Here is a 72,089-nt window from a genome sequence, read left to right as displayed (position 1 = left end):
TCCGAGGCATAGGGTAGGTGTCAGATACGTTTTTATCATTGAGCCTCCTGTAGTCTATGCAGAAGCGGGTTGTCCCACCCCGCTTCGGCACTAGCACTACCGGGGAGGCCCAGGGGCAGTCTGAGTGTTCTATAACACTTAACAGTAACATTTCCTCAATCTACTTGCGCATGTTCTCCTTTACAGACTCTGGTATGCGGTACGGGGGTTGTTGTGGCGGGGTTTGTCCGGGAGTCTCTACCCTATGGGTAGTTAGAGGTGTGTACCCGGGATGATCAGAGAACGTGGCCCCTTTATCCTCAATTAACCTTTGTGCTTGTGCCCGTTCCTGGGGGCTCAGGCACTCCCCCAACTGTACTTCTCCCAGGCCCTCATTCTGGTCTCCTCTCTCTAGGAGGTCTGGGAGGGGTAAGTTATCAAAGTCCTCTGCGGCAGAGGCACAGATGGCGGCTACATTTTCCACGTGCTCGTAGTAGGGCTTCAGCATATTTAAGTGGAGCATGCGTCTGCCACCTGCCCCAGCGCAGGGGCTGATCACATAGTTGGTATCACAGATCTGCCCTATCTGAAAGCTGCGACCTCTGGCCCCCTTGTCATACCATCTGCGCTGTCGTTGTTGGGCTGCCTGGAGGTTGGTACGCACTGTCAATTCCTCCAGGCGCTCACGAAACTCTAGCACGTATGGGACGATAGGAGTACCCCTAGTGTTCACCTGCCCTTCCCAATGTTCGCGGATGCGATCTAAGTCACCCCTCACCCTTCTCCCAAACAGTAGTTCAAAGGGGAAGAACCCGGTGGACTCTTGGGGAACCTCCCTATATGCAAAGAGCAAATAAGGTAAGAACCTTTCCCAGTCCTTTCTGGTGTCTACAAACGTACGGATCATCTGCTTCAGAGTTCCGTTGAAACGTTCGCAGAGACCGTTGGACTGGGGGTGATAAGCCAAATTTAAGATGGGTTTAATACCGCATACCTTCCAGAGTTGGTGCGTAACCTCTGCAGTGAATTGGGTGCCCCTATCTGAAATAATCTCCCGAGGAAATCCCATGCGCGAGAAGATTCGCATCAGGGCATCCGCTATGGTCTCTGCATGAACATTGGTCAGCGCCACTGCCTCTGGATACCTGGTGGCATAGTCCACTACGGTCAAGATGTACTTCTTGCCGGAGGGACTGGGTTTAGCTAGGGGGCCTATGAGGTCTATGGCCACTCAACGAAATGGTTCCTCAATGATTGGAAGGGGTTGGAGCTTCGCTTTATAGCGATCTCCTCACTTCCCTACTCTGGTAGGTATCGCAGGTTTGTCAAAATTGCCTGATATTCTTTGAGATACCTGGCCAGAAAAAGTTCTGGGTCAGCCAATGTTTAGTTTGGCTGACCCCTAGATGTCCTGACAGGGGTATGTCGTGGGCAATGCGCAGTAAATCCTACCTATATTTTTGAGGGACTATCAGCTGTTTCGTGTGCATTGGGATAGACCCAGCTACCATTTTTTCAGCGTAACGATATAATAGGCCCTTTTCCCAGGCATATCTCTCTCCGTCTAACCCGGCCTGGCTGTTGGCTATCTTGTCTTTATACACCTGTAAGGAGGGATCTAGGGCTACCTCACTGCCAAATGCTAACGGGGCATCCCAGGGGAGGGGGTCGGGAGAAGGGGGTGGTTCGCTTACCTGAGCCTAAGAGTGTGTGGATGGTGCCATGGTGTGGGCCTGCTGTCTGGTGACGACTGGGTAGGCCTCTTGTACCATGGGCTGGGGAACAAAAGCTGACATGAGCTCCCCCAGCTGTCTGGTGACGACTGGGTAGGCCTCTTGTACCATGGGTTGGGGAACAAAAGCTGACGTGATCTTCCCCAAGTCGTTGCCCAAAATAACATCTGCCGGCAAGTCTTGCATGAGCCCCACTTCCATATCTCCTGATCCTACTCCCCAATTCAAATGCGCCTTGGCAGTAGGTACTTTGTAGATGGCTCCCCCTGCCACTCACACGGCTACACACTCTCCGCTGCGGGCTTCCTTGGGGATGAGGTGGTTCCAGACCAAGGTCAAAGTGGCCCCAGAGTCCCGTAGTCCTTGCACATGTTTCCCCGCTAGGTATACACCCTGGCGATGACATTGTCTATTGTCGGAAGCTGCTTGGATGGGGTTGGCCTCATGTAGTACCCCCAGTTGTTCTTCTACAGAGGTGGCTGAAGTGTGTCAGGCATTAGCTTCACCCTGGTAGCAATGTACCGTTGCCCGAGCCCCTGGAGGTTGGCCCTGATTGGACCAGGTTTGGTGGTTTCGTGGGTATTCCCATTGCAAATGGCCCAACTGGTTGCAGGTGTGGCATCGTATACTAGGCCGTGACACAGTCGCAGGAGCTGGAAGAGGGGTTGTAGGTCTGGAGAATAATCGGGGGAGTGGACATTTGTATCGCCTGGCATCTTGGTGCTCGTCCGCTAGTTTGGCTGCATCGTGTAGGGTACGGGGCTTTCAATCTCTTACCCAGTCTTGTACCTTTGGTGCCAGCCCCTTGAAGAATTGTTCTAGGAGGACCAGTTGTAGTAGGTCCTCCAGGCTAGTGGCTTGGGTCGCTTGTATCTACCCCATGGCAGCTCTGTGTAAGCGATGAGCCCATTCTGCATGAGAATCCTTTTCCCGCTTTTTAAGTTCCCGGAATTTATGTCTCCATGCCTCGGGGGTAATGGCATAACGTGCTAGAATGGCCTGTTTAACCTTCTGGTAGTCTCTGCTATCCTCATCCGAAATTGTGCTGTACTCCTCTGCTGCACGGCCAGATAATCTACTGGCAAGCAGGGGTACCTGGTCTGCGGGGCTGATATCATGCAGCTGGTACAATCTTTCAAAGTCCTGTAGATATCCGTTGATGTCATTCTCCGTATCAGCATAATTTTTAAATGCTTGATAGGGAATCTTAATTTTTCTCTGGGTGAGGCTGGATGGTGCTGGTGACCCCTCTCTGGATCGCCGGCCTGTTTGTAGCTGCCTGGCCATGATATACTCCTGTACATCTTCCATTAATCTTTCCAATGTCTCCATGGGTGGGGTTTCTGGGTAAAACTTTAATCTGGTTCTGAGTTCTTTTTGGAATTCTGTTTCTTCCCTCTGTGGTGGAGGTGCCTTATTATTTGCTCGGTCTCCCTCCATGAGTTTGGAAATAAGGGTAGCTTTTGTCTTGTTGCTGGCTATTTTACCCCTTGCTTCCAACAGTTCTTTTAGTGTAGCTCGTTTCAGTGCGGCATAGTTCGTCTCCATTCACAATCCATTTGTATAGCCGAACATATTCCCGAACTCCGGCTTATATACGAATGGCTGTTTCAATGAACCGCTGTTTTGCTGTGAGGTTTGAATCCCACCGCTGCCACCAATTGTAGCGGAGTAATAGTATAATCCACGGTGTCTCCGCTAGTAGTCCTATCCAGCATACAAGATATGGGTAGCGTAAGTATATAATCCCTTTGTCCCAAGAACTGGCAGACACAGTCTGGGAGTCAACAACCCTTTTATTGAAATGTAAACGTTTATATACAAGTCCCCATGCAAGGGGTTTCCATAATAGTATTCCATGAGTTTTCACATGCAAGGGGGGAGGGGGGGGGGGATGTGGCATACACATCTGTTCCTGAAACTATCATAGGAATGCCCTCAGTCTTGTACAGTGTAAAATTGACACATAAACCCAGTCTTTGATATACCGAAGTGGCTAGGTTTGCCATACTACCCAGTCTCTGTTCTTAATCATCTTAGTCTGCTTTAGCATCAATTATTATCCCTGTGGTTCCTTGTCGCCACTTGTCTTCCTCCTCAGTCTCTCTTCTTCTCCCTGTAGTCTCCTAACTTCCTCCCTAGAATCTATTCTTATCCTGGTGGTCTCCTATCTTCCTCTTCAGCCTCTATTCTTCCGCCTTTCATTTCAGCCTCTCTTTTTATCCATGTGGTCTCTTTTCTTCTTCTTCACTCTCTTTTCCTGAGCCACTCTTCCTATCCCTGTAGCCTCCAGTCTTCCTCCTCATTCTCTTCCTTTCAGCCTCTCTTCCTATCATGTAGTCTCCTATATTCCGACTCAATCTCTTTCCCTCAGCCTCTATTTCTATCCTATAGTCTTCTGTATTGCTCCGTACTCTCTTCTCCTCTACCTCTCTTCCTATCCCTGTAGTTATCTGTCTTCCTCCTCACTCTCCTCCTCCTTAGTCTCTTCCTATCCCTGTAGTCTACGGTGTTCTTCCTCGCTCTCTTCCTAACCGATGGTTTCCTGTCGTCCTCCTCACCCTCTTCCTATCCTTGTAGTCTCATGCTTCCTCTTCACTCTCTTCCCCTCAGCCTTTCTATCCTTTAGTCTCCTCTCTTCCTCCTTACTTTCTTCTTATCCCCATAGCCTCCTATCTACCTCCTTTAACCTCTTCCCCTCAGCCTCTCGTCCTATCCTGTAGTCTCCTATCTTCATCCTCACTCTCTTACCCTCAGCCTTTCGTCCTATCCTGTAGTCTCCTATCTTCCTCCTCGCTCTCTTCCCCTCAGGGACTCCACACTGAACACAGGAGGGAAGAGGAACAGTAACTGGGCCTGTAAACTAGGGAAGAAACAGGTCACCTCCTCACCAACCCTAATCCGGACCTTAACTATCTATCAATATGAATAGACCCTGAAGGTAGGAATATTCATATGCAGGATACCTAGGCCCTTATTTCCCTATAAGGCCCTGGAATAAGGTTAGGATCCCAGCCCCCTGTAAGAGATCGGGTGCTGCCAGGCAGCAGGGGGCAGTCATGTACACAGTTTGTAGTATATTCTAACTTGAAGCGTCCCCATCACTATGGGAACGCCTCTGTGTTAGAATATACTGTCGGATCTGAGTTTCACAATCTAACTCAAATCCGATGGTATATTCTAACATAGAGGCGTTCCCATGGTGATGGGGACGCTTCAAGTTAAAATATACCATCGGATTGGAGAAAACTCCGATCCGATGGTATAATAGGGACTCCTGACTTTACATTGAAAGTCAATGGGGGACGGATCCGTTTGCAATTGCACCATATTGTGTCAACGTCAAACGGATCCGTCCCCATTGACTTGCATTGTATGTCAGGACGGATCCGTTTGGCTCCGCACAGCCAGGCGGACACCAAAACGACTTTTTCCTTCATGTCCGTGGATCCTCCAAAAATCAAGGAAGACCCACAGAAGGAAAAACGGACACGGATCACGGAACTACGGAACCCGTTTTTGCAGACCGCAAAAAAAAACGGTCATGTGCATGAGGCCTTTCCCTGTAGGCTCCTGTCTCCCTCCTCACTCTCTTCCTATCCTGTAGTCTCCTGTCCTCCTCCTCACTTTCTTCCTATCTGTGTAGTCTCCTGTCCTCCTCCTCACTCTCTTCCTATCTGGGTAGTCGCCTGCCCTCCTCCTCACTCTCTTCCTATTCCTGTAGTCTCCTGTCCTCCTCCTCACTTTCTTCCTATCTCTGTAGTCTCCCGTCTTCCTCCACACTCTCTTCCTATCTCTGTAGTCTCCCGTCTTCCTCCTCACTCTCTTCCTATCTGTGTAGTCGCCTGTCCTCCTCACTCTCTTCCCCTCAGCCTCTCTTCCTACCCTGTAGTCTCCTGTCTCCCTCCTCACTCTCTTCCTACCCTGTAGTCTCCTGTTCTCCTCCTCACTCTCTTCCTATCCTTGTAGTCTCCTGTCTCTCTCCTCAGTCTCTTCCTATCCCTGTAGTCTCCTGTCCTATCCCTCACTCTCTTCCTATCCCTGTAGTCTCCTGTCCTCCTCCCTTTCTTCCTATCCCTGTAGTCTCCTGTCCTCATCCTCACTCTCTTCTGTAGTCTCTTTGTCCTCCTCACTCTCTTCCTGTCTCACTCTCTTCCCCTCAACCTCTCTTCCTATCCCTGTAGTCTCCTGTCTTCCTCCTCACTCTCTTCCTATCCCTGTAGTCTCCTGTCTCCCTCCTCACTCTCTTCCTGTAGTCTCTTTGTTCTCCTCCTCCCCCCAGCCTCTCTTCCAATCCTTGTAGTGTCCTGTCTTCCTCCTCACTCTGTTCCTATCTCTGTAGTCTCCTGTTTTCCTCCTCACTCTCTTCCTATCCTGTAGTCTTCTGTATCCCTCCTCACTTTCTTCCTATTCTTGTAGTGTCCTGTCTCCCTCCTCACTCTTTTCCTATTCCTGTAGTCTCCTGTCCTCCTCACTCTCTTCCTATCCCTGTAGTCTCCTGTCCTCCTCCTCACTCTCTTCCTATCCCTGTAGTCTCCTGTCCTCCTCACTCTCTTCCTATCCCTGTAGTCTCCTGCCCTCCTCCTCATTCTCTTCCTATCCCTGTAGTGTCCTGTCTTCCTCCTCACTCTGTTCCTATCCCTGTAGTCTCTTGTCCTCCTCCTCACTCTCTTCCTTCCCTGTAGTCCCCTGTCTCCCTCCTCACTCTCTTCTGATTACTGTAGTCTCCTGTCCTATCCCTCACTCTCTTCCTATCCCTGTAGTCTCCTGTCCTATCCCTCACTCTCTTCCTATCCCTGTAGTCTCCTGTCCTCCTCACTCTCTTCCTATCCATGTAGCCTCCTGTCCTCCTCCTTTCTTCCTATCCTGTAGTCTCCTGTCCTATCCCTCACTCTCTTCCTATCCCTGTAGTCTCCTGTCCTATCCCTCACTCTCTTGCCATCCCTGTAGTCTCCTGTCCTATCCCTCACTCTCTTGCCATCCCTGTAGTCTCCTGTCCTATCCCTCACTCTCTTGCCATCCCTGTAGTCTCCTGTCCTATCCCTCACTCTCTTGCCATCCCTGTAGTCTCCTGTCCTCCTCACTCTCTTCCTATCCATGTAGTCTCCTGTCCTATCCCACTCTCTTGCTATCCCTGTAGTCTCCTGTCCTCCTCACTCTCTTCCTATCCATGTAGTCTCCTGTCCTCCTCTCTTCCTATCCCTGTAGTCTCCTGTCCTCCTCTCTTCCTATCCCTTTAGTCTCCTGTCCTCCTCATCACTCTCTTCCTATCCCTATAGTCTCCTGTCTCCCTCCTCACTCTCTTCCTATCCCTGTAGTCTCCTGTCCTCCTCTCTTCCTATCCCTGTAGTCTCCTGTCCTCCTCCTCACTCTCTTCCTATCCCTGTAGTCTCCTGTCATCCTCCTCACTCTCTTTCTACCCTGTAGTCTCCTGTCCTCCTCCTCACTCTCTTCCTGTAGTCTCCTGTCCTCCTCACTCTCTTCCTACCCTGTAGTCTCCTGTCCTTCTCACTCTCTTCCTATCCCTGTAGTCTCCTGTCTCCCTCCTCACTCTCTTCCTACCCTGTAGTCTCCTGTCCTCCTCACTCGCTTCCTATAGTCTCTTGTCCTCCTCTCTTCCTATCCCTGTAGTCTCCTGTCTTCCTCCTCACTCTCTTCCTATCCCTGTAGTCTTCTGTCCTCCTCCTCCTCACTCTCTTCCTATCCCTGTAGTCTCCTGTCTCCCTCCTCACTCTCTTCCTATCCCTGTAGTCTCCTGTCTCCCTCTTCACTCTCTTCCTATCCCTGTAGTCTCCTGTCTCCCTCCTCACTCTCTTCCTATCCCTGTAGTCTCCTGTCTCCCTCCTCACTCTCTTCCTATCCCTGTAGTCTCCTGTCTCCCTCCTCACTCTCTTCCTATCCCTGTAGTCTCCTGTCCTATCCCTTACTCTCTTCCTACCCTGTAGTCTCCTGTCCTCCTCCTCCTCACTCTCTTCCTATCCCTGTAGTCTCCTGTCCTATCCCTCACTCTCTTCCTACCCTGTAGTCTCCTGTCCTCCTCACTTTCTTCCTACCCTGTAGTCTCCTGTCCTCCTCCTCACTCTCTTCCTACCCTGTAGTCTCCTGTCCTCCTCACTCTCTTCCTATCCCTGTAGTCTCCTGTCTCCCTCCTCACTCTCTTCCTACCCTGTAGTCTCCTGTCTCCCTCCTCACTCTCTTCCTACCCTCTAGTCTCCTGTCCTCCTCACTCTCTTCCTATCCATGTAGTCTCCTGTCCTCCTCTCTTCCTATCCCTGTAGTCTCCTGTCCTCCTCCTCACTCTCTTCCTATCCCTGTAGTCTCCTGTCATCCTCCTCACTCTCTTCCTATTCTGTAGTCTCCTGTCCTCCTCACTGTCTTCCTATCCCTGTAGTCTCCTATCCTCCTCCTCACTCTCTTCCTACCCTGTAGTCTCCTGTCCTCCTCACTCTCTTCCTATCCCTGTAGTCTCCTGTCTCCCTCCTCACTCTCTTCCTACCCTGTAGTCTCCTGTCCTCCTCACTCTCTTCCTATAGTCTCTTGTCCTCCTCTCTTCCTATCCCTGTAGTCTCCTGTCTCCCTCCTCACTCTCTTCCTATCCCTGTAGTCTTCTGTCCTCCTCCTCCTCACTCTCTTCCTATCCCTGTAGTCTCCTGTCTCCCTCCTCACTCTCTTCCTATCCCTGTAGTCTCCTGTCTTCCTCCTCACTCTCTTCCTATCCCTGTAGTCTCCTGCCCTATCCCTCACTCTCTTCCTACCCTGTAGTCTCCTGTCCTCCTCCTCCTCACTCTCTTTCTATCCCTGTAGTCTCCTGTCCTATCCCTCACTCTCTTCCTATCCCTGTAGTCTCCTGTCTTCCTCACTCTCTTCCTATCCATGTAGCCTCCTGTCCTGCTCCTTTCTTCCTATCCTGTAGTCTCCTGTCCTATCCCTCACTCTCTTCCTATCCCTGTAGTCTCCTGTCCTATCCCTCACTCTCTTGCTATCCCTGTAGTCTCCTGTCCTCCTCACTCTCTTCCTATCCATGTAGCCTCCTGTCCTATCCCTCACTCTCTTGCTATCCCTGTAGTCTCCTGTCCTCCTCACTCTCTTCCTATCCATGTAGCCTCCTGTCCTATCCCTCACTCTCTTGCTATCCCTGTAGTCTCCTGTCCTCCTCACTCTCTTCCTATCCATGTAGTCTCCTGTCCTCCTCTCTTCCTATCCCTGTAGTCTCCTGTCCTCCTCTCTTCCTATCCCTGTAGTCTCCTGTCCTCCTCATCACTCTCTTCCTATCCCTATAGTCTCCTGTCTCCCTCCTCACTCTCTTCCTATCCCTGTAGTCTCCTGTCCTATCTCTCACTCTCTTGCTATCCCTGCAGTCTCCTGTCCTCCTCGCTCTCTTCCTATCCATGTAGTCTCCTGTCCTCCTCTCTTCCCATCCCTGTAGTCTCCTGTCCTCCTCCTCACTCTCTTCCTATCCCTGTAGTCTCCTGTCATCCTCCTCACTCTCTTCCTATTCTGTAGTCTCCTGTCCTCCTCACTGTCTTCCTATCCCTGTAGTCTCCTGTCCTCCTCCTCACTCTCTTCCTACCCTGTAGTCTCCTGTCCTCCTAACTCTCTTCCTATCCCTGTAGTCTCCTGTCTCCCTCCTCACTCTCTTCCTACCCTGTAGTCTCCTGTCCTCCTCACTCTCTTCCTATAGTCTCTTGTCCTCCTCTCTTCCTATCCCTGTAGTCTCCTGTCTCCCTCCTCACTCTCTTCCTATCCCTGTAGTCTTCTGTCCTCCTCACTCTCTTCCTATCCCTGTAGTCTCCTGTCTCCCTCCTCACTCTCTTCCTATCCCTGTAGTCTCCTGTCTCCCTCTTCACTCTCTTCCTATCCCTGTAGTCTCCTGTCTCCCTCCTCACTCTCTTCCTATCCCTGTAGTCTCCTGTCTCCCTCCTCACTCTCTCTATCCCTGTAGTCTCCTGTCTTCCTCCTCACTCTCTTCCTATCCCTGTAGTCTCCTGTCTCCCTCCTCACTCTCTTCCTATCCCTGTAGTCTCCTGTCTCCCTCCTCACTCTCTTCCTATCCCTGTAGTTTCCTGTCCTATCCCTCACTCTCTTTCTACCCTGTAGTCTCCTGTCCTCCTCCTCCTCACTCTCTTCCTATCCCTGTAGTCTCCTGTCCTATCCCTCACTCTCTTCCTACCCTGTAGTCTCCTGTCCTCCTCACTTTCTTCCTACCCTGTAGTCTCCTGTCCTCCTCCTCACTCTCTTCCTATCCCTGTAGTCTCCTGTCCTCCTCCTCACTCTCTTCCTATCCCTGTAGTCTCCTGTCCTCCTCCTCACTCTCTTCCTGTAGTCTCCTGTCCTCCTCACTCTCTTACTATAGTCTCCTGTCCTCCTCACTCTCTTCCTATAGTCTCCTGTCCTCCTCACTCTCTTCCTATAGTCTCCTGTCCTCCTCCTCACTCTCTTCCTATAGTCTCCTGTCCTCCTCCTCACTCTCTTCCTGTAGTATCCTGTCCTCCTCCTCACTCTCTTCCTATCCCTGTAGTCTCCTGTCCTCCTCCTCACTCTCTTCCTGTAGTCTCATGTCCTCCTCACTCTCTTTCTACCCTGTAGTCTCCTGTCCTCCTCCTCACTCTCTTCCTGTAGTCTCCTGTCCTCCTCACTCTCTTTCTACCCTGTAGTCTCCTGTCCTCCTCACTCTCTTCCTACCCTGTAGTCTCCTGTCCTCCTCACTCTCTTCCTGTCCCTGTAGTCTCCTGTCTCCCTCCTCACTCTCTTCCTGTAGTCTCCTGTCCTCCTCCTCACTCTCTTTCTGTAGTCTCCTGTCCTCCTCACTCTCTTCCTGTAGTCTCCTGTCCTCCTTACTCTCTTCCTATAGTCTCCTGTCCTCCTCCTCCTCACTCTCTTCCTGTCCCTGTAGTCTCCTGTCCTCCTCCTCACTCTCTTCCTACCCTGTAGTCTCCTGTCCTCCTCACTCTCTTTCTACCCTGTAGTCTCCTGTCCTCCTCACTCTCTTCCTTTCCCTGTAGTCTTCTGTCCTCCTCACTCTCTTCCTACCCTGTAGTCTCCTGTCCTCCTCCTCACTCTCTTCCTACCCTGTAGTCTCCTGTCCTCCTTCTCCTCTCTTCCTACCCTGTAGTCTCCTGTCCTCCTCCTCACTCTCTTCCTGTCCCTGTAGTCTCCTGTCCTCCTCCTCACTCTCTTCCTGTAGTCTCCTGTCCTCCTTCTCCTCTCTTCCTACCCTGTAGTCTCCTGTCCTCCTCCTCACTCTCTTCCTGTCCCTGTAGTCTCCTGTCCTCCTTCTCCTCTCTTCCTACCCTGTAGTCTCCTGTCCTCCTCCTCACTCTCTTCCTGTCCCTGTAGTCTCCTGTCCTCCTCCTCACTCTCTTCCTGTCCCTGTAGTCTCCTGTCCTCCTCACTCTCTTCCTATAGTGTACTGTCTTCCTCATCACTCTCTTCCTATAGTGTACTGTCTTCCTCACTCTCTTCCTACCCTGTAGTCTCCTGTCCTCCTCACTCTCTTCCTGTCCCTGTAGTCTCCTGTCCTCCTCACTCTCTTCCTATAGTGTACTGTCTTCCTCCTCACTCTCTTCCTATAGTGTACTGTCTTCCTCACTCTCTTCCTGTCCCTGTAGTCTCCTGTCCTCCTCACTCTCTTCCTATAGTGTACTGTCTTCCTCCTCACTCTCTTCCTATAGTGTACTGTCTTCCTCACTCTCTTCCTGTCCCTGTAGTCTCCTGTCCTCCTCACTCTCTTCCTATAGTGTACTGTCTTCCTCACTCTCTTCCTGTCCCTGTAGTCTCCTGTCCTCCTCACTCTCTTCCCCTCAGCCTCTCTTCCTGTCCCGTATTCTTCCGCCTTCCTTCCCACCAGCCTCGCTGTGTCCCAGGTGTGCGGCAGGCTGCTGGGAGGACTGAGCACAGGAGACAGGAGGAGGAGGGAGGGGGAGAGCAGGAAGCAGTTAGAGGGGAGAGGCTTTTATTTTGACAGCGGGCAGGCTGAGCGGCTGTCGGATCCAGTGTCTTCCCACATCCGAGCTCACAGACCCCCGGGAGCGGGCTTCTCGGTCCTGCGCTGTGGGGAGGGGGATCATCCTTCCCGGGGTCCCCCTCCGTTCTCTTCCCGGCACATGCCCGGATCGTAAGCGAGGAAGTGCCGGGCAGACTGGTTACATGCCCGCCGTGCCCTGCAAGTCGGAGGAGGGGGAAGGATGAGAGGGGGCACCGTGCTCGCCTCCGCTGCGGCTCCCTCTCCCCCTCAGCCCCCGAGCTGCGGATGCTGAGAGGTCGGGAAGCCCTACTGGAGGCCGGAGACAGAGAGGAGATGGGAGGCCGCAGGGGAGAGCAGTGAGGTAAGCGGCAAGGACGAGCGCTGCAGCCAGGTGTATGCGGGCACCATCTGCTCAGGCATGTGGCAGCTGTGCACTACAGGCCACCCCATCTGTGACAGCCACCACGTCTCCTGAACTGCATGCAGCCATATGACCACAGCAAGCCATGCATTGTGACCACGGGCAAAGTGCTGTGATGATGCCACCCTGCTGTCCGATACCTCATAATTACAAATACGTATGGTATAGGACTGCCGGGTGATGCCATATGTTGGCGAAGGGCACAGTAGTGCCACATCGCCATATGGCGTCTGCCAGGTGTGTATTATTGGGAATGTAGGATTTCCCGTTCACACCTAGTCTTTTTTTCTGCTGTGCTCTAGTATTAGTGTGGTTGTAAGTGCACCATGTGTGAACGAGGCCCTAGCGTCACGTTGACATCTGGCGGCTGCCGTGCACTGCCACATGTTCAGACTGGACGAGGAACGGACGCAGGGCGATGTTTGGACAATAATTATTGATCGCTGTGTAGCCATGAGTAATTCTTCGATGGCGGCGGTGCCACGCAGTAATCTTTGGGCCTATGACGGGTGTCATGGCTAGGATCGCCGTGTAGGCCCAGACTTATTCTGCGAGATGCAGTCCGCTGACAAATGGACGGTTGCTCCGTTGTCGTCTAAAGTGCCACGCAATTACACCGGGCAATTATCGGGATCCTACGAATGCTTGTTCCCAATAATTGACCCAGAAACCCAGGAGTGTAGTAGGTCCTTAACAAGGTTGTCTGGTTTTCAGGAGAAAACTGGACAACTCTTGGGACCAGCTAGTAATAAAGATCTGGCAAGTACTTACCGGACAGATCCCACACCACCTCTCTGGTTCTGCCGGACGGGCGGCAACAGCGATGTCACCAACACTTGACTGCTGCAGACAATCGTTGTCCTCTTTGGTGGACTGCTGAGGCCAGTGATTGGCTGCAGTGGTCATGTGTTGTTGGTGTGATGTCACCACTATAGCCGGGTAAATATCACCTGGCGGTGTGGGATTTGCCAAGGAAGTACTTCCCTGTTCTTTGTTGCAGTTTGATCCTAAGGTTTTAGGTGGAAACCAGACAACTCCTTTAAAGGGGTTTTCCAGGACTTCTATACTGATGACCTACCTCTGGATAGGTCATTAGTATCTAATTGGTGGGGGTCCGACACTCGAGACCCCCATTGATAAGCTGTTTGAGAAGGCAGTGATGTTCACGGTATCGCGACGGACTTCTCTCAGCCTATGCTAGGCCAGTGACGAAACTTTCATCAGTCACATGGCCTAGGCCAGCTAAGCCTCATTCAAGTGATGGGGCTGAGCTGCGATACCAAACACGGCCACTATGCAATGTACGGCGCTGTGCTTGGTGAGCAGCGAGAAGGCCACAGCGCTACTGCAAGCACCAAACAGCTGATTTTTCCCAGGTATCGGACCCCCACTGATCAGATACTAATTACCTATGCAGAGTATAGGTAATCAGTTAAAAAGTCTTGGACAACTCCTTTAAGACTGACTGCTGCCTGGTATTGTATCCAGCAGCAATGAATCATCACTGGGACTGCTGACACTACCCATAATGCCCCTGATGAAATCTGACCAGCGATGTTATGTGTGCACCACAAGGAAGTGTTGTTGTTGCATTGAGCGACCGCCACGCTTTCAGGACTGGTGACATAAGGTGATCGTCCCAGTCTGGTCCTGGTTGGCATAAAACATTGGGACACAGTTACCATGGAGGAGGTGAGCAGAGTGAAATGTAGTTCTGTGGAAAAGATTTTGAAAAACTTGTAATTTATTGATTGAAATTCCTTTTCTGCTTAGGAGTCCAGTGGGCCGGCCGTCGTTGAGGGTAGGCTGTCAATCATAGAGGCCCGCCCCCCGGACTCTTAAGTATAAAAAGAACAGGCATTTCAATGAATAAATTACAAGTTATACTGAATCATTTCCCGTAAAATTACGCATCAGTCTGCCCAGCTCCTCCTGCTCTATATAACATGCTGCTTCCCGATCAGAAACTTTTTTTCAAAGTGACAGCTTCCCTTTAAGAATTTGTACCTCTAAGAGCACATGCATACAAGCGTGTGTGCCCCGTGCCCGCAAGTAGCAGTCCACAATGCTCAGGTACCGCCCATGTGCACTCCGTTTCCGGACCCATTGATTTGAATGGGTCCGTGATTCGCAAGAGACGGTCTGCACCGCCAAAAAATAGGACGTGTTCTATTTTTTTTGTGGTGCGGAGGCACGGACCGAAATCCCACGGAAGTGCTTCGTAGTGATTCCGTGGCCTTCCACTCCGTGCTTCCGCCCCGTATCTTGAGAATTGCGGAGCCATTCAAGTCAGCGGCTCTGCATCCATGATACGGAGTGCAAACGGACGGTGCCCGTATATTATAGACAATGCTGTTTGCGGTCCTCAATACGGGCACGGGGCACACACATTGAACAACACTTAGAATACCACAAATAAAACTGAAGTCTGGGGGGAGCAAAAATTTTTTGTTTTCAAATAAAATATTGATGACCTATCCTCAGGATAGGTCGGCAATGGCGGTTCAACGTCCAGCATCCGTTCTAATCAGCTGTTTGAAGAGGCTGCGGTGCTCGGATGAGCGGTCCTGCCTCTTCCTAGGTCAGTAGTGACGTCACGTTTATCATTCACATGGCTTACGGTAGCTCGCTGGCTGCAATACCAAATACTAAAGTACATTTTCATAGGAAATGCAAGGTAATCATTCCCTTTTTTTCCTCCCTCTCTGGATTTTTTGTTTCTCGCAAATCCTGTGGTATCTGCATCATATACATACAGTGCCTCACTAGCGGGACAGGGATCGTCTATGGCCTTGTAATATGGACATGTATGAACTGTTTGCGCAATTTTTGGATCATTTATATAGTTTTTCTTGTGTTTTAATATTTAAAACTTTGCTTTACTTTGCTCTACTTTTTTTTTTTTTTTTTGCATCATCATATTCTGACTCCCTTAATTTTGTTAATCGTTACTTCTAGGGCACTGTGCGAGAGCTTTTTTTGTGGGGCGATCTGTAGTTTTTTTTATTGATATTATTTTGGAGTGTGTATGACTTTTCGATCACTTTCTATTTTATTTTTTTTGGGAGTTGTACTGACAAAAAAATTACTTGGAATTGACCATTTATTTTTATTTTTTCTGTTACACCCTTAACCATATGGGATAAATATGTTTAGATTTATGGGTGTTTGGGGACGCGGGGGTTTAAATGATCTCTATTTTTTATTTTCAATTTAGAGAAATGGGGTGATTTTTATTTAAATTTTTATTTTTTATATTTTTACGGACATGTTTCCAGTGGTTTACAGCAGTGGTCCCCAACCTTTTTTGCACCAAGGACCGGTTTCATGCAAGACAATTTTCCCAGGGACCGGGCGGGGGTTCTGGGGCGGGGCTTAGGGGGTGGGCGGGGCTGACCGATTCACGCGCATAACAAAACACAAGGTGCATATTAAAATATATAACACTATATAACGACTATATAAACTAACTATGGTCTCTGCTGCACTGGCCTCTGCTGCACTGTACAGTATTTTTCGCCCTATAAGATGCACCTAGTTTTAGAGGAGAACAATAAGAAAAACATTTTTTTCATTACACCTCAGGTCAGACCTCAGATTAGCCCCCCAAACCTTTAGCCATCTATTAGCCCCCAATGTCAGCCATAAACCCCCCCAATGTCAGCCATAAACACCCCCCCAATGTCAGCCATAAACCCCCCCAATGTCAGCCATAAACCCCCCATTAGCCCCTCATGTTAGCCATAAGCCCCCATTAGCCCCTCATGTCAGCCAATAAGACCCCCATTAGCCCCTCATTGTCAGCCATAAGACCCCCATTAGCCTCTCATTGTCAGCCATAAGACCCCCATTAGCCTCTCATTGTCAGCCATAAGACCCCCATTAGCCCCTCATTGTCAGCCATAAGACCCCCATTAGCCCCTCATGTCAGCCATAAGACCCCCATTAGCCCCTCATGTCAGCCATAAGACCCCCATTAGCCCCTCATGTCAGCCATAAGACCCCCATTAGCCCCTCATGTCAGCCATAAGACCCCCATTAGCCCCTCATGTCAGCCATAAGACCCCCATTAGCCCCTCATGTCAGCTATAAGCCCCTCATGTCAGCCATAAGACCCCCATTAGCCCCTCATTGTCAGCCATAAGACCCCCATTAGCCCCTCATGTCAGCCATAAGACCCCCATTAGCCCCTCATGTCAGCCATAAGACCCCCATTAGCCCCTCATGTCAGCCTATAAGCCCCTCATGTCAGCCATAAGCCCCCCATTAGCCCCTCATGTCAGCCATAAGCCCCCCATTAGCCCCTCATGTCAGCCATAAGCCCCCCATTAGCCCCTCATGTCAGCCATTAGCCCCTCATGTCAGCCATAAGCCCCCCATTAGCCCCTCATGTCAGCCATAAGCCCCCATTAGCCCCTCAGGTCTGCCCAATGTCCCCCATTAGCCCCTCAGGTCTGCCCAATGTCCCCCATTAGCCCCTCAGGTCTGCCCAATGTCCCCCATTAGCCCCTCAGGTCTGCCCAATGTCCCCCATTAGCCCCTCAGGTCTGCCCAATGTCCCCATTAGCCCCTCAGGTCTGCCCAATGTCCCCCATTAGCCCCTCAGGTCTGCCCAATGTCCCCCATTAGCCCCTCAGGTCTGCCCAATGTCCCCCATTAGCCCCTCAGGTCTGCCCAATGTCCCCCATTAGCCCCTCAGGTCTGCCCAATGTCCCCCATTAGCCCCTCAGGTCTGCCCAATGTCCCCCATTAGCCCCTCAGGTCTGCCCAATGTCCCCCATTAGCCCCTCAGGTCTGCCCAATGTCCCCCATTAGCCCCTCAGCTCTGCCCAATGTCCCCCATTAGCCCCTCAGGTCTGCCCAATGTCCCCCAGGTAAGCCATCAGCCCCCAGTGCAAATAAAATAAAAAAAACACTTACCTCTCCTGCTCCTAGTCACCATCGCGATCCTTTTCATTCATTCTGCTGTCTGCTGTGTATCGCGGCGCACGGTGTGAGGTCACAGAGCGACCTCACGCTGTGCGCAGCCCTGCACAGCCGATAGCCGAGCCGAGTACAGATCCTTCACCACTTCCTGGTCCTTCTGTACTAATGAAGCGCTTCCATAATGGAAGCGCTTCATTAGCACAGCGTTAAAGACTGCCCTGATCGCCGCGGCCTGGCGGTTGGGGACCGCTGGTTTACAGGGTCTGGATAAAAAAAAAATATCTAAATACCTTTTAGGTATACAACACAAGCATACAGAAGGTCTCTGAAAATGTAATGGACGAATTCTTCAAATACTGCTGTGGCATTACTTAGTCCAAAGGGCATCACCAGGTATTCGTAGTGCCCATCTCGGGTATTGGTTTCCATTCATCACCTTGGAGGATTCAGATTAAATTATAGGCCCCATGCAGGTCTAGTTTAGTAAAAAGGGATCAAATAACTACTTGTTCTTGGTAGTGATGTTTTTGAGACCGCTGTAATCGATACGTTGACGAAGAGAACCGTCTTTCTTTTTTACAGAAAATAATTCGGCACCAGATAGAAGAGATGATTGTGTAATAAACCCACTGTCCAGATTTTTCTTAATGTATTCTGACATTGCTTGAGTCTCAGCAGGAGACAAGGGATACACTCAGCCATGAGGGGGTGGGGATCCAGGTACCAAGTCTATTGGACAGTAATAGGATCGGTGTGGCAGTAAGGTCCTTGCCTCTTTTTTTTGTCAAAAACATCTGGAAATTTGTGGTAGGCCACAGGTAGGCTGAACTGAGATAAAGCATTTCTCTTGTTAGGCTAGTCCCCAGCAAATAACCTCTCTGGAATTGCAATGCAGAACAAGATTATATTTTCTGAGCCATGGTACGCCCAACAAAAGAGAGTTAGACAATTGTAGCAGCACCATAAGTGATAGGTTCTCTGAGTGGAGAACTCCAACTTGTAATTCTAAGAGTTTGGTGATGAATTGTACGGACTCGTACAGAGAACTCAACGGATATCACCATCAAGGTTTTCTAGAGACGCCAAACTGGTATCTAGGGCTGCAGCTAACAATTATTTGAATAATTGATTAGTTGTCGATAATTTAATCGATTAATCGGGGAAAAAACGGCAAAATTACTAAACAAAGAGGTTTATATGATTTTACTTGAAAAATTATGTTCAAAGGCCATATTAAAACAAATTGTGGATGACACTGTTATGGAGGGGATCTGTGGATGGCACTGTTATGGGGAGGGGGATCTGTGCACTGTTATGGGGAGGGGGATCTGTGGATGACACTATATATAGCATCTTATGCTTTATGTGTCATCCACAGATCCCCCTCCCCAATAACAGTGCACGGATCCCCCTCCCCAATAACAGTGCACGGATCCCCCTACCCAATAACAGTGCACGGATCCCCCTCCCCAATAACAGTGCACGGATCCCCCTTCCCAATAACAGTGCCATACACAGATCCCCCTCCCCAATAACAGTGCACGGATCCCCCTCCCCAATAACAGTGCACGGATCCCCCTCCCCAATAACAGTGCACGGATCCCCCTTCCCAATAACAGTGCCATACACAGATCCCCCTCCCCAATAACAGTGCACGGATCCCCCTCCCCATAGCAGTGCCATACACAGATCCCCCTCCCCATAGCAGTGCCATACACAGATCCCCCTCCCCATAACCACCCCGGCCCCGCTGCTCACAGCAGACTATTCTGGCAGTAACTTTTACTCAGCGTCAGCGCATCTTTATTACATTACAATGAAGCTCAGGTAACAGGCAGAGCGGGCAGCGGCGTAACGTCACTCACTCACGTGACACACCTGCTCTGCCCACTTTATGAATGAAGGAGGCGGAGCAGGCGCGTCACGTGAGTAGGTGATGTTACGCCGCCGTCCGCTCCGCCTGTTACTGGAGCTTCATTGTAAGGTAAAATAAAGATGCAGTGACTTAAAGTAAACCGCCTGCCCTCATAGCAACGAATCAGCGTTTATTCGATAACTGGGTTAGTTGACAACGAATCCCGTTATCGAATATTGATAAAGTCGATTAATCGTTGCAGCCCTACTGGTATCGGATACCTGTTCACCAAAGCCTGGCACAGGAAACTTACCAGTGGGAGCAGAATCAAGGACACAGGGTCGACACAGAGAACAGAGTACCCCCAAATGGCAAAGACACTTGCAGAGTCATAAGTGGAGAGGACTTATCTTCGCCCAGGGTTGCCTCTCCTACTGACTCTAGGTTTTTAAGTTTTCTTGCTTCTTGGGACAGGTATGGGCAAAATGACCATTGCCTCCACAGTACAAAGTCTATTGGCACAATTGTGCCGGTTTTCCTCCTCAAACAGCCTTACCCTATCCACCTGCACAGGTTCAATGTCACGAATCAGCGGGTGCGAACACCTCGTTCTTCAAAGTATCCCAAATGGTGGGAATAGACTTTCCCGAGGAGAACACAAGGTCGCGGACTGTTGGAGTGGGTTGGCACACAAAGCAGGCAGACCATGGGGTATCAGTGCAAGGCACTAGAGGTATAAAAGTAGTTAACAGGCCGAGTCGTAATCAGAAGCGACCGTGCAGGAATGAAGGATGAGGCAGAGATGTAGTCGTACAAGCAATAAGTCAGAGCATGTGGCTAAGGTACAGGTCAGGCTATCCAGTTCGGTAACAGGAGAGTCAAGACGGAACAGCTAAGGATCAGACAGGTAACGGAATCCAGAAGACTAGTACGGGTCGGGAGTTCAGGAACACAGAAACATATGACTGCAACCATAGCAGGACACAAAGAACTTTGACGCTCAGGCAACTGGGAAGAGGGCTGGACCACTTAATATAGGTACAGGAAGGCTAGTATTGGACAGAAGGTCGGCACAGGTCATGTGCTGGCTCTTTTATATACATGCCACAGGAAACAGGTTAGGAGACATGCCGCGCCTGTGGCTGGAAGGAAACCGGGTGGACAGTGCCCGCTGGAACAGAGTTCAGGACCGTGGCTATGAACAGAGAAGGCCGGCGGTTGACCACTGTCGCTACATGCCATTCAATTAGCCTGGACAACAAAAGTGGCGGAGGTGGCCGGGGAGGATAATGCTAGCCCTAACACAGAGCCCAGGACCACAGCAGCGAGTAGGGGGACAATGGCGGAGAATTTCCCCCGTTACATTCAGATGCTGACTGTAGAGGAGAAGGAGATGACCAAAGTTGCTGAAATTTTGGTGCCAGTTGAAAAGTTCTTCCCTCTTGTTCTCTCTATTTGGCATGTCCACGAAATCAGGAATTTATCTGGGTAGCAAGAGCTACCAGGGCATTCAAGGAAGAGATTGGAATGTCCAGGCCTTCTAACTCATCCTTTATTTAACTGGAGAGCCCCTCTCAAAAGGGCTGCAACCAACTCTTTACCATTCCATGCCAGTTCCAAAGCCAGGGTACGAAATTAAAATCGCATATTGGCATACAGTACCTGGGGCTTGGCGGAGATGGAGCTGGGATGATGCTGCAGGAGAAGCCTGTTCAGGTTCCTCAAATATTTTCTAAAGGATCCAGGAAAGGTTACAGGTTACTAGTAATAGCAGCATTCCTCTCCTAAATTGGGTTTGAATTTTTGGTGCCTAATTATTTTCCTCTGATAGATGCATTGTTGTCCTTGCATCTGAGTAGCACACACATTTTATAGTTACGAGTGTGACTTGAGCTGTGCAGTGTCATTACTACAGTACCACTGGAGTTTACAAGCCGAATTCTCTGCATCGATAACAATCATGTGACAATGACAGTACGCTGTGGATAATAACACGTACCCATCCCGGGGGCACCTCCGTGGATGTGTTTATCAGACATCTACAAATAAACCTTCTCAAGCAATCCTGGTTTGCAAACTTCACAGGATCACATGCATGTCTCCTTGAATTTTCCACAGTTTTCAGGTATTCGAACCCTAACTCTGGCGGAAAACCAAGTGGACGACTACAACGTGGTGAGAACGCGGCCTTATTCACGTGTGAGCTGTGACCAAGTCAAGAACATTTTGTGAAGAACAGCTTTAAATCAAATATGCAAAAAAACTTGTGACAGGTCAAAAGATTTTTTTTTTCCGGCTGGGGTCAGGGACCAATTGGGAATTTCCCTGGTTGGTGTCACCATTAACTGTAAAGAAGAGGCTGTAAAATTCAAGATGGCACCAGGTCTTATTGACTCTGTTGGCTTCATATTTGGGCTCCCAAAGCAAATTGAGATATGCTGTAAGGAGTTGAACTGGCAGAGTGCTTTGACGTGTCTTAACTCATTTTGGTTGGGTCTCAGCACCCAGACAAACATCTGGACATTTATGGCATATCCATAGGATACCCGATAAATGTCCAGTAGGTGCAGGTTCCACCTCTGGGACCTGCTCATATGGCAAGAATGGGGCACCGCCATGAATGGAGAACATGAGGAGCCTGCGTGACTTTATCCACTCACTTTAATGGAAATAGTGCTGACATGGCAGTTTTTGAAGTCCCATAGGGTGAATGGAGGGCTGAAGTCACATGTGCAGGGTCCTCTCTGTTCACAACTATGGGGATGGCGCTCTCTCAGCTGTTTTCAGCAGTAAATGGACAGGGCTCCACTCATGTTCGGTACGCTCTTCATTCACGGCAGGGCTCTGCTGTATTGGATATTTATGGCATGTCCCATCCGTAATTGTCCAGACATGTTTCTGTTTTGTCAGAAGATGGATTTTTCTTTCCTTTGTAACTTTTGGGAAAAGTTTTGCTAGAGCGATTACTAATAACTCTGTAAGTAAAAAAACAAAACAGTTAGTTCTCCGACATCTGACTTGCTAATTTACGGCCATTTTGGATGGAGATCCTCTTGTCATTTATGTGTTCTTCTGTTTTCCTATTTCGGCCTTGATAGTCATCTGCGTGAAGCAGTGTAGGTGGGTAACAGTTTTGTTTAGGAAACCCGTGGGCAGACGAGTGTATGTGACAGCTTATATAATGTACAACAGGAACAGTTTGTTTGCATGATTTTTCTCTTCGGCATCCTTGTTTCTCAATCTCCCTGCTGTTGACTATCGAATGTGTCTGACAGTATTCTGCCAAGTGACAGAGAAAATGCTAACTAATGGAAGCTAACCGCTCAGAACAGCCAGGACTTGCGTAAATTGCTGTGCTCAGCTTTCAGATTCTCCTTCATCTAATCTGCACCCCTTTTTGGGTTATGGGCGTACTTCTGTGCATCAAACTGAAAGGCTATGTACACCTTCGGAGGCAATTTTTTTTTTATGATTGCATGTTACTCATTTTTAGTTTCAAAAATGGTTTTATTGAAGGATTGTACAGAATCTGGGGAACATAACCAAAGACAGTGCCATAATGCAAGGCCCCACGCAGGAGGCGGCTGAACGTAATGTTACTCATTTTTGGCTAAAGATCATTTTTTTTCACTTGGCCTTTAATACAAATTTTGAGTTGGACCTTCACTGATTTAGATGTTCATGGCCTATACTGAGGTAACCTCTTTAAGATAAAATAAATAAAGGGCATTATTATTACTTTGCTAGGCCTATTAGATGGTTGGACATAGACCATAAGGTAGCTTCCTGCAATTGGTGGCACTACAGAGGAAGTTTGTTCATATACTTTTTGGTCTAGCATGCAATTCTTTTGTGTGTCTACTAAAAATGGTTTGTAGAATTTGTTTCTCTCGCATGCACTAAATCGTACTACTACTATTGTCATTTTACTATAGGAGTATGATGGATTTCTGCTTTCTTTGTTCAGATCCCTCTTAACATCAGTGTAATTCTCTGGCAATCAAATGCACCCTGAAAGCAAACTGACCAGTCATGGGAAGGCATCTAGCAATGGTGGACAATCACAGCCTGCAAATGTGAGCCAAGGACCCAAAGGGACAGGGCTGCTTGGCCCCAAACCCAATCACATGTCGCCAAGTGGTGTGGGTCTGAAAACCGCACAAAACCAGGGTCCAAACCATGGGAACGGGCAAAGGGAGTCATCCGGAGAGGTAGCAGAGCAGAAAGAGCCAGGAACTCCCTCTCTGGACCCAGAACCAAAAGGTAAGATATATATATATATAATATATATATATATATATATATATATATATATATATATATATATATATATAAAACAATCCTGTTACTGGGTGTTTTTACTGTAATTAATATGTTTTAAAGAGGTTTTTCCATGATTAATGAGAAAAGAAAAAAATAATCTAAATCAGACATTATATAGTACATGACAATCTCTTTCTAACAAAGCTAGAACCAGCCCTGTACCTCACATGGGTCCAGAGATCTCCCCATTCATTGTTCCAATTGTTTTGCTAGATTTACACTACTCACAAAAAGTTAGGGATATTTGGCTTGTGGCTGAACCTAACCTAAATTTCAGGATGAACCTTTATGGGTGAACTTAATGTGACCTTCTCTAAACGTCTGAATGCACATGTCCAACTGTTCAATGTTTCAGTACTTTTTGCACAACTTGCTGTTCTCTAACAAGGAGCTTAACGTCAAAATTCACAACAGGTGTTTGATCCATGAATTGCCCAATACATTTCCTGGTTCAACTAGAATTGGTATTTAAACAGTCCTCCTCATCATGCTGTTCACATTTTTACATCATAGGATTAAGATGACATCTAACAATTGATCAACAGTACCTCGCCATTACGAGGCTTCAAGCAGGATGTTTTCAGACAGAAGTGGCCACTGAGCTTACAGTGTCACAGAGTGTCATCAGCAGGTTGTATCAGAGATACAGAGAGACTGGAAGAGTCACACAAATGCATAGAAGTGGAACCAGATGATGAATGCCACACAACACCAGGCACATTTAAGGGAGGTGAGAGGCACCCAAGTGTCACGTCAGACCATTCGAAAACTACACTGGACGAGGGACCAGTGTACCTCAGTGCTGTTCTCTGATGAAAGTCGATTCACGCTGATCATAAATGATGGCCGCCAACAATGTTGGAGACGTCAAGGAGAGCGCTGTGCATCAGCCACTGTTGTCACCAGATGAGCCTTTGGTGGTGGTCGTGGTGTTACAGTGTGGGCAGGTGTGTCTAGTCAATACAGAACTGCCCTACACTGTGTGAATGGTACAGTGACAAGCCCATACTACATGAAGAACATATTTAATCCAGTCATTGTGCCTCTGCATGAACCACACAGGCCTAATTTCTTCTTTATGGACGACAATGCGACAGCTTATCGAGGTCGCATCATTAGGGAACGGCTGCTGGAGACTGGGGGACCGCAAATGGAGTGACCTGCACTTTCTCCAGACCTGAATCCCACTGAAAACCTGTGGGATCAGCTGAGTCGCTGTGTAGAGGCTCGTAACTTTGTACCCCATAACCTCAATGACCTGAGGGCCGCCCTTCAAGAAGAGTGGGATGCCATGCCTCAGCAGACAATGAGTCGACTTGTGAACAGCAGGAGACGTCGTGGTCAAGTTGGAATTGATGCTCAAGGCCACATGACAAGTTATGGAGACACTGACATTTTGTGGGGGTGTACTCAGCACTGGTGTCGGCTTTTGTTTCAATAAATTGTTTGTTTGAGATGAAGAAAATCACCATTGCTGCTTCTACTTAAATGCCCGACTTTCATGATATGATATCACTGTAGCGTGAACTTTTTACGTTAAATATCCCTAACTTTTTGTGAGTAGTGTATATCATGCTGGCAGCTCAGGGGAAGTCCCCTTTCTGCTACAGCTCTCTCCTTATAACACCTCAGGAGGCAGTTAAAGGATGAATCTGAGCATGTGCGACCATCCCGGTGAGCTGGACAAAGAAGTAAGAAAAAAACAGCAGGTGGCGCTATACAGATACATTTTATTAAATAGCTCAGTGGCTATACTAAATGTTTAATTACCTGCAATTATAAAAGTATTCAGATCCATGTGCTGGTTAGAATAATTTATATGGGACAACCCATTCAAGCATGTTAATGACTAATTATGGCTTTTTACCACATTTGAGGTGTTGGATGACCAATAACCGTATTATAACCACAATATTGTTTGTATTCACATGTCGTCAGGTTCATTTCTATTTTAGGGCATCTTTATAGACATTTGTAGTCCATGACAGGGACATGGTGGTAAAAATGGGCAATTTCTTAGTAAATTTTTATGATTGTGATAACAAGATTTATTTTTCGCACTCTTTGTCTCTGTTATCCCCTGCAAAATATCTCTGTTTTCCAACTGTATTCTAGAATAGCTTTTTGTGGTATTTTGTAGCCCGATTTTCTATCGGCAGCGGTAAAACCGTCAAGGAAAAATATTTGGCAGGGTTTTTTTTTAACTTGTGTATAAAGAAAAATACAGCTTCCCACACTTCAGGATGCAGTAAGGATTTGCAGAGCCAATATAAGGATAAAAATGTTTTCAAGGGACGTGGGATAAGAAGAACATAAAATAAAAGGGATAATGTGGGTAAAAATTACAACTAATAAAGTACATTAAAGGGGCCGTGCCACCATTTAAAGAAATTTTAATATCATTCAGCATGAAAAACTAGTTATATTTGTAATTTACTTTCTGTAATAAAAATGCTCCAGTTGTGATTATTAACTTTAACGCATTATAATGGCGCCCCCTGGTGTTTAATCTGTATAATAATATGCACGTCCACCTCCTGAGCTGGTTGCACATGTTCAGTTCCAATATTCATCTGCCGCCAGCCATGTCTGTTAGAAGCTGTGACAGGGGGAGAGCTGCAGTAGAAAAGACATGCCCCCCTGAGCTTTGAAAGGGAGGAAGCTGCAGCAGAAAGGACATGTCCCCAAGAAAGAAACCACCCGCTGAGCTGCAGCAGAAAGGACCTGTCCCCAAGAAAGAAACCACCCGCTGAGCTGCAGCAGAAAGGACATGTCCCCAAGAAAGAAACCACCCGCTGAGCTGCAGCAGAAAGGACTTGTCCCCAAGAAAGAAACCACCCGCTGAGCTGCAGCAGAAAGGACATGTCCCCAAGAAAGAAACCACCCGCTGAGCTGCAGCAGAAAGGACACATGCCAGCCTGAAGAGAATATAGCAGAGCAATGAAAGGGGGGACCTCTGGATCCATGTGAGGTACAGGGCTGCCACAGATTTTACATTGGATTTTTCTAAAGCATCTTTGTAATTCCTCTATTTTTCCTGCTAGAAATGTATAAGTCCGCAATAAAAGTGTGACCTGTTGGGGGTATATCCCTGCGCAGCCTTGATTGCAGACCGCTGACCATTCATTTTATAACCTTCTAGCAGGAGTAATAGAAGAGCGCCACAACATAGTTTTATATAAAAAAACTAATCCTCCAGAATGATGGAAGTGCTCCTATTTAATGCAGTTAGAACTTCTAACGTCACCCTCTACCTGTATTAAGCAGGTCAAACTAGGGCAGAGATTGCTTCATCATGTCAAATGTGACGTTTTTGTTAATTAATCGCATTCAACCCTATAAATGAGGCTTTTTATGCCAAAGGGCATATGTTTAATGCAGCATTTTGCATAACCTATTTGCCCCATCAAGTCATTTTTTTTTATTGCTGCCACTTCAGGAGCATTTGTACAGCGTTAGACGGGCAGTTTCCCAATTTCATTTTTCACGTGTTTAATTGGATTTTAGCATTTATAAATCAGCTTTTAATGTCGAGTTCTAGATTTCACTCCAGGTGGATGCTCGGCTCCCAGACCTGGTTTGATTCCAATTTAATTAACACAAAGTGATTTTAGCACGACTGTGAATAGTGATAAATCCATCCCAGGACAACGAAGCTGATTTTGTTTCGAAACAGGAAAAAAAAAAAAAAAAACATATACCATATGTAAAAAGCAACAAATATTCTAAAAAAAAAAAAAATAAAAGATACAGAATTGGACTAGAGGGTTCTTTTGCTGTTAATTTTTTCTGCTGTTTCTATGTCTAAGGGTACTTTCACACTTGCGGCAGAGGATTCCGGCAGGCAGTTCCGTAGACTGAACTGCCTGCTAGACTCTGCAATCCAGACTCAAACGGATGGCATTTGTCAGACGAATCCGGATGCGGATCCGTCTGACAAATGCATTGAAATACCAGATCAGTCTCTCCGGTGTCATTTGGAAAAATGGATCCGGTATTATAATTTTTTTAGCATTTTTAAAGGTCTGCGCATGCGCAGACCGGAAACCAGATCATGTTTTGCCGGAACACTTGGGGCCGGATCCGGCAGTAATACACTTCAATGTAAATAATTCCGGCAAGTGTTCAGTATTTTTGGCTGGAGAGAAAACTGCAGCACGCTGCAGTATTTTCTACGGCCAAAAAACATAAGAGGGACTGAACTGATGCATCCTGAACGGATCGCTCTCCATTCAGAATGCATTAGGATAAAACTGATCAGTTCTTTTTTCCGGTATTGAGCTCCTGTGACGGAACTCAATACCGGAAAACTAAAACGCTAGTGTGAAAGTACCCTAATATTGTTTAGTTTTTTTGCTCTAATGGGCTTTAAAATAAGTTGTAGTGTTGTAGTTTCAGTTTTTTCTTTTTACCTGCTATCTGTTCACCTTTTTGTAGGAGAAATACCGCCTCGTAGCAAGAGACGTTGTGTACAGGAACGTAAACATCCATACAGTGGGGATGAGTGGTGTTCAGGACCAGACAGTGAAGAGGACGAGAAGAACCTAGTGATCCCTCACAGTAAGGCGGTTCTATTTCATGGATAATTTTTATTTATTTTATTTATCATTTTAATAAAATTGATTGTGTAAATTAAAACATGAGGAATAACTAAAATAGCTATTTCTAATATTTACAGACACACTGAATGATTTTCTCTGCATGCTTCCCTATTATAGTGACCATTTACCATTTTACAATGCAGTTCTTTATGTCTCTACTTATTTCTATTGTTTTAGGTTAAAGAAGCACTCCCACAAAACAATGTATTCTCTGACCTTTTACAAAGGTACATGATGTAAACTGTAGTGAAGGTAATCTTCTTACCAGTGGACTGTACTTGTGAGTTATAACCTCCCTTCTGATCCTCAGCTGTGTCATGTGACAAACACTTTGTCTCTCTGATTCAGGACAGGAAGTCAGTTACTTCTTTATTCATTCCTATGAGACTGACATTGAGGCTCCCATAGAAATGCATAGAGAAGCTGGCTCCCTGTCCAACATAAGATGCTGTGTTATTTGGAGGATCGGGTGTTGGTCATATGACATAGCTGAGGATCAGAAGGCAGGTTATAACTCACAAATACAGTTACTGGGAAGAAAATTACCGTCACTACAGTTAACATCACTTCACGGGTCAGAGAATAAATATTTTTGTGAGAGTGCTTCTTTAAAGGTTATGGATTTCTTTGCACTTTTTGTTTTGTTTTTAGGTTACAGGCTATGGACTTCTTTGCTCTAATTGCCCCAATATTTTTGTTGTTAGTTTCCTTTCTAAATGCAAAATTAAGCAAATAGTCGTTATACATTTCTTGCCATTCTTCTACTGTACAGTGTTTGTAACGCCTTCACATAGCTGGTGCTGCTGCGGAATTTGACATAGATCTCAAAAGCACCCTGCATCTGGTTGTGTTAGCGCTCTCTGTTATCGCCTCCTTCCTCCTCTCACTGTTAGGCCTCATACACACGATCGGTCCGAATCCAATGTGCATTTGTGAATCAAATGCGGACCCATTCATTTCTATTGGGCCTTAAAAAAAAATGCAGAAAGCACTTGGATGTCATCTGTGTGCTGTCCGCATCCATGTGCCTTTTGCCGAAAAGTATAGCACATGTCCTGTCCTTGTCCATTTTGTGGACAACAATAGGCATTTCTAAAATGGGGCCTGTGAATAGTGCGGGATGCACACGGACCGCGCTAAAGCCCTCCCATTACTGCTGGTGACATCACCGGGAACACTGCTAGGCAGACATCCGGTACATGACCGGATCTTCAGAAAAAGCCCTTGCCCTGCTCCAATGGAGAGCATTGGAGTATTTCAGAGGGGCTGCCTGGGTGAAGAAGGGATTATGTCCAGGTGCATCTCCAAACCCAGACAACCCCTTTAAGTTGGAGAGAGAGCAAAGCATTCTGTTTTTCTGAGAAGACAGATCACATGGGTTGTAGATAGGAAGGAAAGCATTGGAGGAAGGAGAGTGAATCACATACAGCTGAAACTCCAAAAATTAGAATACTGTGCAAAAGTTAATTTATTTCAGTAATGTGTAAGGGATCGCCTCTTATTCAGGGGTCATTCTCACAATGATCTTCATCGACCACAGGGTTAGGGGCCAAACATCGCTTTTATTTGGCACCTCAGCAAAACCAAAACAAACAATACAAATAAAACACCTGCCCGGCTGGGCTCTAACTAAACATGAGGACTCCCTACCTCACTGAAAGCCCCGTTCACACACGGGAAGAACATGCGGCTTTCCCCAGCCTAACAATCCAGCACTTCCAGGCCGTAACAAAGTCTAGTACCTTTTGGGGGATTGTGGCCCAGAAGTCCTCCTGACTCCTGTCGATTCCAAGTCCTCGCAGAGTCCCCCAAAGTTCAGGCTAACACCTAGCCCCGTGGCCCCTCAGCCAGCTCGGCTGAGCCCACTTGTACAGAGCCTTCCCAGGCCTCTGCTGCACAAGACTCTCCAGATTGATACCCACCCAAGATCCAGTAGCAGGATTAAATAAGATCCCTGGACATGAGCATGCCTCAAGTCCTAGACTGGAACCTGGGGAAACAACACCTCAATGTTCACATTGCCACAAATGCAACTTAAAAGGTGAAACCTTTTCACAATATTCTTATTTTCTTAGATTTGTGAATTTGTTGTTTCATAAACTGTAAGCCATAATCATCCAAATTATAACAAATAAAGGCTTGGAATATCTCGCTTTGCATGTAATGAGTCTATCTCCTATATTAGTTTCACCTTTTAAGTTGCATTACTGAAAAAAAAATGAACTTTTGCACGATATTCTAATTTTTCGAGTTTCACCTGTAGGTTGTGTATCTGTGTAGAGAGAAAGGAGAGAACTTATGCCAGACTGTGGGTTGGGGCATCACACACTTCTCAATATTGTTGTCTGTCAGCACAAGGGAGAAGAGATCCCTCATGATCTTTAGAAGGAAATCTGAACAGAAATTAAACTGAGCTGATTCAGGAGAGCCAGTGAAGACAGCAGCATCCTTAACACACAGGCTTCAAATGCAGAAGGTGTTACTAGGAGGGACACATCCACATGAGAAAGGTCTCCAAGCTGCATATCAGGGGTCTGAAAATGAAGACATGAAGATAGTATCCTAAAACTTTGTGCAACTTTTTAAACTCAAGGGTAACCATTAACATATGTAAAAATCATATTTTCTATGACAGAGGGGTCCATAGCCTTTAAAGGGGTGGTCCAAGTGTTAAATACTGATGACCTATCCTCATGATGTGATTGATTAGGGTCCAACTCCTGACTAAGACTAAAGACTAATTTTTGAGTTGAAATGTGTCAGAATCGGTGCTGTTATACTAATGCCTCCTACAGACGTCTGTGTTAGTTTTGGATCAGTGGTAACACGGACTGTGTTCAATCCATGTTGCGTCCGTGGGTCAGTTTTTTGCTGTCCGTGTTGCATCCGTGTTTCACTAACACTCAACAGCTAAAAAATAATTTTCAAAGAATCTCTTGTTGATGATCCGTGAAACACGGATGCAACACGGATGGCATCTGTGGTTTTCACGGACCCATAGACTATAATGGGCGTGATGGATCCGTGAACACGGACAAAATAACTGACCCACGGACCGTGCTGAAACACTGATGTGTGAATACACACATTAAAATGAATAGGGATGTGTGCTGTCCGTGGAGAACACGTACAGCACACGTCCGTGAAACACTGACGTCTGCATGAGGCTTAATACATTAATTACCGTAGTAAGTGCCTTGTATTAACTTTGTCTACATGATTAATGCCATTTGCTAAAATGAGTCAGATAACCCTTTAATACTCTGCAAGGATATAAGAAATTGAGGACTATAGATATAGAATTTACATAATTTTGAATATAACCTGAATATAGATTAAAAATTATTTTCATTTTAGAAATTAGGAAGTATGTGACAGCAGTTAGTCAGTGTTTGTTTCTTTCTCCACCTTCTTAGTCTGTAGTGTTAGTGATTCTGCAGTATCCGCTCCTACGGTGCCAGGATCAGGATCAGCTTCCCTTCCGGGACTCAATGACTCCAGTTCTTCCAGCACAGCCCACGGGGCTAGCCAAAGCTTGCATGGGGAAGGAGGAGGCCCGGGAGGGTCATCCAAGGCCGCCTCACGATACGTTTATGTCTTCACAACATATTTGGCAAACACGTGAGTATTGTTCTCCTAGTCATTATGATCACAATCAGTTTATCTGTAGAATGAAGTCTTTTAGAGAATTACCATTCCAGTATGTTTTCTTTATTGTATATGTGAGATCAGTATACTACAGGAGTAACAACTTTCACATGACGAGTGCACATTAAGGGGTTAATGATAGTTGGAGTTAGCTTTATTAAAGAGGACTTGTCACCTCTCCTGACATTTTTAGTAACAACTTGCATTCCCTATGTAATAACTATTTTGGAGCATCTATTTTTCTGTTACTACCCTTTCCTCTATGATTCCTACTAGAAGTAATAATTGATTTACCAGCTTTCTGCAAGGAAGGTCCATTTGGGGGTTACCACCTTAGGACGTGTCCCTGCACAGTCTGATATTATCCAGTCAGTGCTGCCAGTGTCAGATTGTGCAGGTAACTGGTAACACTCAGGTGGGCCTTTCTGGCAGCTACTAGTAGGAATAACAGAGGAATGGCACAATGTGAGAATATATGCTCCAGAATTGTATGACATGGGACATGCAAGTAGGTATTACAAAACGGACACGGCAGGGAAAGTGACAGTTCCTCTTTAAAGTGGTTCCCCAGGATTTTTATATTGATGACCTATCCTCAGGATAGGTCATCAATATCAGATCAGCGGTGGTGCGGCACCCCTGCCGATCATCTGTATGAAAGGAAGGCTCGCGCAGTGCGCGTGTGCCGTCTCTCTTCCTGCTCACTGCTGCTATGTCTGTGGCGAGCAGGAAGAGAGAAGGGAAATGGCAGGCACACCCTTCCCTTCATACAGCTGATTGGTGGAGGTGACGTGTTTCGGACCCCCACCAATCAGATATTGATGACCTATCCTGAGGATAGCTCATCAGTATTAAAAGCCCGGAGAACCCCTTTAACCCCTTCTCAACAACCACCCTACAAGAAGGTTCCCGCTCAGGAGCTGAGCAGGCACCACAGCCGCTGCATTCTTCTTATTTTACACAGCAGACACCCGGTGGCAAAGTCCATGATCAGAAACGACTCCAATCACAGACTTTTAACCCCTCAGATACTGTGATCAATTGCAGTCATGACATATGTGTGGTCATTTACCAGCATCCAAGGCCTGCCATAGCAAAGTTCCTATATTGCCCTGCCTGTGGTAAAGGCATGGTCATGCATTGCAGTCTATGGTATATGCGATCCTCTAAAAAATTTAAAAAATTATTTAAAAAAATCATAAACCCCAAAATGGTATAAATGAAAAGTACAGATCGCCCCGCAAAAAATGAGCTTTCACCCAGCTCCGTAAACGTAAATATAAAAAAGTGATTCAGAATATGGCTCTGCAAAGAAAAACGGTATTTTCTTTAAAGTTTTAATTAAGTATTAAAGCACAAGAAAAACTATATATAAAATTGGTATCGCTGTAATCGTACCGGCCTGCAGAATGAAGTTAACGTGTGAATTTTACAGCTTAGGGAACGCCTTAAATAATAAAACCCATAGAACAATGGTGGAATGTTTTTTTTTTTTTTTGTTTTTTTTGTTTTTTTTAGTCCCCCCCCCCCCCCCCTTGTTTTAGAATTTCCATCTCCCCACAACATCGTATGTGATAATAATTTTGCTATTAGGAAGTATTTGAAAGAAATTTGTCCTGCAAAAAACAAGCCCTCATACAGCTACGTGAACAGAGCAATAAAAAAGTTATGGCTCCTGCAAGGCAGGGTGTAAAAGACAAAAACGAAAAAGCTGAAAATCGCTGCATCAGGAAGGAGTTAAAATATTTTCTTTGCAAAAAAAAAAAGTCAGCGAGGAAGCTGTTCATATATAAAATGTACAAGATGTCAGATGAAATAAACTGATAATATTAGATTTTACTGTTAGGCCTCTTTCACACGCCAGTGAATCACGGTCTCTGCGGACCACTCGCGCATCCATTGACTTTAATGTGTGTATTCACACATCCGCGGTCTGTCCGTGGTCACACCATGGAAGCATGGCCTGTTTTTGTCCATGATTACGGATCCCTCAAGCACATGTGTGGGTCCATGAAAAACGCTGTGCTCTGTCATTGGTTTTCACGGATGATTGGTAGGAGATGCTGTGGAAACTAACTCTCAGCCTAGCGGTGTACGGGGAATATGGATGACACATCGAGAGCAAAAACATTTTCACGGATAAACCACAGATGTTAAGATGTCATCACAGATACGAACGTGTGAAAGAGGTCTTATAATTGCATGATGTCATTTAAAAAAAAAAATTCTCAAGCCCCCTTGTTCCATCACAGGGCTGCGGAAGCTGTTTTACAGGGCCGTGCAGATTCCGTTCTGCATTACCACCAGCAAAATGTTCCTCGAGCCAAGCTGGATGAGGTAGGCTTTGCTTGATCTGCTGCATTTTATTTATACACTGTGAACAGAGTAGTGATGCTGCATTATGTGAAATGACGGACACCATGACGTAAACCCAACGCACCTCATTATAGTTGTTGGGAGCCCATTGGGTTCCTCTGGTGTCCATCATGTGACAGATCTGTCACTGCTATTATTTCCGGTTTTCCCATCTCAGATATTGATGGCATATAGCCAGGATATGTCATCAGTGTCAGATAGGTGCAGGTCCCGTCTCTAGGACCCACTCCTATCATCCCCGAAGTGAAAAGAGAGCAAGCACAGCTGACCTTATTGAAAGGAAAGCTTGCTGCGCGTACGCGGTGTGCTCACCTTGACTTTGGGGTCCCCGTTCTCTAGATACCTCACCTATTCGACATTTGGTTGAGTGGGTTCCTCACCTGTCCGACATTGATAGCCTATCCTAGCGATATGCCATCAAAGTCCCAGAGGGGCCAACACCTTTAAACATCACCTTTTTGAAGTGACTGGTTAACATTATTATTATTTGTATGACGTGGGTCACATACATTTAATACAGACTATATTCAATGTTGTGGTTTTGGTTTCTTCGACAGTTTAGACAATTTATTATTATTATTAGCAACATTCATTCCATGGCACTGTACATATGAAAAGGGGTCATCATACATAGTAGTGTAATAAGCATGAACAAGACAAGTTACAGACTGGTACAGAAGGAGAGAGGACCCTGCCCCTAAGGGCTTACGATCTACAAGGGATGAGGAAAGCATACAGCAGGTAAAGCTCCGTATAGCAGGGTTGCTGTAGGTTGTAGGCTTGTCTGAAGAGGTGGGTTTTTAGGTTTCTTTTAAAGATTTCCACTGTAGTTGAACGTCTCATGTGTTGGGATAGAGAGTTCCAGTGTATGGGGGATGCACTGTAGAAATCTTGGAGGCGACTGCGGGAAGAGAGTAAAGAAGGAGGACCTCTTGAGAATCGGAGATCGCATGGTTCACTTGGTTGGCTGTTGTGAAGGGGTTTCTCTTGCCCATGGTAATTATTCTGCAATCATCCACCACTGTTGTCTTCCGTGAGCGTCCAGGTCTTTTTGCATTGTTGAGGTCACCAGTGCTTTCTTTCTTTCTCAGGATGTACCAAGCTGTAGATTTTCAGTAGGTTTTCGCAGACGAAGCATGGCTTGTTTCACCTGCATGGAGAGCTCCTTTGACCGCATGTTTACGTCTCAGCAAAATCTTCAAAATGCAAGCACCCCACCTCAAATCAACTCCAGGCCTTTTATGTGCTTAATTGAGAAAGAAATAATGAAGGAATTGCCCACATCTGCCCACGAAACAGCCTTTGAGTCAATTGTCCAATTACTTTTGGTCCCTTTTTAAAAAAAACAAGGTGCCACATGTAAAGGAGCTGAAACTCCTAAACCCTTCATCCAGTTTTAATGTGGATACCCTCAAAGGAAAGCTTAATGTCTGGACTTTGTCTATGTCCATTATATAACTATAACTTGAATATGTTTTAGTAAACAGGTAAAAAAAAAATATATGGTGTCACTGTCCAAATATATATGGACCTAACTGTCTCTTGCTGAAGTCCTCAGTTGAGATGAGGGAGAGAGTAGTGGGGGTCGGAGAAGTTGAGAGAGTTGAGTTGAAAGTTAGAAAGTGTTAAATAGTTTATGGTTGAGAAACAGTAACGATATGAGAGATGTGAAGTAGGCCTGTATTGCAGCAGCAATTGTGGATTTGAAATTGAGGAGGGATAGTTTGTATGTGATAAAGTGCTCCTTGGAATGGTTCAGATGTACTACTTTTTTCTTAAAAGGTCCACAAAACCTCCACCCAGTGGTGTAGGGATTGCCATAGCAACGATAGCAGTGGCTATGGGGCCCTACGCCACTGGGGGCCCGTCCGGGCCGCCTTCTGTTGATTGATTTATTTACACACACACAGGCAGCCAGGCCCGAGCCGCGGACCGCCTGCCCACTACACTAGACTACAAATGCATCGCAAGAACGGATCCGTCTCTCCAGGGGTCAAGTCCTGGGAAAAAAAGTGTGGGAACTCACCCAAGATCCACTGCAACCCCCCCCCCTTCCTCCAAAAAATAAAAAAGCACAGAAAATCTAGCATGCTGTAATTTGTGTCGCTGCGGACTAAAAAATAAATTAAAAAAATAGCACTTTTATAAAAGTTTGTCCTGGGATTTGATCTCATGACCTCTACACAGCAGAAGCAAGGCATATGCCCTCACAGCTATGAAAGCTGTCTAGCTTGCTACTTAAAAAAAAATATATATAAGACTTCTACTGTAGGTAACTTTGCCCACTGTGTATGGATGTAGCAGAGCTGGGTGTGTTGGGGCAGCTGTCATGTGTATGGTTGTACACTAGGTATCAGTACACAAGGTATCAGTAGAAGTATCAGAAAAAGAAAAAAAAACACTTTGAGTTTGTCCTGGGATTCGAACTCATGACCTCTACACATTACAGGCAAGGCATTTACCCTCACAGCCATAAAAACTGTTGAGGTAGTTGCTTAAAAAAAAAAAACTAAGACTTCTACTTATACCTAGTGTACTGATACCTAGTGTACAACCATACACATGACAGCTGCCCCAACACACCCAGCTCTGCTACATCCATACACAGTGGGCAGCTGTCATGTGTATGGTTGTACACTAGATATCAGTACACTAGGTATAATTAGAAGTCTTATATTTTTTTTTTTAAGCATTTACCTAGACGGCTTTCATGGCTGTGAGGGTAAATGCCTTCCTCTGATGTGTAGAGTTCGTGAGTTCGAATCCCAGGACAAACTTTTCTAAAAGACATTCTAAATGATCTCGTAGTGAAGGAGATGATGTCATTAGGGGGCGGGGCGCCATGAGAGGAGTCGCAGGCAGCGGCACCGCACAGACAGCTTTCTCTCAACTGAAGCCGCCCCTCCTCCCTTAGCCTGCCCTGCACAGTGCGCTCCGTCTCCCCCTGTGAATCTGATTCCCCTGTGAATCTGATTCAGCCGTGTTCTCCTGGCTTGAGGCTGAAAGGGAACGGCGTTCCTGCCATGAAAAAAGTGCAGGAACGCCGTTCCCATGCGTTCCCCCTCCACTCGACCCCTGCGTCTCTCCACTTGTCATGCGGATGGACGGATCCGTCTTGCAGTCTTTTTCACAGACCGGAAGGACAGATCCGTCCTTCAGTTGTTTTGCAATGCCGGATCCTGCACTATGGAATGGAAGTCAATGGGAATTAATGCCGGCATTCCGGCGACTGATCAGGCATTTTGGATGGACATAATACCGCAGCAGGCCATTCAGAATGCATTGGGATATGCCTGATCAGCTCTTTTCCGGCATAGAGCCCTTTTGATGGAACTCTATGCCGGAAAAGAAGAACGCTAGTGTGAAAGTACCCTAAGCTGTAGTTGCAGATCTAATAGAGCTGAGCTAAAAAGCAAGGAGCAAGATCTGAGGAATAGAAATAACCACAAATCATTACCTGTAGTACAGATTTACTTATCGTTTAGAGTTCTTGACTAGAGGGTTCCTTTAATTATACTTTTGACACATTTTTATCTTTTATATATTCAGGATGCTCTCCAGAAACCACCCAGCACTCCAAATACTGCAGGAGAGGATTCTGTGCCCACGCTACCACCTTCTACATCACCTGCACCAGCCAGTCATCCAACTAACACGCCTATCCAGGCTCCTCCAAATGTGCTGCCAACTGAAGCAGTAGTGGAGGAGACAAAACAAGAGTTGACTCCAAACACGGGGGGAAATAGCAATAGCCGTCCTGCCAGTAGCCACTCCAACCCACCACCTCCACCTTCTGCCCCGTTACCTGTCGAGGACCCTGGACTTCTGGAAAGTACACAAGAGACTATGACACTAAACACAGAGGTTCTTTCAAGAGAGCAGCTCGAGCATCGGGAACGATCTCTTCAGACTTTGAGAGACATAGAAAGGCTGTTGCTTCGAAGTGGTGCTGATAGTGAGTCATTTTCAAGGCACAGCACAAGTCCAGTAGAAGGATCTGTACCTTCTCATCCTCAACCTCATGTTCCTTCAAACCCACCAACTCCAATAAAAAAGTATGAAGAGCCCTTGCAGTCTATGATCACACAGACTCAAAGTTTAGGAGGTCCAGGAATGGAGCAAGAAATGGGAGGTCCTCCAACCGGACCAGACATGGGTCATCAAATGAGTCTTATGATGCAGCGGTTGGGACAAGACAGTCTTACACCAGAGCAGGCTGCATGGAGAAAACTTCAGGAGGAATATTATGCTGAAAAGAGGAGGAAAGAAGAGCACATGACTGTACATGGCAGGTCAGCACCTGAGTTGATGCTCAGGGGACCTCCTCCACCATACCACAACAAGCCTGGCGAACAGTGGGTTGGGAATCGGTTACCTGTAACTCTAGAGGGACAGGAAGCCATGCAAGTTAGAGGTGGAGGGATAACATTCCAGGGTCCAAGATTTCCCGGTAGATATGCTCTCATGCAAAATATGCCAATGGACACCATTGGAGTTATGCAGAGACCAGGTAGATGGCCTGAAGATATGGCATCAGTGGGTGGAGTGCAAGGTAGCTTTCCACAAAGTGGAATGGCATTCCCTGGTGGAGGTCAAGGAGAAGTGGAGAGATTTTTGAATCCTCCTTCCCGTGATGAATTTTTGAGACATCAGCTATTAGAGAAACGTTCACCTGTTATGCAGAGACAGTTGTCAATACCTAGTGGACAAGGCATAGATATGGATCGAGTGATTATGCAACAGCGACAAGGTGACCCTTCTATGTTCCAAGGAGATGGATTGGGTAGTGGATCTACCATGGGCATGGATTTTGGAGGGTCCAGAAACATGGTAAGCCCCCCCATGGGGCGTCCCGGACCAGTCAGGGAACTGGAATCAGCAGGAGGAGGTGGAAACCTCAATATGAACATGAGTGTCAACATGAATATGAACCTTAACCTTCAGATGACACCCCACCAACAGATGTTATTGTCCCAGAAAATGAGGAATGATCTAATAGGTTCCCAAGCAGGAGTAGGATCAGAAGAGCTGGTTCGGACAACACGAGTGCAAAATGGCAGCGGTGGCCAGAAGATGGTAATTCAAGGTCAGTTTTCTTAAGACCAGACAGGGTTTCCCCAAGAGAAGTCCCCATATAGCCCCATACAACAGGAATTGAGTATGGAAATGGTTCGATTAGATCACAGATCTGTGGGGAGCTCAGCTGGTTCCAATCCGAATAGCATTGGTACACTACACATCACGACAAACAGGTGTTTAAGTCACAGACTATCAGAACATAATTGAGATGCAATCACCTATTATTATTAGCCACATTAAAGGAGTTGTGCAAGAATGGGGGGAGTTTTGGCAAACCTCCCGGACCTCTAAAAGGAAGCTTACTTACCTGCTTCCTGGCTCTGGCTCCCCGCTCCTTCTCCTCTAGGCCTGCGATGCTCCAATGGGCTCCCTCGCAGAAAACATCTGGTTTGACATTGTGGAAGTGACCGGCTCCCTTTTTTACATAACAAATGGTCATATGACGCAAGGGGATCTGGTCTCAGCCATGGCCTGTGATTGGCTGTGGCAATGTCAAACTGGATGTTTACAGCGAGGGAGCCCAGCAGAGCATCGCAGGACTGGAGAAGAAGGAGCAGGGAGCCAGCACTGGACTTCCCTTTAAAAGTCCGGTAAAGTAGGGAAAGGGGAGTGGGGGGGTTGCCAAAAACTCCCCCATTCTTGCAAAACCCCTTTAAATCTTGGACAATTCAGATCACCACTTGTCTCTAAAATCTCTCCAAACTCCAACCCCCCCAGTTTTATTAAATCTGATTTAATTACTGGGGTATTAAAGGGGTATTCTGGTTGTTTCAAGTTATCCCCTAACCACAGGCACATGTGTGACAGGCTGCGCTGTTCATTTCAGGAGGGCTGCAGGAGGCACGGGGCCCCTGTTCTCATGATCGGTCCCCACCGATCTAATAGTTATCCCCTATCCTGTGGCTAGGGAATAACTTGAAACAAACATAATAGCCCTTTAAGTGGATGCTCACCTAGCAGTTTCCTTAGTAGATTAAACCATCCTCATGTGAATTTGTCCTGTCCAGCTTTTCTTTTCTGAAAATAAATTCTATTTTTATGTTCTGTTACAAGGGTTGTCCCAACTCTGGGTTACGGAAAAGCATAGCTTGCTGTTTGTGTAGCTCCCATTTACTGCTATGGGAGTCATACAAACAGCGGTGTGCCGGTCACTAGACCATTTCCATAACTTCGCCTCCTGATTGGGCTGATGGATTTCAACACGCCCAGTCGTTTTGTTCTTGGAGAGAGAAGCCACCACCAGAGATGTCTGGCAGCATCTTGCTCCCCTCTGACCATTCAGAATACATACCCCCTCAGTCGAGTGTGCATGTCTATGGGGAGGTCTGGAAGAAATACATCTTTTTGTCCATAATGTCATTATATTTTTTTTCAGATGGTGCACCGACCCAGAATCCTTTATCCTTGATGATGTCTCAGATGTCTAAGTATGCCATGCCTAGTTCCACGCCACTGTATCACAATGCAATTAAAACAATTGCTACATGTGACGATGATCTGCTACCAGACCGGGTTCTCCTTCCACCTGGCTGTCAGCAAGGTGAGACGTTTTCACTGCCAGCGTTGCTTACAAATTATTGCAAAACTTAATTATAGAATAGAAATTGATAATAAACTCAAAACTCCCCAATATTGTGTGAAAGTATAACGCCACCAGCAGTTTAAAGGGGTTTTCCAGGAATTTGATATTGATGGTCTGTCCTCAGGATAGGTCATCAATATCTGATCAGTGGCAGTCTGACTCCCGGTACCCCCGCTCATCAGATGGACAGGTGTGGCATCTGAAGCGACGTTCGCTCTGCTCGAGGAAAAGCGTTCCTTATGTCTTACTCACATGTCGGTGTTTTGGTCAGTGATTTCCATCAGTGTTTGTGAGCCAAAACCAGGAGCCGCCACAGACATAAGTTATAAGGGAAAGATCTGCACCTGTTCTGTGTTTAGAGCCGCCCCTGGTTTTGGCTTAAAATCATTGACCGAACACTGACTGTGAGAATAAGGCATCAATGGTAATAGACCTGAGCCTGTGCAAGGCTACTAGGCCTATCACAGGTATATTCCAATGTAGGCAAGCAGGTGGCAGCACTGCAATGGAATTTACTGAATTTCACAAACACTAATGTATAAAATCTCATTAATGTTTGAGAAAGGCAATCTAATGATTTTATGTTAATGTCCCTAAGGGGGCTTAAAAAAATACACAAAAAAGTATAACAAAATGAAAAATTCAGACCAGCCCTCTTTTTCTCATCGCCCTGCAAAACAATGAGCCCTTAGGGTCAGAATATAGTGATGAAAAAAATATATATATTAAAACGCAAGAAAAACTATACAAATTTGGTATCGTCGTTATCGTACTCACCCAGAGAATGAAGGTAACTGGTCAGTTTTACCACATAGGGAACGGAGTAAAAACAAAACTCCTAAAACTGTGGCAGAATTGAGCTTGGTTTTTTTTTTTTCCAATGGTGTAATTAGAAAGTACAACTTGCCCTGCAAAAAAAAACGAAAAAAACAAAAACAAACCCGTATACTGCTATGTGAACAGAAAAAAGAAAAAAGCTATGGCTCCGGGAGTGAAAAATAAAAAAGCAAAAATGGAAAATCACTGCGTCAGGATGGGGTTAAGCCAGGTATACTGCCTATTAGGGCTCATGCACACAAACGTTTTTTGCGTTCCGTATATGGACCGTATTTTGATTCCGTATACGGAACCATTCATTTCAATGGATCCGCAAAAGATGCGGACAGCACTCTGTGTGCTGTCCGCATCCGTTGCTCCGTTCCGTGGCCCCGCAAAAATTATGAGACATGTCCTATTCTTGTCCGTTTTGCAGACAAGAACAGGCATTTCTATAATGGGCCTCCTGTTCTGTTCCGCAAATTGCGGAAGGCCCACGGGCGGCATCCTTTTTTTGCAGACCGCAAAAAACGGCACGGTCATGTGCATGAGCCCTTAGGGTTGATCATGCTGAGTGAAATGCAATCTGTTGCACTGTTTTTGAGAAATTTAGTAGTTTTTATTCTTGTGCTATTAGGGTATTCAGACCACCAAGGGGCAGGCCTAGTCCCTCAGTACACCGCTTCACCACTGCCTTTCCCCCTTAAAGGTATTATCCAATCCCTTTAATGACCCCCCCCCCCCTTTCCCAATGCCCGGGCATCTTTAATAGATTATACTTTCCCCGCACGGCCGCCGCATCTCCCCGTCGCGTGGATCAAAACATCCGGCAACGAGTGGAGCAGCCAATAGCAGGCCGCGATGGGGACAAACCTTGTTAGCATCACCCACGATGCTAGCGGCGGCCGTGCGGGGACCAGGAGCTCTGCGGGTGCCGGGAGCGGGTTAAGTATAATCTGTATTAGGGGCCCAGGCATTGAGGGGGGGGGGGCATTATAGGGGTTGGATAACCCATTTAATTACTCCTTCCCTCCCATTGAGTGACACAGCCAGACATTCTTAATCTGGCGCACACTTTTTCCCCTCAAAAGACCTTTTAAAAAAAAAAAAAAAAGTTCAAGTTGTGCGAAGTTCACACGTCTACATCTTTTATCTCAGGTAAGGGAAGACAAAAAGTAACTGTATCCCCATATCCTGTATCCTCCTGACCACATGATACTTGCGGTGGCATTACACGCCCGTTTACAGCCATGACCACCTTCGAACATTTTTGAAAAAAACTAATGTTTGAAAGTTTGTAACGAAATTCTGATCCTTGGATTGAGTTGCACACAAAATTCACAGTAAAAATAATAGATCATGTGGGCAAGGATCATTTAGGACCATCAGTGATTGTGCTCACAAAAAGACCGGAGCGGCGGGCAGCTACCTGCATTACCAAAATCCACATTTAGTTTTTTCAAAAATCTTACAAAAAGCTAACATATGTTAAACTGCTATCGTGCAACTTGGCATCAGACAGAGAAGTAAAACTTACATGCAAATTCAACTTTTACTGAGACAGAAAAATATACTCAAAAACAGGTCACATGTTGGGTGCTCCTACACACCACGTTCAGAAACTGACTTTTCTAAGCAAATTAACTGAAAGCTCTGATTATGCAGTTCAAGCTGTTGTTGTAAGTATTTCCTATCTTCTTACATGAGGCAATTATTGGGAATGAACCGCTCATTCCTGATAATTGCCTGATCACCAGAGGAAGTGAGCGCTGCATTCACGTGCAGCAGTCATCTTCTCTGCATGGGCACGAGCGATTGTTACATTGATTGCTTGTGCCCGTAGAAAATCATTGTTTCTGGGCAACATTTACACAGCGAGATGGGATGCCCATGATTTTAGGTGCAGGATGGAAGACATGATCATCCGATGAATGAGCGTTTGCTCGTCTGTTGGGTGATTGCTGGCACTTATAGATGGGCCAGTTTGATAGCAAATGTTTCTACAAACTCTCATCCCCAATTATTGGCTGGATAATCGTAAAGAAGCACTCCCACACATTTTTTTTTTTTTTTTACTCTAACCTGTTAGAAAGTTACATGATGTCATCTGTAGTGAAGGTAATCTAATCACCAGTGGCTGTATTTGTGAGTTATATCCCCCCTTCTGAACCTCAGCTGTGTCATGTGACCAGCACTCTGACTTTCCAATGTTCATATGTGCCTGCATTGTTGAGAAAAAGGAGGTTTTAATATATGCAAATGAGCCTCTAGGAACAACGGGGGCGTTACCATTACACCTAGAGGCTCTGCTCTCTCTGCAACTGCCGTGCCCGCTGCACTTTGTTCGACAGAGCCAGGCAGTGGAAACGTCATCATGTCCTGTGATAGGGATTTGAGATTATGACCCCACTGGGGAAAGGCACTGTTGCCTGTACAGTGCTGTGGAATATGTTGGCACTACATAATTAATACAAATAAGGCTAATTTCACACTAGCGGCAGGGGACTCCGGCAGGCTGTTCCGGCGGGTAAACAGCCTGTCGGATCCGTCCGGCCGCTAGTTCACGTGTGCCCCCCAACCTGCGCTCCGTCCCCATTGACTATAATGGGGGCGGAGTTCCGGCAGCGCACGCAGAGAGGAGGCCGGACTAAAAGTACTGCATGCAGTAGCGGCAGTCCGGGGGCACACGTGAACTAGCGGCAGGACGGATCCGACAGGCTGTTCACCCGCCGGAGTCCCCTGCCGCTAGTGTGAAAGTACCCTAAATAAGATAATTAGTAAGGTTGAAAAAATGGCTACCTTTGGTTCAAGCAGTGTTATGATAAAACAGTAGGGGAGCCTACTGCATGTGGATGTACATAGATGTACAGAGCTCCAGCCCCTGTATAGACAGTACAGACAGACTGGAATATCCACCAGCACAATATTTTGTGCAGTTATAGATAAAACAAAAATATCACTGAAAGGTTAGATCTTCATTTTAAACCTTTCAAAGTTTAGTTAAATAAATATTTGGTATAAACTGACATAGCGCATATCTGCATTTACAAGAAATGTGTCTCCTTGAAACATGAAATATATAATAGTAACTACTAACACCATTATAGGAGCTAGCCTTTTAAGATCTAAGACCACCCACATGACTCCTAAGCCCAGGTTTAACCCCTTTGTGACCAGGTTTGGGCCTTAACCACTTCAGCCCCGCTAGGTGAAACCCCCTTCATGACCAGGCCACTTTTTACACTTCGGCACTACACTCCTTTCACCGTTTATCGCTCGGTCATGCAACTTACCACCCAAATGAATTTTACCTCCTTTTCTTCTCACTAATAGAGCTTTCATTTGGTGGTATTTTATTGCTGCTGACATTTTTACTTTTTTTGTTTATTAATCAAAATGTAACGATTTTTTTGCAAAAAAATGACATTTTTCACTTTCAGCTGTAAAATTTTGCAAAAAAAACGACATCCATATATAAATTTCTCGCCAAATTTATAGTTCTACATGTCTTTGATAAAAAAAAAATGTTTGGGCAAAAAAAAAATGGTTTGGGTAAAAGTTATAGCATTTACAAACTATGGTACAAAAATGTGAATTTCCGCTTTTTGAAACAGCTTTGACTTTCTGAGCACCTGTCATGTTTCCTGAGGTTCTACAATGCCCAAACAGTAGAAAACCCCCACAAATGACCCCATTTTTGCGGTCTGCAAAAAAAAGTAGACACCCTAAGGTATTCGCTGATGGGCATAGTGAGTTCATAGAACTTTTTATTTTTTGTCACAAGTTAGCGGAAAATGATGATGATTTTATTTTTTTTATTTTTTCTTACAAAGTCTCATATTCCACTAACTTGCGACAAAAAATAAAAAATTCTAGGAACTCACCATGCCCCTCACAGAATACCTTGGGGTGTCTTCTTTCCAAAATGGGGTCACTTGTGGGGTAGTTATACTGCCCTGGCAATTTAGGGGCCCAAATGTGTGAGAAGAACTTTGCAATCAAAATGTGTAAAAAATGACTGGTGAAATCCAAAAGGTGCACTTTGGAATATGTGCCCCTTTACCCACCTTGGCAGCAAAAAAGTGTGACATATCTGGTATCGCCGTACTCAGGAGAAGTTGGGGAATGTGTTTTGGGGTCTCATTTTACATATACCCATGCTGGGTGAGAAAAATATCTTGGTCAAATGCCAACTTTGTATAAAAAAATGGGAAAAGTTGTCTTTTGCCAAGATATTTCTCTCATCCAGCATGGGTATATGTAAAATGACACCCCAAAACACATTCCCCAACTTCTCCTGAGTACGGCGATACCAGATGTGTGACACTTTTTTGCTGCCAAGGTGGGCAAAGGGGCACATATTCCAAAGTGCACCTTTTGGATTTCACCGGTCATTTTTTACACATTTTGATTGCAAAGTTCTTCTCACACATTTGGGCCCCTAAATTGCCAGGGCAGTATAACTACCCCACAAGTGACCCCATTTTGGAAAGAAGACACCCCAAGGTATTCCGTGAGGGGCATGGCGAGTTCCTAGAATTTTTAATTTTTTGTCACAAGTTAGCGGAAAATGATGATTTTTTTTTTTTCTCTTTTTTCCTTACAAAGTCTCATATTCCACTAACTTGCGACAAAAAATAAAAAATTCTAGGAACTCGCCGTGCCCCTCACGGAATACCTTGGGGTGTCTTCTTTCCAAAATGGGGTCACTTGTGGCGTAGTTATACTGCCCTGGCAATTTAGGGGCCCATAGGTGCACTTTGGAATATGTGCCCCTTTGCCCACCTTGGCATCAAAAAAGTGTCCCACATCTGGTATCGCCGTACTCAGGAGAAGTTGGGGAATGTGTTTTGGGGTGTCATTTTACATATACCCATGCTGGGTGAGAGAAATATCTTGGCAAAAGACAACTTTTCCCATTTTTTTATACAAAGTTGGCATTTGTCCAAGACATTTTTCTCACCCAGCATGGGTATATGTAAAATGACACCCCAAAACACATTCCCCAACTTCTCCTGAGTACGGCGATACCACATGTGTGACACTTTTTTGCAGCCTAGATGCGCAAAGGGGCCCAAATTCCTTTTAGGAGGGCATGTTTAGACATTTGGATCCCAGACTTCTTCTCACACTTTCGGGCCCCTAAAAAGCCAGGGCAGTATAAATACCCCACATGTGACCCCACTTTGGAAAGAAGACACCCCAAGGTATTCAATGAGGGGCATGGCGAGTTCCTAGAATTTTTTTTTTTTTTGCATAAGTTAGCGGATATTGATTTTTTTTTGTTTTTTTTCTCACAAAGTCTCACTTTCCGCTAACTTAGGACAAAAATTTCAATCTTTCATGGACTCAATATGCCCCTCAGCGAATACCTTGGGGTGTCTTCTTTCCAAAATGGGGTCACATGTGGGGTATTTATACTGCCCTGGCTTTTTAGGGGCCCTAAAGCGTGAGAAGAAGTCTGGAATATAAATGTCTAAAAATGTTTACGCATTTGGATTCCGTGAGGGGTATGGTGCGTCCATGTGAGATTTTATTTTTTGACACAAGTTAGTGGAATATGAGACTTTGTAAGAAAAAACAAAAACAAAAACAAACAAAAAATTTCCGCTAACTTGTGCCAAAAAAAATGTCTGAATGGAGCCTTACCGGGGGGGGGGGGGGGGGGTGATCAATGACAGGGGGGTGATCAATGACAGGGGGGTGATCACCCATATAGACTCCCTGATCACCCCCTGTCATTGATAACCCCCCTGTAAGGCTCCATTCAGACGTCCGTATAATCTTTACGGATCCATGGATCGGATCCGCAAAACACATGCGGACGTCTGAATGGAGCCTTACAGGGGGGTTATCAATGACAGGGGGTGATCAGGGTGATCACCCCCCTGTCAATGATCACCCCCCCTGTAAGGCTCCATTCAGACATCCGCATGATTTTTTACGGATCCATGGATACATGGATCGGATCCACAAAACACATGCGGACGTCTGAATGGAGCCTTACAGGGGGGTTATCAATGACAGGGGGTGATCAGGGTGATCACCCCCCTGTCAATGATCACCCCCCCTGTAAGGCTCCATTCAGACATCCGCATGATTTTTTACGGATCCATGGATACATGGATCGGATCCACAAAACACATGCGGACGTCTGAATGGAGCCTTACAGGGGGGTTATCAATGACAGGGGGTGATCAGGGTGATCACCCCCCTGTCAATGATCACCCCCCCTGTAAGGCTCCATTCAGACATCCGCATGATTTTTTACGGATCCATGGATACATGGATCGGATCCACAAAACACATGCGGACGTCTGAATGGAGCCTTACAGGGGGGTGATCAGGGAGTGTTATATGGGTGATCACCCGCCTGTCATTAATCACCCCCTGTAAGGCTCCATTCAGACGTCCGCATGTGTTTTGCGGATCCGATCCATGTATCCATGGATCCGTAAAAATCATGCGGACGTCTGAATGGAGCCTTACAGGGGGGTGATCAATGACAGGGGGGTGATCAATGACAGGGGGTGATCAGGGAGTGTATATGGGTGATCACCCGCCTGTCATTGATCACCCCCCTGTAAGGCTCCATTCAGACGTCCGCATGATTTTTACGGATCCATGGATACATGGATCGTATCCACAAAACACATGCGGACGTCTGAATGGAGCCTTACAGGGGGGTTATCAATGACAGGGGGGTGATCAGGGAGTGTATATGGGTGATCACCCGCCTGTCATTGATCACCCCCTGTAAGGCTCCATTCAGACGTCCGCATGTGTTTTGCGGATCCGATCCATGTATCCATGGATCCGTAAAAATCATGCGGACGTCTGAATGGAGCCTTACAGGGGGGTGATCAATGACAGGGGGTGATCAATTAAAGGGGGTGATCAGGGAGTGTATATGGGTGATCACCCGCCTGTCATTGATCACCCCCCTGTAAGGCTCCATTCAGACGTCCGTATGCTTTTTGCGGATCCGATCCATGTATCCGTGGATCCGTAAAAATCATACGGATGTCTGAACGGAGCCTGACAGGGGGGTGATCAATGACAGGGCGGTGATCAGGGAGTTTATATGGGGTGATCATGGGTGATCAGGGGTTTATAAGGGGTTAATAAGTGACGGGGGGGGGGGGGGGTGTAGTGTAGTGTGGTGTTTGGTGCGACTGTACTGAGCTACCTGAGTCCTCTGGTGGTCGATCCTAACAAAAGGGACCACCAGAGGACCAGGTAGGAGGTATATTAGACGCTGTTATGAAAACAGCGTCTAATATACCTGTTAGGGGTTAAAAAATTCGGATCTCCAGCCTGCCAGCGAGCGATCGCCGCTGGCAGGCTGGAGATCCACTCGCTTACCTTCCGTTCCTGTGAGCGCGCGCGCCTGTGTGCGCGCGTTCACAGGAAATCCCGGCCCTCGCGAGATGACGCGTATATGCGTCGTCGTGCGCAGGGCTGCCACCTCCGGAACGCACATGTGCGTTAGGCGGTCTGGAGGTGGTTAAAGAGGACCTTTCACCACTTCTGACATTCCTGTTTTAATAGCTTCATGCATTCCCCATGTAATAACAATTCTGGAGCATCTATTCGTATGTCTCTATGTTGTGCCATTCCTTTATTATTTGCACTAGAAGTTATGAATAAATTGCTAGCAGTCTGCAGTAAGGGTACAGAGGGGTGGTAACCAGTTGGGGGGTGTGTCCCTGCACAGACTGACTATCCAATCAGTGCTGCCATTTTCAGACTGTGCAGGGACACCCCCCCAACTGGTTACCACCCCTCTGTACCCTTACTGCAGACTGCTAGCAATTTATTCATAACTTCTAGTGCAAATCATAAAGAAATGGCACAACATAGAGACATAAGAATAGATGCTCCAGAATTATTACGTGGGGAATGGGTGTACCTATTAAAATAGGCATGTCAGGAGAGGTGACAGGTCCTTTTTAAAGGGGTTTTCTAAGACTTTATAACTGATGACCTATCGGTATCTGATCTGTGGAGGTCCAACACCTGGGACCCTCACCGATCAGTTGTTTGAGAAGGCAGAGCTCGCATTAGCCCGTCCCACGACTTGCTCCCGGTTTGCTTAAAGCCATGTGACGTCACGTTCATCGGCCACATGGTCTAGGAGCAGCATTGAAGTGAATGGGGATGAGCTGCAATACCAAGCACAGCCACTATACAATGTACGGCGCTGTGCTTGGTGAGCTTCGAGAAGGCGGCGGTGCTCACAGGAGTGCTGGCACCTTCTCAAACAGCTGATAAGCGGGGGTCCTGGGTGTCGGACCCCCACCGATAAGATACTGATGACCTATCCAGAGGAAAAGCCTGTTTTTTTCATTTTTCCATAGTCACCTTCCAAGAGCTATAACTTCTTTATTTTTCTATTGATACAGCTGTATGAGGACTTTTTATTTTTAATTTTTTTTGTGGGACAAGTTGTAGTTTTTAATGTCACCATTTTGGGGTACATATAACTTACTGATTAACTTTTATTAACTCTTTGTGAGGGGGAGGGGAAAAAAACAGCAATACTGCCATTGAGTTTTTCCGTTATATATTTTGTGGCATAAATTTTTCAGCATAAATAATGATAACTTTACTCTTTCGGTCAGTATGATTACAGCAATACCAAATACATATAGGTGGTCATTTATTATTGTTTTTACGCCACGTTTTGGCATATTTTTGTCGCAGATTTTGTCGCAAAGGGTTTTTGAGGCAAAATCTGCGACTTTTCCAAGGTGGTAGAAAAAGTGGTGTGGCATGGGCGAGGAAGAGGGAGGGCTAGACAGCCCGTCTGATTCTTCATTTTCCATGCCAGTTTAAGGAAGCAACAGACCTGGCGTAGTTTAAGGCATGTTGCACGGCCGGCGGCACCAAGCAGGAAGAGGTATGTAGAGGTCTGCACCTCTACAAAACTTTGGCGCATCCCCCGTCTAAATCGCCAGTCTTAATAAATGACCCTTTATAGGTTTTTTTTTTTATACTGCATACCAAATATGTGAAGGGAATTTTATATTAGCAATTTCTTCCATTAAAAAGCTTTTTTTTTTTTTTTTTTTTTTAGTGAAAAAGGGTGTGTTTTTTTTCTAACATGGAATTTTTTAACTATTTACAACGCCCACAAGGGGACTTTTATAGGCGATCTTTTGATCGCTTTTCTAATACACATTGCATTGCTTATACAATGCAATGTATTATTCTGTCAGTGCTGTACCGACATCCACTGGCAGGCTGCAAAAGAGAAGCACTGCCTGCTAGAAATACACTGAAGGTAGGCCTGGGCCTTCCTTAGTCCCTAGGCTGCCATGGCAAGACATCGGCACCCAGCAATTTTATTAGTGCAGTGCCAATAAGAAACAGAAGGATTACACTCTCTCTCTGTAACCACTTAGACGGTGCTATTGATCTAAGGGGTTAAACGGCCTGGATCTGCACTTCTGCCCGTCTGTGCCTCCACAGCAGAAGACCCATGCAGCGGCTTGACTCAGCGCCTTGGGCTCAGGGAAAAATGTTAGATTACCACTCTGAGATATAATCTTGCATAAATATGGTAGAAGATATCAGAGGCCCTTTTCTTGTTCTATAAAACTTTGGTTGCGATCTGGCTAAGGAGATGCACTTTGGGGGAGATTTTTCAAACTGGTGTAAAGTAGAACTGGCTTAGTTGCCCATAGCAACCAATCAGATTCCAACTATTATTTTCCAAAGGAGCTGTGAAAAATGAAAGGTAAAATCTAATTGGTCGCTATGGGCAACTAAACCAGTGCACTTACATCAGTTTGATAAATCTCCCCCTTTGTTTCTACTGTTGACAGAACTTGGATGTGTGAGTTTGAGGGTGGTTTCTAAACCTATATTTACTGGTGATCTATTATTTGTTTCAGGCCCTGGGATGAACCCTCCGATTTCTCTGCATTTGAATTTGAGTTCTTCGCAAAGCCCAGTAGGAAACATTGGTCTCCAAGGACAGCCACCCCTCTCCCATGAACCCCCTACTTCAATGCTCAATTCACCTGGTCCGCCCATGCACCCATCAATTGGCCCTATTCAGACACCTTTGATGATTCCTTCAGTGAACCAGGACTCTTGCTGTCCTGGATCACAAATGATGTCCTCCAACTCATTGGTCTTCCCACCACGTCTGCAGCCTGGGCCTCCACATAATCCACCTTTACCACAAGGAGCTGGAAATAATTCCATGCAGCAAAACTATCCAGATGAAGCACCTAATCAACCCTGTCTCCCGCACAGGATATCAGAAGCATATGGTCACGGTCTTCCTTCCGTGCTTACAGACCCAGAGCTAGGAGAGGTAATCCGACCATCACCCAGTGGTATTCCAGAATTTGACTTGTCCCGTATCATGCCATCGGAGAAACCAAGTAGTACTCTGCAGTACTTTCCGAAAGGGAGTACACAACCGCTGAAATCACACCCAGCTAATATGCACCTCCTTGGCTTGCAGAACATGATGGTTGAGCAACATTCGGGTCGTTCAGGCCCAAGTCTTCCAGGCCCACAGAGAACCCTGGGAATGCCACCTATGCACCCTATGGGTAGGACAGGAATGGCACCTCCATCTCAGACAGCGCAACAGAACTTCATGTTAATGAAACAACGAAGTGTGTCAGGAGAGATGTACCCCCAGAGTTCCAGTATGTTGTCACCACAGGGTGCTCTTGGTGGCCATTTGCATGGACAACAAAGCATGATGGTTGGACACCAAATGAGACAGCGTAGTGTATCCTTAGATACATACATCCCTGGACCAGGACACTTACCATTTTAGTGTCAGAGACTCACTAGCACCAACCTAGTTCTTCCTTCCATGATTCCATTCAAAGATGGCTCTCAAGGTTGAGCAGGCTATCGCAGCTTTTTTCATATCCCTACGTTACAGTTTCAAAAGAAAATGTAAAAGAGGTTGTCTGCTTTTTGATTGCCTCTCCCGAGCTGCAGTGTTTGCTTAATGACATAGTTGTTATGAATGAAGAAGAACTATGTCTTTTCAATGCAACCTCTCATCTTCCTTGAGAACATCCTTCTATTTGGCTTTGGCGTATACCAGCAATTTTTTTTCCTGGCAGATTAAGATAAAATGTCTTTATTTAAAGCAGAACATGATCCTGTGTCAGCTGTTTGGAGTGTTATAAATCTGCAAACCATCTCTCAAAGGAAGATCAAGCATAAAAGTATTTTCTCTAACAAAATGATTGTGTTGCTAGGTTTATCGATAGTTCTATCCTTAGTGGCTGTCTCTGTATGATCATTGGCAGCATATTTCTAGGATTTGCCATCGATGTTCAATCGTGTGGGTTGACCACTAGAACGGAGTGGTCGTGTGACTAGGAAAGCGCTGTGCCGGTTCATCTCCTGTTGAATCCCTTAAAAAAGGTTCTCCAGGCTTAAGATATCGATGACCTATCCTCAGTCCAACCACCGGCACCCCCACCAATCAGTTGTTTTGGGCCGTCAGTGTATGGAGTGGAAGCACAAGGCTTCATACAGTGTGTAGTTTCTGACACCAGTGTACCAAAGCTCAGCTCCCATTCACCTGAATGGGAGTTGAGCTGCAGTACCTTGGCATGGCCAATACACAGTTTACAGAGCCTTCTGCCTCCGGTAATGTACACTGTATAGGTACCGACACGGCAGCAGCCTGACACAGCTGATTGATGGAGATGCTGGGTGTCAGACCCCCATCCATGCGATATTGATAACCTATCTGGAGGATAGGTCATTAATATGTGTAGCCCAGAGTACCCCTTTAAGCAAGCCATACACATGGGGTAAGAATTGGCCAAAATAAGGTCAATGAGTTATCCGTGGGATCATTGATACCAGTTGACTTGCTCCAAAAACCACAACCACGCTAAAAAAATATTGCAACCTGTCAAATCACATTTTCAACAGAAGGAAAAAAAATTCAAGTGATGGTCAGCCAATATTGCCAAAAGGTTGGACAATTTTTACGAAATGTGTATGGTCAGCTCTAGATTCAGAGGCTGTTCAGTCGCCCTCTGGAAAAAATGGACTGGAGACAAAGTGTCACCTAGCACTTTTCTACCACTGCCTTCATTTTGTCCAGTGAATGATAGAGGTAAGCCCCCCACCGAGATGATATTGATGGCATATCCTCGCAATATATGCGAACAATATCCAAACTGAGACAGCCCATTAATAAATGAAACTTTAATTAATCCATAATTTAATTTAAGAATTATCACTTTTTGTTTTTAGAAATCCTAAAACTATTCTTTAAGTATAGGTTATCAGTTTTTCAGATCTTCTGCTTATGGTGTCCTCCTAATCCCCATGTACACCGAAGTCGTCTGCTTTTGCTTAATAGTTCACAAGACGCATCTTGGTGGTCAGTTGTAAGCTTTTAGAGAATTTTGGATGAAAACCAATGTTTCCATCCACATTGTACTGCTGTAAATTTGACCTCGTATTCTTATTTTCAGTATCTGCTTGCAGGAGATTGCATTATTGGCAGTGATCTTTGTTTTCGTGCCCTGCTTTTATGTCTTGTATCATTTGCAAAGTTCATTCTTCTTTCACGAACCTTCCTCTTTACTTTCACCAATCTGTATTTAAAGAGAACCTGTCAACAAGTCAGTTTTCTTTAGGCTCTGTTCACATCACAGTTAAAGGGGGTGTCTCATCTCAACATTAATGGCATATCACTGGGATGAGCCGCATCTCTGGGACCCGCTCCTAACTACAGAATGGGAAGGTCCCATAATAGTGAATGGAGAGCAAGCTGCCCAAGAGAGGCCTCCTCTCCATTTGCTGCTACTGCGATATTTCATGAAGCATTTTTGGGGGCCAACCAGATGGTGTCCTTAGGTTTAAGGGACACTCTTTTGGTCTTGGTCGAGCTAATGTAACCCTATGGACGCATTTAGCATGTATGCAGGGAGCTTTCCCAGCGTACAGATGAAATATCACAAACTTGATGTGAACATAGTCTTAGAGTGTCTGCACAATGCCCTATCAAAACTCATCTAGAAGGTTCAATAGCATCCACTAAATGGTTTCTTGAAGCCTTTGGGCTGGAAGAAATGAACCATTACCCACTCCCTGTTTGCCCGTTCACAAGGTGAAGCATTTCATTCGATTTCTGTTTGCATTGCTAATGGCTAAGAGAGCCCAGAGAAAGGCGTAACATATATAGCGTGCCCTTTTAGGACCTTCAGGCACCGTCAAAAAGTCTTATGTCTTGCATCATTATATAATTAATAGAATGGTTTTCTTGTTCCTAACATCTTAATTCAACACAAAGGTATGTGGACACCAATCCTAAATAGTCACTGAGGCCATTTTAGCTAAACCCATAGTTATATAGTTGATAAGGTTGAAAAAGGACATAGTTCCATCAAGTGCAGTTTATAGTCCTACAGTTGATCCAGAAGAAGGAAAAATCCAGATTACATGGTTGTCCATGGTCACATTAGGGGCAAAATTCCTGACTGCAGAATAAATCTCCAAAAATGTAGTGCCCGGAACATTTAACATGATATTTTTCAGGTAAGGCCTATGCACCTTCTTGAACTGGTACATACATTCAATTGAAGCATATAGAGATGCCACCTCCAATGACAGATCTAAATAACGTGTATAATTCAATGTCTTTCCACATGGCTCTATCACCGTATGTTTTTTGTCCAACAAATCACTAACAATCAGGTCAAAGTTTTCTTCTATACAGTAAACTATGCCTGACCTCAGTAGTGTCACTCACTGCCGGGGCCTGAGCAGCTTCTGGAAGCCATGATGGAAGTGGTCATCATCAACTTGATGGGTTGGGTTTTTGTAGCTGTGAGACCGAAAGTAAATTCATAATCAGAAAAGGGAATGTTAAAAGGGTGTTCCAGCTAACTATAAATAGTTGGCAGCGGGGTCTGAGGGGCTTAAAGGGGTTGGCCCATCACTAGGATATGCTATCTGGGACCGGCTCTTATCTCCAGAATAGGGTCCTTTGAGGTTAATGGAGAGCTCGCCACACAAGCCTGACCACCACGTCATTCACTGCTATGGCACTAGCGGAAAAAGTTGAGCTGGCACTATTTTAGGAACTCCCATAGCAGTGAACGCAGGGCGGCTGCTCTCTGTTCACTTTGGAGGCCCCATACTGGAGATCCTATCTGACATTGATAACATATCTTAGCGATATGGGCCAACTCTTTTAAATAAAATAAGGTACTCACCTCCACTGATCCCCTCACTGTTACCGTTCCGGTGCTCCCCGGGTTCCCACTACTACTCTCTACTTCCAGCTCCACCCAAAGGAAATGCCATGAATTGCTCTCTGACAGTCACTCTGACCTGAACTCCATCGACAATCCTTGGGATTAATTAGAACGACTGTGAACCAAGCCTCATTACACAGTTTTAGCATCTTTTTTTACGTTTTTGTTCTAACTGGGTTGTCAACTCCATAATGACTATAAAAGTAATGTTAAATAATCAGGAGTAGATGTGATGTTTAGGTGTTGACATACCTTAGGTTATGTAGTGTCTCCCAATTCTTCAATTCATCAAGTACTTGAAAGCCAAATTGAGTCATTGCCAGTAAGAAATGTTTATGGCGAGAAGAAGCAGTGGAGTTGGTGCAGTGTAACGTCTCTGTACAGTGCTGTCTCTTCCTATGTATACCTTTTTGTGTGTGGCTTTTCTCTTCTTTTTTTTTTTTAATTAAAGCAGTGTAATGTGAAAACATTTTTGAAAAAATAATGTAAATACAAAATATGAAATGTAAAAATTGTGTACCATGTCTTTTTTTAATTTAATTTTTTAATATGTGTCGCAGAAGCAAAAAGGCAGAAATGGACGGGCAGATCATAGGAAAAGGGGGCTGAGCTGCAGTTCCAGACACTGACTGTATGTCACATTCAAGGGTTAAGGGGAAACACTGAACATATCACAAGCAGAAAAGGCAGAAATGAACGGTGTATTCAACAATGATTACAAGATAAACAAACATAATCTGAATTAGACAGAACCTATGGGTAGGGAACAGTGCAAACCTAATGCCCACCTGACCACTTTCCCTGTCTACTTGGACGATCTGTCCTAAACAACAGTCCCCAACTGGTCAACAGTCCTTTTGCTTGCTAAGTGCAGGGATCTCATTCAAGCACCTGCAGTTAGAACTGCAGGTGTCAGCGCAGTGTGGTAAATACACTCCACACTGAACACAGAAGGGAAGGGAAAAGGGATTAGGCTTGGAACCGAGGGAAAGGGAAATGGTCACATCTAGTGAGTCCCTACACTGAGCCCTGACTGCTATCAGTATGAACAGACCTTAATGGTAGGAATGTTCATACGCAGCAACCTAAGCCCTATCTCACCCTAACAGGGCCCTGCAGATAGTGTCAGGACAGGGATGGCCTATTCCTTCCCAGATGAAGGAATACGAGACCCCCTCAGGCCTAATATAAGCAGAAAGGGAAAAACAACAAAGCAGAAACACTTCACTTCCAGAAGTATGCAGACGAGAAGGAACTCGGAGAGAACCAACACCAGGACTTCCGCAAACAAGGAGCTATTAACTGCATAGCATGATGGGTGAGGACGGACAAAATAGAGGAGAAGGAATGACCACTTAAGCTACACCTGAGAAAAGAGGTGTGGTCATCCCCAGCAACAACACAGAAAGGTGAAATAGAGGCTGTCAATCACGTGCAGCCAGTCTCCTCGATCTTCTAGTCCCTGTCACAGGTGGGACTGTGACAGCAGGAACCTGTTCACACATGACTACACAGCAGGAACCCAAGGATTTAAAAACAGATATGAACCAAGGGCACCACCAAATTTGACCAAAGATACGGAATCCGGATCAAAGCAAAAACCGGAACCCATGCAGATCAAAATCCTCTCTGAAAGTATGGCATTAATGGGCAGGACATAACCGAAGACATGGTATAATGATATTGCAACACAGAAGAAGACCTATTAGACATTGATAAACAGGTTGACTACACAAGTCAGGGCCGAAGTCACAAATAAACTGACCAGATTACTGAACAGAATAGATAGGACACAATTCACACAAAGCTGGAAGTCACATTCATCCCACGCACAAACGGCAAGAGCAAGTATCACTTAACACGCTGAAGGAGCCAAGCTGGAACCCACTCATACCACACATTGATCACGGCAGACCCAAAACTACAAAGTAGTAACATAGCAAGGAGACAGAAGAGAGACTGATCTCCCAGGCAAACTGCCCGCAGGTCTAAATAGCAGAGTAATTAATAAGACTCCTGACCACCAAATGTTCAGACATCGAGACAAGGGAAACATTAACCCTTTCATCATAAACAAGGAGTATACAAGTCACAGGTAACTGTTCACACACACCCAGAGAGGTCCACAGCCAGCAAGCACAACACAAGCAACCAGCATACAGATAGATGCCCTATACCAAAGTTAATTTAGGAAGGAATGCTGGGAGATTTCCTGCAGTCTCATTTGGACATTTCCTAAAGCTGCCGATAACTCAAATGTATAGATCAGGGATCAGCAACCTTCGGCACCCCAGCTGCTGTGAAACTACACCTCCCAGCATGTATACTTACTCGACTGTTATTGTATCTCCCATAGAAAGGAGGATTCTGGGAGTTGTAGTTTAAGAACGTCTGGAGTGCCGGAGGTTGCCGGTCCTAAAATAGAAAAGGAAACTATGCCACTGGTTTCACCGGTTGTAAGATAGTTATGCTAAAAGTCAGTGTTCGACCTTTCAAACAGTCCTGGAGACATAACAGGATTGTTGCCAAGCCAGTACCTCCTCTTCAGACAGCTTTCGCGGTGATTGGCTCTCATCAGTGCAGGACAGAGACAATTAGTGACTTAGCTGGGCGAGAGGCCTTTGTCAGGATCTAGGGGTAATAGTTTTCCTTAATGAGTTTGTCATGTTCTTAAGCATTTGATATTGCAGTAGAAATTGTTCTAATGTGTTCAATAAGAAAAGAGAATAATGCACAAACACGCATGGGAACAATAAAACACCTCAGGCTTATCAGTCTTGCATTTTATTAAGGCAATGTACACTTCAATAATGTTAATATGCAATGATTATAATAGAGCCACAATGCACCCTTGTGTTGCCATCTATGGTACTGTATTATACAGATATTCTCTCTTACAGGTAGAAGCAATGCCACAATTTTCCCAATTAAATCTGAAATGTACAGAGTGTACAGTAATGGGCTCCAAAAATTCTGCAGGTGCCCTTTGTATGTTCTGTATAACTTCTGTGGAGCAGTAGTACCATAATGTGCATGAGCTCTTAGATTATACAGTTTAGTCCACTATGAGAAGCTTCTCTGGAGGTGTCAAGACAGAAGAGGCCTTCGGCACCACAAGCAGAGTTGTAAGGCTAGCCCCACTTGATACCAGAGACCAGTGGTGGATTCTGCAGAGGTTTTAATGGGACATATAACGGAGAGATGCTGCAAGAGGGACCTTCCCTCACCGAAAGCCACATAAGCCACTAGAGGTCTAGTGCCCTTAGTCATAAGACTTTCCACCTCGACAGGGGGATACCAGTTTGGGGTCTGTATAACTACAGTCATGTGAAAAAATTAGGACACCCTTTGAAAGCATGTGGTTTTTTGTAACATTTTTAATAAAAGGTTATTTCATCTCCGTTTCAACAATACAGAGAGATTAAAGTAATCCAACTAAACAAAGAAAACTGAAGAAAAGTCTTTTCAAGATCTTCTGTAAATGTCATTCTACAAAAATGCCTATTCTAACTGAGGAAAAAGATAGGACACCCTCACATGTATTCCCTCTTAAATTGGCTCAGATCTCACACAGGTATATCACACCAGGTGCACATAATTAGTAGATCGTTACTCTGCATGTTGAATGAGGCTTGCCCTATTTAAACCTCAGACATTTAGTTTGGTGTGCTCCTGACTGTTGAAGTGAGAGTGAGCACCATGGTGAGAGCAAAAGAGCTGTCAGAGGACTTCAGAAAAAAGATTGTAGCAGCCTATGAGTCTGGGAAGGGATTTAAAAAGATCTCAAAAGATTTTGAAATCAGCCATTCCACTGTCCGGAAGATAGTCTACAAGTGGAGGGCTTTCAAAACAACTGCCAACATGCCCAGGACTGGTCGCCCCAGCAAGTTCACCCCAAGAGCAGACCGCAAGATGCTAAAAGAGGTCTCCAAAAACCCTAAAGTGTCATCTCGAGAACTACAGCAGGCTCTGGCTACTGTTGATGTAGAAGTACATGCCTCTACAATCAGAAAGAGACTGTACAAGTTTAACTTGCATGGGAGGTGTGCAAGGAGGAAACCTTTGCTTTCCAAGAGAAACATCGAGGCCAGACTGACATTTGCCAGAGATAAAGTTGACAAAGACCAGGACTTCTGGAATAATGTTCTTTGGACAGATGAGTCCAAAATTGAATTATTTGGACACAACAGCAGAGGACATGTTTGGCGTAAACCAAACACAGCATTCCAAGAAAAGAACCTCATACCAACTGTGAAGCATGGAGGTGGAAGTGTCATGGTTTGGGGCTGCTTTGCTGCAGCAGGACCTGGTCAGCTCACCATCATAGAATCCACGATGAATTCTACTGTGTATCAGAAGGTGCTTGAAGAACATGTGAGACCATCAGTTAGAAAATTAAAGCTGAAGCGGAACTGGACCATGCAACATGACAATGACCCAAAACATACTAGTAAATCAACCAAAGATTGGCTGAAAAAGAAGAAATGGAGAGTCCTGGAATGGCCAAGTCAAAGTCCAGATTTGAATCCCATTGAGATGCTGTGGGGTGACTTGAAAAGGGCTGTACGTGCAAGAAACCCCTCAAACATCTCACAGCTGAAAAAGTTCTGCATTGAGGAGTGGGGTAAAATTTCCTCAGACCGATGTCGAAGACTGGTAGATGGCTACAAGAACCGTCTCACTGCAGTTATTTCAGCCAAAGGAGGTAACACTCGCTATTAGGGGCAAGGGTGTCCTATCTTTTTCCTCAGTTAGAATAGGCATTTTTGTAGAATGACATTTACAGAAGATCTTGAAAAGACTTTTCTTCAGTTTTCTTTGTTTAGTTGGATTACTTTAATCTATCTGTATTGTTGAAACGGAGATGAAATAACCTTTTATTAAAAATGTTACAAAAAACCACATGCTTTCAAAGGGTGTCCTAATTTTTTCACATGACTGTATATACAATGGGTTACTGGTGTCTGTATTAAGTAAAATTCTGGTCTGGTATCTTCATAAGGAAGGGGTTCTGAACTGGGGAATATATCTTTATTTAAGAGGTCTTGTGTGTGGTCTGTACCCATTTTGGTGTCCGGTGAAAGGGGTTATACTACACATGCCAATTATTATTTCCCTGTTCTGAACAGAAGCTATTACTTAAAGGGGTTATCCACCTCCACTAATCAGTTGTTTGAAAAGGCCATGGTGGACAGGTTATATAGCATGGGCACAGCTCCGTCCCATTCCAGTGATACCTTACACAGCTGCTATGCAATATACGGCGCTCACTGGAGTATTGCAGCCTCTTCAAACAACTGAACGACAGGAGTGTAGGGTGCCAGATTTCCACCATTCCGAGGTACTGAGCATAGACAATCAATATCAAAATCCTGGAAAATCCCTTTAATGCTAGAACTGTCACTCACCAGACACTGACGGACCCTATTCACTTATAGTGTGGTCCATCGCGGATCCCACCATAGTATCCATTGTTTCAATTAGAAGAATAACGTTGCCTGCTGCACTATTCTTCCCGTCAAATTCAAAGGAACTGTGAATGAAGTCTCCGAACAGAACCTCTGATGGCGGTGTGAGGATAGCCTTATTTTATTAACATCCATAACTAATCAGTTTCTTGGGGTTACGGTACTCAGTTGGGACTTCTTGTCCCTAGAAGGTCCTTAAAAAGGTCGAGAAACATTGATGTAGGCAGTGTAAATGGTGTAAATGTTTTATAGCGGTTACTCGTCTGTCATTCATATGTTATACATTAGCGCACAGAATACACTGCATTTCTTTACTATGTTAGGCAATGCTTGATGATCATAGTAGGAGTATCACGTAATCCTTCAGATGGTGGAGAAGACTGTCCGGCTTTCAGATTCCGTGGTGCTGCTCTTCCTGCTGACTGTTGTGACACGGTCAAGCAACTTTGATTTGAAGCATCCCAAGCGTTTTACAACTTTCAGAGCATCATTTCTGAACTTTGCCCCTACAAATGCATAAAGCAAGGGGTTCAAACAACAGTGGACATATCCGAATACCTCTGTGACTATTATTGCCATGGACAGATTGTTCTTAAGTGCACAACTATCTATCCATTTGTATTGATCCAAAGTATCTAGAAATACCGCCACGTTGAATGGAGTCCAGCACAGAAAGAAGACTACGGTGATCACTATAGCCACTCTGACTGCTTTTTTCTTCTCACGCCTTGGGGACCTACATAGAGTTACTATTATGTGGGAATAGCATATGATCATGATGATCATTGGAACTAAAAACCCCACAACGTGATTCATAAATCTTCCGACTTGCCACCAAGAATTGCTGGGAAAGTGGCTTTGGTTGTAGCCGCACCAAGTGTAATTGCCCAGTTGGTGGGATCCCAAGATAAACATGTTTGGCAATGAAAGCAAAAAGCACACAATCCATACAATAAAGCAAGAGAAGTGGACTGCCTCGATGCTTCGTTTCTTGAAGGTATGAATGGCGTAGATTATAGATAGGTAGCGATCAATACTAATACACCCCAGGAGAAGACAACTGCAGTAGTAATTTAAACGACTGATGGCTCCCAGAACCTTGCAGAGGAAATCTCCAAATTTCCACCCAACCATAGCCTCTGTAATAGCAAAGGGAAAAGTAAAGAGCATCAGCAAATCGGCAATTGCCAAGTGCAAAAGGAAATTGTCAGTGCTGGATCGTGAGCGATGGCTCCTCCTTAGAATGTAGAGGACTAGGCCGTTGCCAACTGCTCCAACCACAAAAACCAGGCTGTAGAGTATCGGGATTACAACACGATAGACTTCCTGGTGTTTCTCATGTTCTTGTAAGTAGTCACCAAAGTAGTCACAGGTATAACCATCATAGTCTGTGCTATAATTAATTGTAGGGTAAGAGTCATTAGGTAATACCTGTTTGTAAAAGACAGAGAAAAGGAACCATTAGTATTCATGTACAAAATATGAATATAAAAATAGGAAATCACATACCTTTGACTTAGACAAAAAATGTAATATGAATTATAAACAGCCCTTTACTGCAACATGGAGAATTAGTGGATCAGGCTTTTTTTCAGCAGGGAAGCTGGTCAGAGTTGATGGGAAGATGGATGGAGCTAAATACAGGGCAATCCTGGAGGAAAACCTGTTAGAGGCTGCAAAAGACTTGAGACTGGGGCGGAGGTTCACCTTCCAGCAGGACAATGACCCTAAACCTACAGCCAGAGCTACGATGGAATGGTTTCAATGAAAGCATATCCATGTGTTAGACTGGCCCAGTCATCCAGACCTAAATCCCACTGAGAATCTGTGGCAAGACTTGAGAATTGCTGCTCACCGACGTTCTCCATCCAATCTGACTGAGCGTGAGCTGTTTTGCAAAGGAGAATGGGCAAAAACTTCAGCCTCTAGATGTGTAAAGCTGGTAGAGACAGACCCCAAAAGACCTGCAGCTGTAATTTCAGCGAAAAGTGGTCCTACAAAGTATTGACTCAGGGGGGCTGAATACAAATGCACGGAACACTTTATAGGTTTTTACTTATGATGGTCAATACATTTGTATTGAGATTTTCAAAAAGCAAAATTACAGCTTACAGTTAAAACATGTAAACCATATGGGAAAAAGAAAATAAGAGAAAATATATAGGTTTTTACTTATTAAACATTTTGAAAACCATGTATCATTTTCTTTTCACTTCAGACATACTTACTACTTTGTGTTGGTCTATTACATAAAATCCCAATAAAATACATTTTAAGTTTGTGGGTGTAACATGGAAAAATGTGGAAAGGGGGTATGAATACTTTTCCAAGGCACTGTATGCTTTAAAGCTGACTTTAGATGTGTGGTGATCTTCTATTGTTGTTTTTACTATTTAAAATCTATTTTTGACATATTTTTACGGCCTGTAAATAGTTGATTGTGATAACCTGCACAAGTCCACCCGTGTGAATAAAGTGGTAGTGTGTATACATAACTCCACCCTATTCAATTCTATGGAATTGATAGGGATAGCCAGGTGCTGTCTTCTTTAGATCCCTAGAGAGTAAATAGACAGGCGATCATGCATACGCAATGCCACTCCATTCACACAAGGGATTTGGGGACCCCTGTTATCACCTATCCGAGTAGATTGCTACAATGTATCAGTTGGGAGTCCAGGCTGTTTCGCTCGCTTTTATTTTATGATTAGATTAATGTATTCTGCTTCCTGAACATGATTATGGGGGCCGCCATCTTGCCTAAGCTGTTCCTAACAGCATTTATGGTCCATGGACACAATGGTCAGGAGGGGACCTTATTGACTTCTATGGAAGAGTTTTCTGGGCATGCTCTGTGACCTGTGTAGAGGTCATTGTACAAGGAAAGAATAGAGAAGCCTCAACAATCAACTATTGTGAGTGATCGATCCTGTCTTATCTGTACACAGAGGTGATATTTTTACAGTCATGATTAGAATGACAGATAAGCAGGTAACTGCAGCAAAGTGATCTTTACAGACCATGAAGTGACGCCAATTATTAGGCAGGATTTTATAAATTAAGTATAGATATTGACATTAGTGTTGATCACGAATATTCGAATTGCTAATTTTTATTGTGAATATAGGTAGTTTGAAAATTCGCGAATATTTAGAATATAGTGATATATATTCATAATTTCGAATATTCGAGATTTTTTTTATTGCAAATTTTCGTAATGCAAATTTTAATAATTTTCGTAAACCAAATTTTTAACACAAATTGCCGAGTAAAAACATGATTCCTCCCTGCTTCTTGCTTGTGGGCCAATGACTCATTGGCCCACAAGCAAGAAGCAGGGAGGAATCATAACTTTAAATGGGAAAAATGATGAATATTCTAAAAAAAACTAATATATAGCACTATATTGAATATATTCGGGTTTTTTCGAATATTCGTAATATTCTTAAACAAGAATTTATAGCAATATAGCGCATATTCGAAAAAAACGAATATAGAGCAATTTAGCTAATATAGTGCTATAATATTCTTTGTCTAATAGTTGTAATTTTTTTCTCATCTGAAGTTCAGCTATATATTCTTGTTTTAGAATATTACAAATATTTGAAAAAACTAATGTATTCGATATAGTGCTATGACTCATTGGCCCACAAGCAAGAAGCAAGGAGGAATCATGTTTTTACTCGGCAGTTGAAAAATTTGCGATAAAAATTTGCATTACGAAAATTCGCATATTACGCGATCATTACCTTCTCGATTTTTCAAGTAAAAAAATCGTAAAATATAACGAATATTCGAATTTGCGAATATTCGATGAATATTCTACAAAATATTCGCGAAATATTGCGAATTTGAATATGACCCCTGACGCTCATCACTAATTGACATATAGACATGGAAATTTAAAAATAACACCATTAAAAATTCTTAAAAAATGTTAAATATAAAATCATAATTTACACAATAGGTTATTTTATGATGACTCATTCCCTTTAAAGCTACAGAGAAGTAAACAACAACTGTCTCTCCAGTGGTTACAAAACTACAACTCTAAACGTGCCCTGACAGCCTGTTGTAGAGAACACCATAACCATTCATATACTAAATCTACAACCAGTTTCCTGCTTAGCTGATGCAAACAATGAAACCTGGTTATAGAGGAACGAGATAAAACAGTTATAAAAATGAGTTGAAACAGTGGGAAAATGTAAAAGGTGTGCCATTCTTTCCTCTTTCTGTACTTTACGTCTCCTCCTGAGCTCCATTACCACAGAGATTCAGCTGAAGATCTTATCAGCTGTATTCATAAACAAGCAGAGCAGAGAAGAGGATAAGGAAGCTCTTTAGCGCAGTGTTGTGAAGTAACTTGTCTTCCTGTGTGATCAGGACAGGTTTTGTGTGTACTAATAGGATGGCGGCCATTTTTTTTCTTCTTATGATTGCTCCCCAGACAAAATGAGCCATTATAACTAATGAAACATATTTGGGAATAAATTTATAATAAAGTAATATTTAAGTATTTTCAGTAATTTTATTTTCTTAATTCCTGGAGAACCCCTTTAATGTGTATGACCACCTATGAGTCCTGTAAGTTCCCGCTAGGAGAAAGGCAGAGAGCTGTTTTAGCATCTGCATTTGTCATGGACGTTTCCGCGACAGGTGTCAGGAGATCGGTGAGACTGGCAACACGTGGTTTGATCTGACAGGTTTTCCTTGTGGATCAATAGGTGTCTGTGTTGTTTCTGGTAATGGCCACACCCCTTGCCTCAGGTGTTGCTAATGTGGTCATTTAACCTTCCTTATTTATTGTTGCTTCTCCCACAATGCTGTGCGGTCTATAGCTTCAGTTTGTTGTGGGTAGCTGGTTTGTGGATCTCGGTGAAGTTCCTTGTGCTTCCATAGCCCCTTTGAAGTTAAGTCTTTCCTTTCCCTTTTGTATTTCGTTTTTGGAGGAACAGATAGTCATACAATGGGAGGAGGCAGAGAGCTCGGAGCCCCACCCCAGACTGGCTGATATAATCCGGGCCTCACATGTGCACCAGAATGCTGCCTGTGGGTGGAAATAAAGGCACATTCAGCCTAGAAGAGCACTTCCTGCTTTTTAATACCACGCCAATCTGTAGTTTGTATATAGAATTTTTGGGAGGCGTAGAAACTCCTAGTCTGAATGTGCCTATATTTACACCCACAGGCAGCATTCTGGTGTACATGTGAGGCCTGGGCTAGATCAGCCAGTCTTGGGTGGGGCTCAGAGCTCTCTGCCTCCTCCCATTGTATGAATGGTCACAGGCTGGAGGTTACTGGGAGATTGCTGTGAGTCGGACCTTGCGCTCCTGTAATTCGCCCACTGGCTCCTGGTATTGCCAATACTACTTGAGAAACCTTGGCGCGGTGCTCGGGCTCAGACATGTCATCCAAGCAGGACATGTTGGCTAATCTCTCAATTTTACACCAGTATGAGGGTTAGTAAGACCGCAGAGTGCACCTGTATTTCTTTTTGTTATATTATTTTTACTGTTTATCACATCCACACATTTGCTATCCTGTGTAGGATGTCCATTGTGGTATTTGTGGTCCGCTGCAGGCATCCTCCATTGTATGCATTTTTGCTGGGGATTGCCATTAGCAGCGGACCACAAGTTCAGGATCTGCCCCCCCCCCCCCCCCAGTATAGATGCACGGGATTGAGCACTTCCTGCTATTTAATACCACGCCAATCTGTAGTTTGTATGGTGTATGAAGGACCCTCTAATTGTCTTCTATACACCCTTCATCATTTACAGGACCAGTTCTAACCAATTGGACTCATGCATGATACTCTCCATGTGTGGTATGATTGCCACAGCCAAGGAGCATTGCACCACACCTTATGGTCAATAGTGTCTACATCGTCTCTCTCTCATGCTGTCTCTCAATACACAAATCACAACTAAAATCTGATCAGTGGCATACCTCCAAAGAAGGCAAACCATTACTACGGGGCCCAGGGGAAGGAGGGACCCAGTGCTGAACTCCTTTTATTTCCCATGTAAAATAAATTGTATTTTTAAGCTGCCACCAGTAGAGGAGCTCAGAGCAAACAGATGATTACAGCTTCCATTTCAGTCAATCGGAACTGCATAAATTCTTGTGCGCTGAGCTCCCCCAAGTGGTGGTTGAAGGCAGCCAGCTTTGTAATAGATGGGAAGCAGGAGATTTATTGGTGTATTTGCTGTGTAGCCCTATGAGATTGATGTGCACCCCTGCATTAGATGGGTCGCTATAGACTACAGTGTGCTCTATAATTGATACCGTCCTCATATAGGTCAGGACTGTTACAGTTCATTTACATTTTGCAGCTGTATAATTTACAAAACATTCAGATTACGATCTAGTTTCACATAAAAAATAGCTCATGTATAAGAGGTAGGGGCCAGCATCTCATCAAGTGCTCGCAGTCTGTGTCATCCTTCTTGTAATGCTGAAGTCAAGCCTATATCCACTCATCTGTTTATCGCAGCTGCAGGACGCAGTGCTTCTCCATACGCCTACTCTGTGCCAACCCTTCACACTTTGGTAAATGTTTACTGAAAATGAAAGTTCACGTTTCCCGCATCAGTAGCTACCTACATTACCGCAGAATGATGTATGTCCCCTCTGTTATGTATAGGCAGCCATTTGATCTTCACTTTTTTAATGTAATATAGCAGTTAGGTTCAGGACATTGGGTAGGCGAAGGTAGGTGCCTGCCTAGGGTGCCACCTCACTAGCCATAGGGGGGGCTCAGAGCAAATTTCAGCTCTAAATGTAACTTATGAGTGCATCCATTGTGAAAGTGCTAATTAGTACAGGAGGACCAGGGAGTGGTGAGTATACTGCCTTAGCAATGCCATTACTCACCGCTTCCTGGTCCTCCGGGAACACACTCTTCACTGTGTCCTGACAGCTTGTATGACCTGACTCTGTGTGACAACAGGACCTAATGTAGGGTGGAGGATGTGTAATGTCCCAGAGTGCCATTACCACTCATTTTGGCGCCTTGCTACTTTCTCCTATGTGCTAATTTATATCACCTAATGTGCTTCATGTCATCTTCTCATAATGTGTATATTTATGTTCATTAAACTGGTTATGTTCATGTAATTGCCTGGTCTACCAGCAGATGGCGGCAACATTGGCAAGGTTAGTTTCCATGGAGAGAACCTCATAGTTCCATTCCAGCCCTCTCTAGAGAGGGAGGAATTTAGTTAGTGAGTAGGTCAGTCAGAGGTTGTGTGAGGAGGTCGTCTAACTTAACCCCTGCTAGGGGAAGGCAGCAGGCCTGGTCCTGTCTGGACAGGTTCTGTTAGTCCTACTCCAGCCTTATCACTGGAGGTTGTGCACACCCAAGCATAAGTGAGCTTGAGGTACTCCAAAGCTAGGACAAGAAGTTCCTAGGATTAACGTAAGAGACAGACTACAGCTAAACTAAGTTCCAGCAGAAGAGGAAGAGTTCCTATGTTACTCCAGCTAACATAGCAGAGCTGAGATAGTTGTAGAGAAGTAATTGCCTTCCAGATTATGCCAATATCTGCTGATGACCAAGATACCGTTTGGAAACTGTTTGGATCACCGTTTATGCCAAGTAAAAGCAACTGTTCAACGTTACTACAAGTCTGGATAGTGCTGCATGGAGAGCACAGGGAACTCGGTGTGGCGGTGGCACCCGGAGCAGAAGAGGAGAGTTTTTTTTGTCTGGTCTGAGGTCTGCATTTAGCAGGGGTTGGGGTGGCGGTTATAGGGGGCAACAATACTCAAATTAATTTGGGGTCTGATCTGGGGTCTCTACAAATTTGGTGGGTGATCTGAGGGCTATATACATTTTGGGTCTTATCTGGGGTCTCTATGAATTAATCTGCATTAATTTGGTATGAATTGGTGGACTAAGGTGGGGGCTGAATTGGGGTTCTGTATAGATTTGTGGACTAATGCAGTGGCTAATTTGGGGTCTTTATGAATTTTGGGGTCCGATCTGGAGGTCTGTATTATTTTTTGAGTCTGGAGGTCTGTATTAAAGAGGACCTGTCACTGCAATATGCAGTGAAATCTAAATACACCATGGTATAGAGCAGGAGGAGCTGAGCAGATTGATATCTAGTTTTTCTGGGACAATATTCAGTAAAACCTGTAATTTATACATTTATATCTTTGCCTTTTTCACCTCCCGTGAACAGCTATTGGTACAGGGAGGGAAGTGTTACCAGTGATCAGAGACAGCTATCAGTCACCGATAACACCTCCTCGCTCTACCTATAGCTCTTCTCAGAAGGTGGACAAAGCACAGATATACACGTAAATGTTTAAATTACAAGTTTTATTGAATCTTTTCCCACAAAACTATATATTAATCTGCTCAGCTCCTCCTGCTCTATAACATGGTACATTAAAAAGGGGGGGGGGGGGGCAGTGTGCAATTTGCCTACTTTGTCTATGGCACCAGAATAACTCATGTCGGCCCTGTGGGAAATTAAATGGACTATGTCACCTCAGATAAGCCCTATTAAATACAGTAATGCATGATTAGTACACGTTACGTTGAGTTCACATCAGTAGCTTTAATCCCTACACTCTGTGCGCCCACAAACCATTCAGGCATCGAGAGGACTCCTCTTCTCTATGCATTACACAGACGGTTTGTGGGTGCACAGCAGGGGAGCCTGGTGAGTATAGAGATAAAGGTTACTAAAGTGAACCTGGTGTCATGGGTACTATTCCTATATTAAGTTCGTTATAGGGCTGGATCAAGCAGTCCCTATCATGTTCATCCAACAGCAATGTTATCAAAATCACAGGACTGAGGATGCAGGTTGAAATATCTGCTTTGAGCACCAAGAAAACTTGCAATATAGATATAATTGTTCTTTTTGACTCAAACAAAGCAATTTAGCGTTCTGTTGGGCGTCCACTCTGGAACTCGCTACCCCAACATATCAGACTCTCACCTACAGTGGAATCCTTCAAAAGAAACCTGAAAACCCACCTCTTCAGACAAGCCTACAACCAGTGACCCTGCTGCCTCTATACCGCCATGACCAGCTTCACCCGCACCTACTGTGTCCTTCTCCCATACCATGTAGATTGTAAGCCTCACGGGCAGGGCCCTCTCTGCTTCTGTACCAGTCTGTAACTCGTCTTGTTCATGCTTTGTGCAATTGTCTGTATTATGTATGTGCACCTCTTCTCATATGTACAGCGCTATGGAATGAAGGGTGCTTTAATAATAAATAATAATAATAATTATAGGATTCTAAAGGAAATTCCTAATAATAAGTCATATTAATAAAATGTGGATTACCGGGGGTATCCTGCACTGCTCAGTGGGTCTTGTGAGGGATTCACCACTGCCTATAGTTTTATACGCTGTATGCCCACACTCATCTACACAGATCACAGGCACCGCAGGCTTAAACCAATAAAACCAGGAAAAGCAAAAGCCCATATTAACAAAAAAAGCATAAACTACAGGCAAAGGAAACTGATTGTTTCTAAATAAAAAGTGCGATAAATAATCATTCATTATATGCAAAAAGCTCTTACGTCTGTGAGCAACATCTCTAAAAGATCAATGGTATCAAACCTGTGGCTCTCCAGCTGTTGCGAAACTACAGCTCCCACTGTCAGGGCATGCTGGGGATTGTAGTTTTAGAAGAGCTGGAGCGCCCCAGCTTGCAGACCACTGCTGTAGATGAATAAACAATTAAAGAAGTTGTATAGGTTAAGAAAGACACGGTGGCTTCCATGAACAGCGCCATGCCTTTCCACAGGTTTTGTCTGGTATTGCAGCTCAGCTCCATTTAAGTCATGGATGTCAAACTCGTTGCCCACCAGCTGTTGCAAATCTACAACTCCCAGCATGCCGTGATCGCTGTAGGCTGGAGGGGGACAAGTTTGCCATCCCTGATTTAAGTGAATGAGGCTGAGCTGCGATGCCACACACAACCTGTGGAAAGCTGTGGTGCTGTATCTGGAAGAAAGCAGCCATGTTTATCTAATTCTGGACAATCGCTTTAAGGCTAAGGTTGGAGAAAAAACTTGAAAACTGTGAAAAGTCTCTCTGCAGGTCTATTTAAAACCCTATAAGGGTCCATTCACACGTCCGCAATTTCGTTCCGCAAAATTAATTTCTATGGGGCAGCACGACGTGCTGCCCGGATCCGGAATTGCGGATCCGCACTTCCGGGTACGCAATTCCGATCCCGAGAAATCGGAATTGTAGTGAGGGTATTATGGGCTGTTTCACTGTTGGTCTAGCATAAATTCATTGTCTAGACAAATTTCATAACTAAGGACCTCAGAAATACCATTTTATCTAGCTAGTAATGCTCTAATATACATAGATATAACAAATACAGAAAAAGATCCAAAGATACACATAGATGTAAGAGTTTGTCCTATATATCAGAGATCATGTTACTTTATATCACATTTATCACTATGCACAGATGATATAATGATGTAAAATGCCTATAAATCACACTATGGCGGTACTTACATAATAAAACTCTGGGATTTCACCTCCTGTAGTCATGGTCAATAGAGAAACTCAACAAAGATACTGAGCAGAAGAATAGAGCGATAAAAAAGGCAGAAAAAGAAAAACTACTCGCTGAACCGAGGAAGAATACTTGATAGTACAGGACTGGCTTGAAGTATTTTAAGGTACTTTTAGGTAAATGATATTGATGAGATGAGATCTCTGTGAACTGTCACTTGTATGCAAAGTCTGTGGGGAAGACTCTCAGCGAAGGTGAAAAGAAGAAGACAACTTTGCTATTATTTTAAAGGCAATGTGTCAAGGAGAAAAAGATCTATTGTTTAAATTGTGTTTTTATGTTTAAAATTTTTTAAAGAATTTTTGATGATGTTAATTTAAATTTTCCATGTCAATCTCTATATTGAAACAAAAAAACGTACATCAAATGATTATATCCGATGTTCAATTATACATGCCAACTATTGGTCTGATTGGACAGATATTTGTCAGATAATCTGTTGGTGTAAAAAAGACCTGAAGCCTGTCCTACACCTGCCGA

The 72,089-nt window shown here is 45.0% G+C and overlaps 2 protein-coding genes across 2 annotated transcripts; one reads left to right on the top strand and one right to left on the bottom strand.

Moving 5' to 3' along the window:
* The first annotated feature begins 11,646 nt into the window (after positions 1 to 11,646).
* BCL9L (BCL9 like) lies at positions 11,647 to 56,082 on the top strand. The gene is made up of 8 exons (XM_044289218.1): positions 11,647 to 12,037; positions 22,846 to 23,141; positions 27,639 to 27,761; positions 31,219 to 31,423; positions 33,703 to 33,787; positions 37,376 to 38,912; positions 40,281 to 40,445; positions 51,203 to 56,082. The coding sequence occupies exons 2-8, from the start codon at positions 22,883 to 22,885 to the stop codon at positions 52,105 to 52,107; spliced, it is 3,279 nt and encodes a 1,092-aa protein (XP_044145153.1). The 5' UTR covers positions 11,647 to 12,037; positions 22,846 to 22,882; the 3' UTR covers positions 52,108 to 56,082.
* A 4,376-nt stretch (positions 56,083 to 60,458) lies between these two features.
* Positions 60,459 to 71,700, bottom strand: CXCR5 (C-X-C motif chemokine receptor 5). Its single transcript, XM_044291717.1, has 2 exons — positions 71,549 to 71,700; positions 60,459 to 62,469 (listed from the first exon to the last, which is right to left on the bottom strand). The coding sequence occupies exons 1-2, from the start codon at positions 71,582 to 71,584 to the stop codon at positions 61,402 to 61,404; spliced, it is 1,104 nt and encodes a 367-aa protein (XP_044147652.1). The 5' UTR covers positions 71,585 to 71,700; the 3' UTR covers positions 60,459 to 61,401.
* Between the last annotated feature and the right edge of the window lie 389 nt (positions 71,701 to 72,089).

This window comes from Bufo gargarizans, chromosome 4 (genome assembly GCF_014858855.1).
Source record: "Bufo gargarizans isolate SCDJY-AF-19 chromosome 4, ASM1485885v1, whole genome shotgun sequence".
Classification (NCBI taxonomy): Eukaryota; Metazoa; Chordata; class Amphibia; order Anura; family Bufonidae; genus Bufo; species Bufo gargarizans.
This window is presented reverse-complemented; position numbering and strand designations above follow the sequence as displayed.

Coding starts and splice junctions, on each gene's coding strand:
- CXCR5 (XM_044291717.1), bottom strand. CDS start 71,584: ATGACTACAGGAGGTGAAATCCCAGAGTTTTATTAT. Junction 62,470..71,548: donor AAATCCCAGAGTTTTATTAT/GTAAGTACCGCC, acceptor TTTTACAAACAG/GTATTACCTAATGACTCTTA.
- BCL9L (XM_044289218.1), top strand. CDS start 22,883: ATGCACCCTGAAAGCAAACTGACCAGTCATGGGAAGGCATCTAGCAAT. Junction 38,913..40,280: donor CCAGAAGATGGTAATTCAAG/GTCAGTTTTCTT, acceptor ATTTTTTTTCAG/ATGGTGCACCGACCCAGAAT. Junction 40,446..51,202: donor TCCACCTGGCTGTCAGCAAG/GTGAGACGTTTT, acceptor TATTTGTTTCAG/GCCCTGGGATGAACCCTCCG.